The sequence below is a fragment of the Hemiscyllium ocellatum genome, unplaced genomic scaffold, assembly GCF_020745735.1.
Source record: "Hemiscyllium ocellatum isolate sHemOce1 unplaced genomic scaffold, sHemOce1.pat.X.cur. scaffold_638_pat_ctg1, whole genome shotgun sequence".
NCBI classification, from domain to species: Eukaryota; Metazoa; Chordata; class Chondrichthyes; order Orectolobiformes; family Hemiscylliidae; genus Hemiscyllium; species Hemiscyllium ocellatum.
Window position 1 is genome coordinate 162512 of NW_026869145.1, and position 72089 is coordinate 234600.

General features: G+C 44.2%; 1 long non-coding RNA gene across 2 annotated transcripts; it reads left to right on the plus strand.

Annotated features, from left to right (window-relative positions):
* Positions 1-4482: 4482 nt before the first annotated feature.
* On the plus strand, positions 4483-30542 carry LOC132814033 (uncharacterized). 2 transcript variants are annotated; one of them, XR_009644262.1, is made up of 4 exons: positions 4483-4511; positions 13839-13945; positions 27800-27904; positions 30483-30542. It is a non-coding gene; the product is annotated as an uncharacterized LOC132814033 (long non-coding RNA). The 2 variants fall into 2 exon arrangements; XR_009644261.1 differs by lacking the exon at positions 4483-4511 and adding an exon at positions 8776-8875.
* The last annotated feature ends 41547 nt before the right edge of the window (positions 30543-72089 follow it).

Genomic DNA, 72089 nt, shown 5'->3' on the forward strand with positions numbered 1-72089 from the left:
GATTATCTGAAATTAAATTGTTGTTTGCAAGATGATTATAAATCTTATCTCTTATAATCCTTTCCAAAACCCTTCCTACAACAGAAGTCAGTCTCACTGGTGTATAATTATCTGAGTAATCTCTACTGCCCTTCTTGAACAAAGGCACAACATTTGGAATTCTCCAGTCCTCTGGTACCAAACCTGTAGACAATGACGACTCAAATATCAAAGCCAAATGCTCTGATCTATCTTCCCAGAGAATCCTCGAATAAGTCCCATCCGGCCTAGGGGACTTGTCTACTTTCACTCCTTCTAGAATTGATAACACCTGTTTCTAACTAATCTTGATCCTTTCTAGTCTAAAATCTCGTACCACATTCTTCTCCTCTACAATAGTCTCATTTTCCTGAGTGAAAACCAATGAGAAATGTTCATTAGCACCTCTCCAATCTCCACAGGGTACACACTCAACTTCCCACTTCTGTCTTTGATTGGACCTATTTCTACCCTAATCATCATTTTAATCCTCACATACCTATAGAAAGCTTTAGGGTTCTACTTTATTCTATTTGCGAAAGACTGCTTGTGTTCTCTCTTTGCTCTTCATAACTCTCTCTTTAAATTCTTCCTAGCTGATCTGTAACTCTCCATCTCCTCATCTGAATCATCTTGCCTCATCAACACAGAAGCCTCCTTCTTTTTCTTCACAAGAGATGCAATTTCTGTAGTAAACTACGGTTCTCTTATCTTATCACTTCCTCCCTGCCTGACAGGGACATACCTGTCAAGGACATGCAATATCTGTTCCTTAAACCAGCTCCACATTTTCATTGTCTGCATCCCCTGCATTTTGCTACCACATTCTATGTATCCTAATTCCTGCCTAATTGCTTTAATTGTCCTTGCCCCATTGATAACTCTTGCCCTGTGGCATGTACCTGTCCCTTTCCATCGCTAAACTAAACGTATCTGAATTATGGTCACTCGCTCCAAAGTGCTCGTTTAAAACTAAATCAAACATCTGGTCTGGTTCATTACCAAGCTTCAGATCCAATGTGGCCTCCCCTGTTGTCGGCCCTTCAACCCTCCTGTACGCATTGGACAAAAACTGATCCATCCAACGTACTAGAGTTATAGCATTCCCAGTCAATGTTGGGGAAGCTGAAGTCCCCCATAATGCCCACCCTGGTACTTTTGCTCTTACCCAGAATAATTTTGCTAATCCTCTCTTCTACTTCCCTGTAACTCTATGGAGGCCTATAAAAAAAACTCCAAGCAGTGTGACCTCTCCTCCCCTGATTCTAACCTCAGCCCACACTACCTCAGGAGACGAGTCCTCATCAAATGTTATCTCAGCCGCCGTTATACTATCCTTGACTAACATGACTTGCATGAACCTATTGCAGTGCTTCATCTCCATGAGGCAGCCATACTCTCTATAACAGATAGACTCAGTCTGGAACCTCCTCTGTCCTTAAGACCTTATACACTGCCTGCACTCTTCCATTTCCCCTTTGCATGTTCCTTTTCCAACCCACCCCACCTGCAACACTCCACAATTGTAGCTGTCAAGGGCAGCAATCTGTCAAATAGCCTCCCTAACCTTTTCTATCCTCCTTTAAGATTTTTTTAATCATTCTCCTTAATCAATGTTTTGCTCATCCATGAAGCACCTTAGGAAATTTGCCATTGTGAAAGATTCCACACAATGCAAGTAGTTATTGTTTTTGAAGTACATTAGGAGAAACAGGAATGATGCATTCAAAATTCTAACAAGTCACTGATAGGCGCAGTGTATAGGCCACCAAATAATAACATCGTATTGGGATGGGCAATAAACAAAGAAATAACTAATGCCTGTAAAAATGGTACGGTTATTATTGTGGGTGATTTTTTTTTTACTTGAAGAGTATGAAATGGATCTACAAGGGAGCTTGCTATCCAAGATCTGGCCCTCTGCAATGAGACAGGAATAATTAGTGATCTCAGAGTTAGGGATCCTCTCGGAAGAAGTGATCACTGTATGGTTGAATTTAATACATATGGAGAGTGTGAAGATTAAATCTACTACCTGGGTCCTGTGCTTGGACATGGGGAACTACAATAGAATGAGGGAGAACCTGGATAACGTAGACTGGAAACAAAGATTTTATGGTGGGACAGTTGATGAGCAGTGGAGGATTTTCTGAGACATTTTACAAAGTCCTCAGCAAAGGTATATTCCAGAGAAGGACTGAAAGTAAAGGTGTTCTCTGCGATGGGTATCTAAGGAAAGTGATCAAATTGAAAGGCATACAAAGTGGCCAAAACCAACATGAAACTAGAACTGGGAAAACTTTAAAGGTCAACAGAAAGCCACAGAAGAGCTACAAAGATATGTAAGATAGAACATGAGAAAAATAAACTAGCACAGACTACAAAGACAGATAGCAAATGTTTCTATAAACATACATAATGAGAAAAGAGTGGCTAAAGTAAATGTTGGTCCTTCGGAAAAAGAGAAGGAGCATTTAGTTATGGGATGTCACAGTGGAAGATATAATATCTTTCCAGTAATTAACAAAGAGACAAAGGTTGATGAGGATTTGGAAGCTATCATTATTACAGAACAGCTAGTTTTGGACTGTTGGAGGTAATTGAGCTAATAATAGAAAATTCTATTGGCCGTGACAGAATGTATCCCAGGAGAAATAACAAATGCACTGACAGTAATTTTCCAAAATTCACTGGACTTCGTGGCATTCCCGCAGATTGGAAAGCAGCAAAAGTGACGCCACAGTTTTAAAAAGGAGGTGGACAAAAGATGGGTAATTATACCCTAGATAGCTTCTTCTCTGGCGTGAGAAAGATGCTTTGATCTATTATCAAGGAAGAAATAGCAGGGACTCGATAGAAATTGTCCCATTGGTCATGCTTAACAAATTTTTTTGGAATTCTATGAAGACATTTCGAGCAAGGTGGACAATGGGAACCCAGTGGATACTGTGTACCTGGATTTCCAAAAGACCTTCAACAAAGTGCTGTTCAAGAGGCTGTTGCATAATATAAGGGGGCATGGCATTAGGGGTATAGTATTAGCATGGATAGAAGATTGGTTGACGAACAGGACGCAAAGTCTGGGGATAAATGCATCTTATCCTGGCTGGCAATCAGTGACTAGTGGTGTGCCTCAGGGAACAGTGTTGGGACTGCGAATCTTTAGAATTGATACAGATGATTTGGAGTTGGGGACCACATGTAGGGTGTCAAAGTTTGCATATGACACTAAGATGAGTAGCAGGACAAAGTGTGCGGAGGACTGTGAAACTTTGCAGAGGAACATAGATACATTGAGTGAGTGGGCAATGGTCGGTCATATGGAATATAATGTTCATAAATGTAATGTCATACTGTTTGGTTGGAGTAAATTAAAAACAGATTATTACTTGAATTTTAAAAAGTTGCATTATTTGCTAAGCAGAGGCACCTGAGTATCCTTCTGCATGAAGGTTGGTCACCAGGTATAACAATCAATTCAGAAGGCAAATGCAATTTTGTCCTTCTTTGCTGAAGGGATTGTGCTGAAAAGCAGAGGTTATGTTCCAGCTGTATTGGGTGTTGGTGAGGCCACACCTGGAGTACTCCATGTAGTTTTTATCTCCTTCGTGGAGAAAGGATGTACTGGTACTAGAGGGGGTGTAGAGGAAGTTAACTAGGTTGATTTCAGAGTTGAGGGTTTTGGCTTAACAGAGACTGAGTAGATTGGGATTATATTCATTGGAATTCAGAAGAATAGAAACATATAAAATAATGAATGAAATGGATAAAATAGAAGTAGAGAGGATGTTTCCACTGGCAGGTGAATCTAGGACAAGGGGGCATCAACTCAAGATTAGAGGCAGCAAATTTAGGAATGAATTGAGAAGGAACTTCTTAACCTCAATGGAATTCATTGCCCAGAGAAGTAGTTGATGCTCGTTCAGTAAACGTTTTTAAAGCTAAGGTAGCTTTTTTTAAAAAAAGAAATAATTAATTAAGGAATATGGTGAGAACTTGGATAAATGGTTCTGCGTCCACGAAATGATCAGCCACGATCTTGTTGAATGGCAGAGCAAGCTCAAAGGGCAGGATGGCCTTCTCCTGTTCCTAGTTCTTATGTTATACATTCCTCCCTCACTCGTGACTTGGAGGTGCTAGTGTTGGATTAGGATGGACAAAATTAAAATACACAGAACACCAGGTTATAGTCCAACAGGTTTATTTGGAAGCACTAGCGCTGCTGCTGCTGCATCAGGTGGTTGTGTGTTTTTAACTTTGTCCCTCACTCTTGTAACTTATGAACAGCAACAAAAGCCAGGAAGCAGTGCGCATGCTCCAGGCAACAAAGATCCCCGGATGATTGATGTCAGCGGCGGACCAATGGAAGGACAGGGGCGGGGCTGGAGGACCTGGCGAGGCGGTTGGCCCTCCGACCAATCAGAGTGAATGAGAGGCGGGACTTGATTATACCACGTGATCATCCGCGCGGCTGTGCGGGCGGAGAGCTGTCGGTAAGGAAAGAAATAAACAGCAGCAAGCGGGAGGGAAATGGTGTTGGTCTGGGCTGAGAGGTTTTGCGAACATTTGGTGCACATCGGAAAAGACAAATTTGAAACTTACAGTCTCGTTTTTGCAGTAAACCGGAAAATGCCTAATTTCGCGATTGACTCGAGTAAGCGCCGCCATCTTTATTCGGGGCAACGATTCACTGGACACGTGCAGCCGCCATCTTTGTAGGGGGCAAAGTTCAGAGGGGAGTATGTGCAGCTCTCCCTGATAGAGAGTCATGGGGCAGGATTTACACAGAGCACATTCACACCCAGGGAAATGGATTTTTGTTTTTCTCTCTGGATTTGTTTCGTCATTCATGTAAATGATTTGGATGTGAATAAAGGCGGTACAGTTAGTAAGTTTGCAGGTGACACCAAAATTGTTGGTATTGTGGTCAGTGATAAAGGTTGTCTCAGAATACAATGGGATATTGATCAGATGGGCCAATGGGCTGGGGAGTGGCAGATAGGGTTTAATTTAGATAAATGTGAGGTGCAGCATTTTAGAAAAGCAAATCCGAGCAGGACTCACACACTGAATTGTAAGGTCTTGGAGAGTCTTGCTGAACAAAGAGACCTTGGAATGTAGGTTCACAGTTCCTTGAAAGTAGAGTCACAGGTAGATAGGACAGTGAAGATGGCAATTGGTATGCATCCCTTTATTGGTCAGTGTTGAGTAAAGGAGCTGGACAGGACATTGGTTAGGCCACTTTTGGAATATTGTGTGCATTTCTGGTCTCCCTCTTATCAGAAGGAGGCACTGAAACTTGAAAGGTTTGAGAATTGATTTTCAAGGATGTTGCCAGGGTTGGAGGATTTGAGTTGCAGAGAGAGGCATAGTAGGCTGTGGCCATTTTCCTTGGAGTGTGATGTTGAAGAGGTTTCTCTAATCTTGAGGGTCATGGATAGCGTAAATAAACAAGGTGTTTAGCCCGGGGGGGGGGGGGGTAGAGCCCAGAACTAGAGGATATAGGTTTAGGGTGTGAGGGGGAAATTCAACAGGAGCCTAAAGGGCAACAAAAATTGTAACATTTCAAAGGCATTTGAATAGGAAGGGTTCAGAGGGATGCCGGCCGAGTGCTGGCAAATGGGAATAGATTAGGTTAGAATATCTGGTTGGCATAGAAGGGTTGGACTGAAGAGTCTGTTTCGGTGCTAGACATCTCTGACTGTGGGATCATAAAAGTGAACACTGCTCTGATTCGCCTCTGAGCTCCTTGATGTCCACTTGTTCATTATCTAGCTTCCTCAGTCTGAGTGTATTTTTGCTTTGTTTAGTAACTTACTATTTTGTTCACAGACCTTTTCTGTAAATGAATTGTCCACTGCTGCCCGCCTCCTAACCATATTACAGAGGAGGTCGTACTGGATGTCTTAAATCGTAGCAAGGTGGATAAATTCCTGGTACCTGTTAAGGTGTATCCCAGACATTTGTGGAAAGCTAGGAAAGTGATGGCAGTGCCCCTCCCTGAGATATTTATATCATCATTGGTGACAGGTGAGGTGCTGGAAGACATGTGCCATTATTTAAAAAGGTGGTAAGGAAAGGCCAGGGAACAAGAAAACAGTGAGCCTGAAGTCAGTTGCAGGCAAGTTGTTGGAAGGGATTCTAAGGGACAGGATTTATATGTATTAGGAAAGACGAGGAATGATTCGGGGTAGTTAACATGGCTTTGTGTGTGGGAAATTATTTCTCTCTCTAACTTGATTGAGTTTTTTTTTGAAGACCTGACAAAGATGAAGGCAGACTGTGGACGTTGTCTATATGGACACTGAATGATGTTCCACAAAGCAGACTGGTTAGCAAGGGTAGATAACATAAAATTTTGGGAGAACTAGCCATTTGGATACAAAACTGGCTTGAAGGTAGGAGGCAGAGGGTGGTGAAAGAGGGTTGCTTTGTGGGCTGGAGGCCTGTGAGCAGCAGTGTGCTGCAGGAATGGATATTGGGTCCTTAAATAATTGACTTGGATGTGAATATATGAGATATAGTCAGTGGGTTTACAGAAGACACCAAAATTGGAGGTGTAGTGGACAGTGAAGAAGGTTAGTTCAGAATGCAACAGGATCTTGACCAGATGGGCCATTGGGGCGAGGAATGGCAGACTGGGTTCAATTTAGACAAATGTAAGCTGTTGGATTTTGGAAAGGCAAATCAGGGCAGGACTTATACACTTAATGGTAAAGTCCTTGGGAATGTTGCTGAATATAGAGACCATGGAGTGCAGGTTCATTGTTCTTGAAAGTAGAGTCACAGATAGGCAGACTAGTGAAGGTGGGGTTTGGTATGCTTATGTTTATTGGTCAATGCGTTGAGTGCAGAAGCTGGGACGTCAAGTTGAGGCTGGACAGCACATTGATTAATCCATTGCAGGAATTCTGTTTTAAGTTCGAAATTTCCTGTTCTGGAAAGAATGTTGTGAATCTTGAAAGAGTTCAGACAAGATTGACACAGTCTTTGCTAGGGTTGGAGGATTTGGGCTACAGGGAGAGGCTGAATAGACCGGAGTTAATTTCCCTGGAGAGTCAAAGACTGAGAGGTGACTTCATGGAGATTTATAAAGTCATGAGGAGCGTGGATAAGGTGAACAGCCAGGGTCTTTCCCCCCAGGTTAGGTGGGTTCAAAACAAAATCGCATGGGCTTGCGTTGAGAGGGCAAAGATTTAAAACGGATCTAAGGGGCAAAGTTTTCAAGCTGTGTGTGGTGTGTGTGTGGAATGAGCTGCCAGATGAAGGATTGGAAGCTGATACAATTACAACATTTGAAAGGCATCCGATTGGGTACATTAATAGGAAGGGTTTCAAATGCTACGGACCAATTGCTGGCAAATGGGGCTCCATTTGTTGAGGATTCCTGGTTGGCATGGAAAAATTGGACCAAAGGTCTGTTTCTGTGCTGTACATCTCTATGACACTAATAAATGAAGATAAGATGTGTTCCTCTTTTGTGGAGAGCTAGCAGAAGCACAGATAATTGTCCTTGGAGCTGAGAAGGTTAAGCAGTGATTTTGACCCAGTACAAATTTGTTTCTAGGATATTTTCATTTGCAGAGAGAGGGGAATTGTTAACAATGTCACAATTTTAGTAACTACTTTCAGGTAATTAGCAAATAATATGTCAATATGTGAACATTATTTTATTCAGTATGTTCTGAGCATCTGGAACAGTCTGAATGGCAGCTGGACAGACTCAGCAGTTATTCAAACAGATTTGGAATTTTACATTTTAAGGGAAGATTTCGGGGGCCATGGGAAAATGGGAAGGGAATTGGGAAAGATTTGCAGCATCTCCAGAGGGAGAGGGTACAGCCCCAATGGGCTGAATAGCCCCCAGCCTCTGTGCTCTGTGACACTGCCCCATTGACTGTGAATGTTGAAGCTCATCCCAGGGCAGAGAGAGAGAGAGAGAGAGAGAGAGGGAGGATCCCACCACTCACCTCACAATGGGCCCTGGATGATTGATGTCAGCGCAGGCCAATAGGACCAGAGGGCAGTACTGGAGGACCAGGTTGTCCAACCAATCGTAGTTAATGCGGGCAGACTCAAGGCTGGAACTAAAGAAAGGCACATATCACAGAGATTTGAGAAACTGGAGGACATGAGATAGGGAGCGTTCTGTGGCTGGTGAGGAATTATATAAATAAGAAAAAGTTGTGAGGGTGGATGAGGTGACAGCGATTGGGAGAGTTAAGGATGGAGGAATTTAGAGTTAGTGAGGATTAGAGTCATAATGTTATACAGCAAGGAAACAGGCCCTGTGGTCCAACCAGTCCATGCCGACCATAATTCCAAACTGAACTAATTGTAACTGCCTCCGCTTGGTCCACATCCATCCAAATATTTCCTATTTATGTACTTCTCTGAATGTCTTTCAAAGATTGTAATTGCCTTCACAGCTACCACTTCCTCTGGAAGTTCATTTCACGTGCATAATTTTTTTAAAAACCCTAATGTCTTTTCTCAAATCTTTCTCATTTCTTCTCAAAATGAATGCACCCGAGTTTTGAATCCCCCTCTCCCCCGGCTATCCCCCTTATCTAAACGCTTTCTGATTTTATAAACCTCTAATAAGGTCACCCCTCAACCTCGTGCACGCCAGTGAAAAAAAATTCCCAGCCTATCCAGCCTCTCCTTAGAACACAATCCCTCCATTCATGGCAACATGCTGGTAGATCTCTTCTGAACCTGCTCCAATTTAATAATATCCTTCCTATAACAGCACAACCAGAACTGGACATAGTATTCCAGAAGAGGCATCCCCAACGTCCTGTACATCCTCAACATAACGTCACAAGTCCTGTACTCCAAGGTCTGAACAATGAAGGTCAGTGTGCTAAGCGCCTTCTTAACCACCTGTCTGCATATAACACAAACTTCAAAGACGTGAAGCCCTCGGTCTCTTTGTTCCCATATCACTACTCAAGGCCCTACTTTTATTGAGTGTAAGTCCCACCCTCATTCTCATTTGTTTTGTCAGGATGTTATATTTTGCATTTATTCCAATCCAAAAAGTCCTTTTGAGTATAAAGGTAGTAGGAGTATGATTAAGAGGGAAATCAGGAGGCAAAAAAGGGACATGAGATAGCTTTGGTGAATAGGGTTAAGGATAATCCAAAGGGCTTTTATAAATACATGAAGAACAAAAGGCTAACTAGGGAGAAAATAGAGACCCTCAAAGATCAGCAAGGCAGCCATTGTGTGGAGCTGCAGGCGATGGGCGAGATAGAAAACCAGTGTTTTGCATCAGTGTTTACTGTGAAGAAGTACATGGGAGATATAGAATGTGGGGAAATAAATGGTGACATCTTGAAAAATGTCCATATTACAGAGGAGGAGGAGATGCTGGATGAGTGGCTAAGGAGCTGGTGCAGGGGAAAAGGATTCACATTTTTTGGATCATTGTGATCTCCTCTGGAGTAGAATTGACCTGCATAAGAAGGATGGATTGTACCTGAATTGGAAGGTGCCTAATATCGAGGCAGGGAGATTTGCTGCTGATACTTGGGAGGCATTAAACCAGTGAGGGAGTGGGTGTTACCCAAGGAGATAGTGAGAAAAGAGGTATGTCTGAGGCTGGTACAGTTCAGAAGTCAAATAGTCAAGGCAGGCAAGGGCAAGGCACAGAATGAAGTCGGACTGAGCAGTTGCACTGCATTTACTTCAATAGAAGAGGCCTGACAGGGAAGGCAGATGAGCTCGGTATGGTTTTGAACATGGCACTGGGATATTATAGCAATTACAGAGGCATCACTCTGATGGATAAGATTGGCAGCTTAATGTTCCAGGGTATAGATGCTATAGGAAGAATAGAAAGGGGGACAAGAGAGGAGGGGGAGTGGCATTTTTGATTCGGGATAGCATTATATTTTTGCTTAGGGAAGATATTCCTGGGAGTACGCCCAGTGAAGTTATTTAGGTGGAACTGGGAAATAAGAAAGGGATGATCACCTTATTGGAGTTTTCTGCATGGATTTCGTGTGAGTGCTCTGGTTTCCTCCCACAGTCCAAAGATGTGCAGGATAGGTTGGATTATCCAGGCTGAATTGCCCACAGTGTTCAGGGATGTGTAGGTTGGGTGGATTGTCCAGGCTGAATTGCCCATAATGTTCAGGGATGTGCAGGTTGGATGGCCTTCGGAAAGACAATGTTACCGAGGGAGGTTAGGAGGCTCTCCAGGTCAGTATCGATGTGATGGGCTGAATGACCTGCTTCCACACTGTTGCAAGTCTCTGATAATTCTACTAGTTTTAAAATAGTTACAGAAAATAATATACCAGATCTAAAAGCTAAGGTTCTGAATTGGACAAAGGCCAATTTTGATTGCACAAGGCAAGAACTTTCATCTGGTCCCTCCGGCCTGCTCTGCCATTCAATAAGAACAGGGCTGATCTTTTCATGGCCTCAGCTCCACATTCCTGCTCTCCTACCATAACCCTTAGTTCCTTTCCTGTTCACATATTCACATTTTGCCTTAAAGGCATTCAAGTTGATAACGTCAAATGTTGCACTCAGCAGGGAATTCCACAGATTCACAACCCTTTAGCTGAAGAAGCTCCTCCTGAACTCAGTCCTAAATCTGCTCCCCTTATTTTGAGGTAATGCTCTGTAGTTTGACCTGCCCCCAGTGGAAATAGCCTCCCTGCTTCTATCTTCTCTATTCCCTTCATAATTTTATTTGTTTCCTCTCCAACCTCCCATTCTTCTAAATTATAATGACGATAGAACCAGTTTTCTCAATCTCTCCACATACGCCAACCCTCTCAACTCCCAACTCAAACTAGTGACCCTCCTCTGTACTCCCTCCAGTGTCAGTACATCCTTGCTAATGTAAGGGGATCAAACCTGTACACAGTACTCCAGGTGTGGCCTCCCCAGCCCCCTGTACAGCTGCAGCATAACCATCCCTCTAGCAATGAAGGACAATATTCCCTTCACTGCCTTAATTACCTGCTGTACCTGCAAACCAGCTTCCTGTGATTCATGCACAAGGACACCCAGCTCCCTCTGCACAGCAGCCTGCTGCATGTTTTCACCATTTCATCATCCAGTTTGCTGTTAGTCCGACCAAAATGGATGACCTCCATCTGCCAGATCCTTACCCACTCACGTAACCTATCTGTATCCCTATGCAGACTGACAGTGGCCTCTGCAGACATTACTTTGCTCATCTTTGTATCAAATGTGAACTCTGACACCGTACACTTGGTCCTCAAGTCCAAAACATTTGTGTAAATTGCAAACAGTTGTAGTGTCAACACTAATCCAAACACCCATTTATCCCCATTCTTTATTTTTTGTTGGTGAACCGATCCTGTATCAATGATAATACATTACCCATAATGCTGTGCATCTTTACCTTATACAGCAGCCTTTTGTGTGGCAACTTATCGAATACCTTCTGGCAATCCAGGTACACCACCTCCACCGAGTCCGCCTTGTCCAACGCTCTCGTCGTATCCTCAAATAATTTCAGTAAATGTGTTAGACATGACCTGCCTTTCATGAATCCATGCTGTGTCTGCTAAAGGAGACAATTTCTACCCAGATACCTCACCACTACTTCCTTGAGAGATTCAAACATTTTCTACACTGCAGAAGTGAAGCTAACGGGTCCTTTTTGAAAAATAGTGGTGCCAATTTGCAGCTTCCAGTCTGTCCAAACCATCCCAGAATCCAACAAATTTTAGTGAATTATCATGAGGTCTATTTGTTATTCCCCCCGCCCCCATCTCCTTTAGTCCCTGGAATGCATTCCATCAGGGCCAGGAGACCCAGCTACCTTGAGGCTGTTATCTTTCCCAACATTGCCTCTTTTACTGGGAATGATTGCTTCTCTGTCCTCATCTGCTATTGCCTCCATAGGCCTGCGACAATGAGAGTATATAGACAGTATGTTCCTGTTAAGGCCAAGGCTGTGAGGTGTAGAGAATGCTGCCTGTTGAGAGAAATTGAGGACCTGGTCAAGAAAATGAGGGAGGCATATGGCAGGTACAGAGAGCTGGGTTTGTGTGAATCCCGAGAGGAGTATAGGGGCAGTAGGAGTACACTCGAGGTAAACCAGGAGGTTAAAAAGGGGACATGAGATAGCTTTAGGAAATAGGTTTAAGGAGAATCCAAAGTGATTGTACAAACACACTAAGGACAAACGAGTAACCAGGCAGAGAATAGGTACCCGCAAACATCAAGGCTGTCTGTGGAACCGCAGGAGGTGAGAGAGGTTCTGTGTGAGCGGAGAGGTTTTACAAACAAAATGTGCACATCGGAAAACACAAATATGAACATCCCAGTCTCGTATTTTCAGAAAACGGGGAATTGCCTCAGTGTGGCTGCAGGCATGGGTGCGTGCCGCCATCTTTATTTGGGGCAAGAATTCACTGGACACGTGCGGAGCCGCCAGCTTTGTAGGGGGCAAGGTGCAGCCAGGCGCATGTGCAGCCTTTCTCTGGTACAGATTCATTGGGCAGGATTTACACAGAGCACATTCAAACTCAGAGAAATGGGTGTTTATTTCTGGATTTGTTTCATTATTCATTTAAATGATTTGGTATCGTAAATGAGTTTGCAGGTCATACAAAATTGGAGGTATTGTGGATAATGAAGAAGGTTACCTCGGATTACAATGAGATATTGATCAGATGGGGTTTAATTTAGATAAATGTGAGGTGCTGCATTTTGGAAAAGCAAATCAGGACAGGACTTATACACTGAATGGCAAGGCCCTGGAGATGTTTGCGGAACAAAGAGACCTTGGACTGCAGGTTCATAGTCCTTGCAAGTCAAGTTACAGGTAGATAGGATGATGAAGAAGGTGTTCAGTATATTTTCCTTTATTGGTTAGAGCATTGAGTACAGGATGTGGGAGGTCATGTTGCTGTAGAGGACATTTGTTAGGCCACGTTTGGAATAGTGTGTGGAATTCTGGCCTGCCTCCTATCAGAAGGGTGCTGTGAAACTTGAAAGGTTTCAAAAAAGACTTACAAGGATGTTGTTAGGGTTGCAGGATTTGAGCTACGGGGTGAGGCATAAAAGGCTGGGCTGTTTTCCCTGGAGTGCCATAGTCTGAGCGGTGATGTTATGGAGGTTTATATAATCATGAGGGACATGGATAGAGTAAATGAACCAGGTGTTTTCCCCGGAGTGGTGGTGTCCAGATGAAGAGGGCATTACTTTAGGGTGAATGGATAAAATTTCGAAGGGGTCTAACAGACAATTCTTTCATGCAGTGGGTGGAGTGAGCTGCCAGAAGAAGTGGTGGAGACTCGTACAACTAAAACATGTCAAAGGCATCTAAAAAGATACATGATATGATTAGGAAGCATTTACAGGGATATGGGCCAAGTGCTGGCAAATGGGAATAGATTAGGTTTAGATACCTGGTTGGCATGGGTGAGTTCGACCGAAGGGTCTTTCTCGGTGCTATACATCTCTATGACTGTGAGATCATAACAACTTACACTGTTCTGCTTCATCTCTGGGCTCCCTCATGACCACTTTGTTAATATCTAGCTTCCTCAGTCTCGAACAATGGGTGTATCTTTGGTCTGTTTAGTATTTTACTATAACTTTTACAGATATTTTAGTAAGTTAACTTTTCACTGCCGCCCAGCCCCTGACCATGTGCTGCTTATTAATATTTTTCTGGAAAATCTTTGACAGTCAAGAATTCCTTTTTCCAATAAGCAAGTGTATTTTCCTTCCATTTCTGACTCTCAAATTCTGCACCATTTTCATTCCCTGTAATCCGTTTTGCACTCCCTGAAACATCAACTGTGTTTCTCCTTCCACAGATCCCAGTGATTAATGCCAAAGCCCTGTTGCCTGGGGAGAGGGTGATGTTTGACTTTCTTGTACAGCTGCAGTTTGTGTGGTGAAGGTGCTCCCACAATGTGGTTGGGTAATAGATGTTATAGATTATTCATTACAGCAACAGTGATGATTTGAAGATAATGTCCAAATCAAGAACAGTTTGTAGTTACATTATCCTGCTTATAATTTCACAAAAATATTATTGGGAACTTTAGACATAAGGCCAGAGAAGGATGATATTAGGTCAGGTGACCAAAAGCATTGCCAAATAAGCAGATTTTGAGGAATGTCTTAAAGGAGGAAAGCAGACCTGTGAGGCTTTGGCTGCGAATTTCAGACCTTGTTGTTTTGGCAACTGTAAAAGCAGCCACACAGGTGAGGTAATGAATTAACAGATCATTGGGAGTCTCGAACAGAATGGGTTGTCGGGGTCTCAAAGGGTGTGAGATACAGCGAGCTAGGGATGATCACACCCAGGAATTACATCAAGGGTGAGAATTTTAAATTGAGGGATGTGGGCCGGATGCTGGCAGGTGAGACTAGATTGGGCTGGGATATCTGGTCGGCATGGACAGGTTAGATTGAAGGGTCTGTTTCCATGCTGTACATCTCTGTGGCTCTATGCTGTTGATTATGAATAGGAGCTTTTTGAAGGTTCAACAAGTTTTGGTACAAAGGAGTACTAGGGTAGCAGACATTTAGTTTTTCTTGAGATGACAGGGAGATTGAATGTGGGAAGCTGGCCAGGAGTGTGTTTAGCTACTGAAGCCTGGAGATAACACAAGGTGGATGAGAGTATATGAGCTGAGACAAGGGTAGAATCAGCTAGAAATAGTGGTGTTGGAGTGGGACTGGGCTGTCCCCCTCACCTCACCTCTGGGATTCAGCTGGTTGTCAGGTTGTGAATCAGGGCAGTAACACAATCGGGAGCTGAGTGGCCCTGGTGGAGCCGAGAATGAGTGTCACTCAGCTGGCTGTTGCTGAGCAGCTGCTGCGTGGTAGCCCTGTTGGTGACATCTTCCATCACTTTACTGCTGATCGAGTGTGGACTGATAGAGGGAAATTTCCTGGATTGGATTGCCCTGTGTTTTTGTGTTGAACATGCCTGTTCTACATTGTTGTTCGATGCCAGTGCTGGAGCGGTACTTGGCTTGGTGGGTGGCAAGTTCTGGAGCAAATGCTGTTGTCGTATCTGGTGCTTGTATATGTGAGGCCCGTCCATCAGTAAGGGTGGGGATATCTGTGATGCTTCCTCCAGTGAGTTGTTTAATTGTCCATCACCGTTCACAACTGGGTGTGGCAGAACTGCAGAGCTCTGATCTGATCCATTGGATGTAGAATCACTTCACTCTATTGCTTGCTGCTGATGCTGTTTGATATGCAGATGGTCCTGTTTGGTAGCTTCACCAGGTTGGCACTTCATTTTTAGGTATGCCTGGTGCTGCTCATGGCATGCCCTCCTTTCCTGTCCGTTGTGATGGGTGAGAGCGGGATGTACAAACCCATGAGATTACAGATTGTGCTGGAGTACAGTTCTGCTGCTGTTGATGTCCCACAGTGCCTCAGAGGTACCCGGTTTAAGATCTAACATCTCTTCAAATTCTATCCCATTTAGAATAGTGATAGTGCCACTCAACACAATGGAGATTTTTCTTAACTTTAAGGCAAGACTTTGTCTCCAAAAGGAGTGTGTGATGGTCGCTCCTACCGATACTGTCATGGACAGATGTATCTGCAGCTGGTCAATTCATAACAATGAGATCAAGTATGTTTTTCCCTCTTGTTGGTTCCCTTACAACCTGCTGCAGACTCAGTTGAGCAGCTATATCCTTTAGGACCGGACCAGCTCAGTCAGTAATTGTTGCAGAGCTCTCCCTCCCCATCATCTCTCTCCATTACTCCACTGTTACTCAGTTATCAAACTGCTTAGCACCCTCCCACTACTCAATTAGGTGCAGTTTCCTCCAATGAAGCATTATAATGGTTAAACCCATTGCCTTACAAATTCCTTTCCCTTACTGCTGAGCCCCTCGCTCTCCCTGAGAACTCTGAGGCAGAATTACACTCTTTGTAATATTGCTCTCATATCTGTAACCCCAAGCTGACCTTCTGATCAGGTATCTACACAATCACTAACACCAGGAATTCCAATCTCTGAAACGTTGTTTGTCTCCTCCTCCCCCCAGCTCCATTGCTACTGAAACCCCTTACCCGCGTCGGTGTCGCCTTAAACTTGATGAATCTGAAGCGGAACCCTTGATTCCGTGACTGACCCAGAAGCTGGTTTCAGACTCCCCCATGATGGGAAACATCCTGTCACGATTTATCCTGTCAAACTCCTTAAGAGTCTGGTGGTGGGGTCTGATTGTAAGTGGTAGAAATGGCAGAGGATGATGTGTTGTATCTGGGTGGAAGGTAAGAACTTAGGGAGGGTTCTATCCTTGCAGTTGGATGTATGGGTTTCAAAGGCTCGTGTGTTAAAGTGACAGGCAGCTGGAAGCCCGGGGTCTGTTTTTGCAGCAAAATGTGGATCATCTTCTGCCATTTCCATTACCACCACTGAGATGCTGCCAGACACCGGTTCCTGTCCCCTCCATTAACAGCTATGCACCATCCCAGCCTGATCATAATCCACTCCTTTGTCTTTCCAAATGTACTGGTCTCTCTTTGGGTTCTGTACCTGCCCATTATTTACTCTTTAACCCCTATCTCCTGCAGTACAAAGATCTGCAGATTTGTTGAATTGGCCAAGCTAAATTTCCCATAATGCTAAGGGATGTGTAGGTTAGGTGCATTAGTCAGGAGAAATATATAGTAATAGGGTCAGGTAGTGGAATGGGTCTGGGTGGGATACACTTCGGAGGGACGCTGTGGACTTTTTGGGCCGAATGGCCTGTTTCCACACTGTCAGGATTCTAATTTTCCCAGCTCCCATCGGTTCTGAGGAAGGGCCACTGGACAGATTCCTGTTCCCAGATGCTGCCAGACCTGCTGAGCTTTCCCAGCACCTCCTGCTTGTTGTTCCTGATTGACACCATCCATCCACCTTCCGGGTTTGATTCAGGCAGGGGGAGGATCCCACCACTGACCTCACAATGGGGTCCAGCTGATTGGTGGAAGCTTCGGACCAATAGGCAAAGGGGGTGGGACTGTTGGACCAAGTGGAACCAGCTGGTCATCCAAACAATGGGAGTGAATGTGGGGCGTGGCCAGTGGGATGACACGTCACCAGTAACTCCGCCTGTGCAGTGTCACGTGACTCGGCCGTTGGTGAATGTGGGAGAGGCAAACATGGAAGGGGAGAGTGGCCTCGGAGACAGGGAGATAATGAGTCACTTTAGACTGGGAAGTTTTAATTACACTCTGTGCGGGTTGTTAGTCTGAATTAGAAACTCTTTTCCGAGTTTGCAGCAGATGGGAAAATGGCTGTGGCCCTCAGGCGGTGATAGGTCCTAGGATATGGCCGCCATCTTTATTGGGGGCAAGGTACAGTGAGGGGCATGGACATGTCCCCTTCCTAGGATGGGGCGGGTGTGTACGATTTAAAGAGAGGCATTTACACATCAAGCACATACCAAGAAAAAAGTATGTCTTTATATTCTTCCTGTATTGACTGAGTATTTTGTGAATTCATTTCATAGGATATTAAATCAGAATAATTGACGTTGGGATCTCAAAAGTAAGTTTTTACAGTCAATGGAGTCATCAGGATCTGAATATCATTGGCATTTAACTGTGGAAGGAGAAAGGTTTGTTCTGTTTGTGGGAAAATATCTCCAATGCTTTTGTAAAGCGGAAAGATGTACAAAATCGTGGTTGGATCACCCTTTGGGTGTGTGCTCTGTTCTGGGCCCTGCAGCTGAGGAAGGAGATATTGCCCTGAGAGGGAGTACAGATTTATCCAAATAATACCTCATCTCATTGTAAGAACTCTCAGATTAGACCCAATCACCCACTTCATGATGTTAACCTGTAAACTTCATATTTTCAATTACCTGCAAAGTTCCCATTAAAAGTCCTTTTGGACTCAAATTCCAGTACCTTTTCAGGTGGAATGTTTCAGATTCTGACAACTGTCTGTTCATTCAGAAACTGCTGAGGTCCATGTTGACTCTGGGGTTACAAAGGGCTGAATTGAAAGATGAGGTGCAGTCCCTGAGCTCCCATTGAGATGTATTAGAACAGTACAGGAGGCTGAGGGCAGTGTAGGTGTGAGCAGACAATGACAAATGACAGGGCTGCACTGTGAGGGCTGCTTGGCTCAATGAGTGTTTTGGAGTTAGATGAAAACAGAGCGAGGGGAGACAGGGAGAAGGTGAAGTTGAAACTCAGTTTTAGTTCAGGCCGTTCAGAAATTCACGTGTTCCCAATGGGAACAGCTAGTTTTTAAGTGATACCTGCGGAGTATTTGTTAACAGTTTTTAAAGTATTTTTCCTGAGGGCAGTTGAGAGTTAACCACATTGCTGTGGGTCTGGAGTCACATGTAGGCCAGACCAGGTGAGGATGACAGTTTCCTTCCCTACAGGACATGAGTGAACCAGATGGGTTTTCTAACAATCGACAATAGTTTCATGGTCATCATTTGCCTTTTCATTCTAGATTGTATTGAATTCCGATGCCACCATCAGCCATGTTGGGATTCTATCCCTAATCCTCGGAACATTGCACATGTCACTCATCTGGCAGGAATACCATTAAGCCATTGCCTCCCTTTTTAGCAATGTTTAAAAGAATGTTCTGTCATTCTACGTGTACAATTTGAGATAAAATACTGCAACGTCCATGTGTCGGCCTCTCCAAAAGGTCAATCAACAGATTTGTTTGGGGGCGAAATATTTCACTTTTTTTTAGTGGGGGGAGGGAGTTTATTAAACAAAAATGAATCCAAATAAAAATCTTATGCCACAGAAATGTAATTTCTGAAGGGGGAGGGGCTTCCAGAGACAGGGACGGTTGTGGGGCCAGAGGGGGATTGTTGTCCAAACATCACTGTGGTGTACATGGACTGCAGCATTTCAGGGAGGCGGTTAACCACCACTTTCTCCAAGACAAGTAAAGGGGGACAATAAATACTAGTCTGGGCAGCAAAGGCAACCCCAAGTGAATAAAACCAAGCAATGACCTCTCTAAGCTGACTTGCTGTGAAGTTAATGGAGTGGGCAGAGAAGAGAAACAGTGACATTTCACAGCTGCCCTCAGAGGACCTCCCCCTTGGAAGTACTCAGAGCTGGGGATCAGCTCAGTGAGTTTCAGTCTCTTCAAATATCAATCTTAGTCAGTTTTATTTTATTAAATCTACAATCATGAGTCAGGTGAGGATTTCTTTTTAATGTCTTACGGTCTCTTGATTAAATGTTTAAGATATGAAACGTAAGCATTAAGTTATTCTCGGGCAGTATTTATCAAGCAGTAAGACTGTGCCTTTGTCTTGGTCTGTAGGTTGTTAAGGCGGAGAGATGGCCTGTTGTAGAGTGGCGTGCTGTTCCTGTCGGATGTGGGAGATTAGGGAGAGTTTCAATGATCCTGATGATCATGTCTGCAGGAAGTGTGATTGCAAATCCTATTGGATCGCATGGATTGGTGGAGGAGTGATTAAAGGCAGTGACGAATTGATAGGAGCTCGGGAATTCGATAGGTGGCAGTCTCAGGATTGCAGGATTTTGTAGATACAGTCAGGTGGATGGGTTACGTCCAGGAAAGCTAGGAGGGGTAGGTAGGTACTGCAGGAGTCTCCTGTGGCTATCCCCATCTCAGACAAGTATACTGTTTTGGAAAATGTAGGTGGTAATAGACTTTCAGGCGAATGTAGCACTGACAGCCAAGTTACTGGTACTGAGACTGGCTTCTAACATAATGTGAGGTATATCCAGTTCCATACGATCGATGGTGATAGAGGACTCTCTAGTCAGGGGCACAGTCTGCCGTTTCTGCAGCTGACAGTGAGACATCAGAATGGGGTGGTGCTGCCCTGGTGCCAGTGTCTCTCAGAGGGAGCAGAATATTCTCAAAAGGGATATTAACCATTGGGAGGACATTGTACATTGGTACCAATTGCAGAGGAAGGGGAAAGCATGGGGTCCTGACGAGCAGGGAGATTTGCTAGTGCCACTTGGGAGGCATTAAACCAGTGAGGGAGTCGGGGTAAACCTAAAGAGATAGTGAGAAAAGAGGTGAGTCTGAGGCTGGTACTGTTCACCGATCAGACTGTCAAGGCAGGCAAGAGCAAGTCACAGAATGAGGTGGGACGGACCAGTTGCACTGCATTTATTTCAGTGCAAGAGACCTGACAGGTCAGGCAGGTGGGCTCAGGGTATGGTTTTGAACATGTGCCTGGGATATTACAGCAATTACAGAGGCATCACTCAGGGATGGATAGGACTAGCAGCTTAATGTTCCAGGGTATAGATGCTATAGCAAGGATAGAAAGAGAGAAACAGAGCGGGGGAGCGGCATCTTTGATTAGGGATAGCATTCTGGCTGGGTTCGGGAGGATATTCCTGGGAATACCTCCAGGCAAGTTATTTGGTTGGTACTGAGAAATAAGAAAGGAATGACCATCTTACTGGGATTGTATTATAGACTCTCTCCCAATAGTCAGCTGGGAATTGAGACACAATTTTACCAGGAGACCTCAGTTATCTGTAAGAATAATATGGATGCAATGATAAGTGGTTTTAACTTTACTAACATAGCCTCGGAGTGCTGTTGTGTTAAGGGCTTGGATGGAAAGGTATTTGTTCAGTGTGTACGAGAACATTTCAAAATCAGTTTGTAGGATGTTCCTACTAGAGAAGGAACAAAACCTGACGTGTTTTCTTCATTCACAGGATGAGGCTGTCACTGGCTCGGACAGCATTTATTGCTGCATTTACCCAGAGAGCAGACACATTGCTATAGGTCTGGAGTCCCATGCAGACCAGACCAGCTAAGGATGGCATTTTCCTTCTCTAAAGGTCATGAGTGAACCAAATTGGTTTTTCCAACAATTAACAATGGATTCCTTGTCGTCACTAGATTATTTTTTCCAGATATTTATTGAATACACGTTCCAAAATCTGCTGTGATGGGATTCAAACCCGGGTCCCCAGAACGTTATCTGGGTCTCTGGATTAACTGTCTAGTGATAATTTCACTACATCATCACTGCCTCTTAGGAAATGAGGCAGGGTGAGTGACTGAGGTATCAGTGGGGCAGCACATCAGCACCGAAGACCCCACAGTATTGTGGCTCAGTGGTTAGCGCTGCTTCCTCAGCACCAGGGACCTGGGTTTGATTCCAGCCTCGGGCAACTATCTGTGTTCAAGGTGGCACATTCTCCCCAGTGTCTGTGAGGATTTCCTTAGGGTGTTCCATTTTCCTCCCACAGTCCAAAGATGTGTAGGTTAGTTGGATGAACCATGTTGAATTTTCCATAGTGTCTAGATGCAGTAGATGAGGTTTTGGGATGTGCAGGCAAATCTCTGCCTGATGTGAAAAGATCCTTTTGGGGTCTTGGTCAGAGGGAGGCGTGGCCGCATGTTTTACATCTCCCATGGCAGCAAGGGAGGGTCAAGGGTGTGGAGCGTGCGTTGGTGGGAGGGTGTGGACCGAACATGGGAGGTGCAGAGGGAATGGTCTCTGCGGAACACAGATAGGGTTGGGGATGGAAATATGTCTCTGGTGGTGGTGTCTGACTTTAGGTAGCAGAAATAACAGAGGTTAATGCACTGTATCTGAAGATTATTGGGATGGAAGGTGAAGACCACAGGGTTATGTTATTTATTGTGGCTGGAGGGGTGGGGTAAAGGCAGGGGTGCGGGAAGTGGAGGGTATGTGATGGAGGGCATTGTTGATCTAGTCAGGGGAAAATTATGGTCCGTGAAGTAGGCCTTTCTGGGATGTCCTGGAATAGAATCCAAAGAGATTAAACAAATATATCACAGACAAAAGATTAACTGGACCAGACAACGTGACTCCTTAAAGGTCAACAAGGCTGCCTATGGACCCACAGAGGGTGTGAAATATATGCAAATATTTCTCGTCATTTTTACTGGAGAAGTATATGGAAGCTTGAGAGTTTGGAGAAATAAACAGTGATAACTTGAAAAGTGTCCATGTTACAGAGGAGGTGGGACTGGATGTCTTAAATCGCATCAAGGTGGATAAAGCCCTGGAACCTGATCAGGTGTATCCTGGAACTTTCTGGAAATCTAGGGAACTGATTGTTGGGCCTCTCCTGTGATATTTGTATCGTTCATAACGACAGGTGAGGTGCCATTATTTTAAAAAGGTGGTAAGGAGAGGCCATGGAACAAGAGAACAGTGAGCCTGAATCAGTGGCAGGCAAGTTGTTGGAAGGGATTCTGAGGGACAGGATATCCATCTATTTGGAAAGGTAAGGAATGATCAGGGAGACTCACTGTGGCTTTGTACATGCACAATTGTGTTTCACTAACTTGAGTGACTGTTTTGAAGTGACAAAGAAAATTGATTAAGCCGGGCAGTGAATGTTGTTTATATGGACATTCAACAAGGTTCCACAAAGCAGACTGGTTAGCAGGGTTAGATCACATGGAATGCAGGGAGAGCAAGCCATTACCAAATTGCCTTGAAAGTAGGAGACAGAGGATGATGATGGAGGGTTGCTTTGCGGACTGGAGGTCTGTGAGCAGCAGTGTGCTGCAAGGATGGATATTGGGCCCTTAAGTAAATGACTTGGGTGTGAATATATGAGGTATGGTCAGTAGGTTTACAGAAGACACCAAAATTGGAGATGTCATGGACAGTGAAGAAGGTTAGCTCAGAATACAACAGGATCTTGATCAGATGGGCCACTGGAGCAAGGAATGGCAGATGGAGTTCAATTTGGATAAATGTGAGCTGTTGTATTTTAGAAAGGCAAATCAGGGCAGGGCTTATACACTTAATGGTAATGTCCTGGGGAGCGTTGCTGAACAAAGGGACCTTGGAGTGCAGGTTCATAGTTCCTTGAAAGTAGAGTCACAGGTAGGCAGGGGAGTGAATGCAGCATTTGGTACGCTCCCCGTTATTGGTCAATGCATTGAATGCAGCTGTTGTGATGTCATATTGTGGCTGGACAGGGCACTGATGAAGGCCCTTCTGGAATTCTGTTGTCAGTTCCAATCTCCCTGTTCTTGGAATAATGTTGAGAAACTTGAAAGGGTTCAGAAAACATTTGCAAGGACTTTCCCGGAGATGGACGGTTTGAGCTATTGGGAAAGGTTGAATAGGCTGGGACTATTTTCCCTGGAGATTTGGAGGCTGAGAGGTGATCTTCTAAAATCATGAAGGGCAAGGATAAGGTGAGCAGTCAGGGACTTTTTCCCAAGTTCGGTGGGTCCGGAACTAGAGGGTACAGGCTTAAGGGGGGATGTGACTACAGTGTTTTTATGCTTTTGGTCTCAGACCGGTGTCTGCGTAATCACCTTTGCATTCGTTTTTACGTATTTTACCGAGTGCAAAGTTAGGTCGAACCTCCTCGTGGTTCCCCCTGGCAACGGACTATACGAGGAAGCTCTTGACGGGGGCGATTTTAACTGTTTTAGTGGCGTTTTAGTCTAGTTTTATCAGTGTTTTACCATCGATTTTATCTTTGGTTTTAACCTGATTTTACTGGTGCTTTGCGCCACGGCGGCTTGATCGTTTTAACCGTTGTCTGAGCATTACTCGATATAGTTCGGCTAATACGACCTGGTAGAAAAGATACGAGACGGCTGGTGACCTGTCGGTCTACGGGAAACAAAATTTTGGCGAAGGCGTTATGGCTGATACCAAAGTATCCGGTTGGGTGGGAGACCGGGTAAATAACCGCCCCGCACGGTGGCTTTTGGCGGCTCCGTGTGTAAAGTGTGCGAGCCAATATCGGAATGTACAATCCGTCTCAATTCAGACACAGACGGATGAGACCCTACGAATTATTCCAGCAAGGTTGTCCTCGGGCAGGCACGAGGAAACCTTTAAGATAGTCCAGAATAGTGACAAAATTCGAAAAACAGTGCTGGGAGAGAAGGCCCCTCTACAGCCAAGTCCATTTAAGAGCCGGATCATTTTTAATTCGAATTTTAAAGGGCCCTTTAATTTTAATCGAAGTGGAGTTTTAGAGAGACAAGAGGGGGAAGATGAGGGTAGGATTATACCACCCGTCCAATAGAGAAACTAATAAATTAGAAATTATAATTAATTACCCTATAGAAGATTTTAAATGTAGTTATTGTAATAACATCTACAATACTACTGGGTTATTTAGAAAGCATTTAAAAGTATGTCGAGGGATTAAATCGGTTAGGATAAGGTGTAGCAAATGTAAATGGGAGGGTAGTTATCAGGCAGTAGCGTGCCACTATCCGAAATGTAAAAGAGATGGGGATGGTAGTAGAGGTATTTGTAGTAACGTTAATGATAGGAATGTAGAGGAAGATTCAGAGAAACCCTTTCAATGTGAGCTGTGCTCATTAAAATTTAAATCGGCCAGAGGTCTGGGACAGCATGAAAGGCATGCACACCCTAGTTTAAGAAATGAGAAAAGGAAAGGGAGTAAGGCGGATAAAATAGGGAATAACGATGGAAATAAAAGGGGTATATGGTCCAGAGAGGAAACTGAAATGCTGCAACAATTGGATTCTGAATTTAGTGGTTGCAGGAACATTAATAAGTTGATAACGGATAGGATGGGGTCTAAAACTGCAAAACAAATATCAGACAAGAGACGATTAATAAACAAGAAAAATAAATCTAGTAAGAAGGATTTAAATTTAGAGGAGCTCCCCAACAGTATTGATGAAGAGGAAGGAGAGGATAATGATAGAATTGAAAGTGACCTGATACCCGATAGGAGCGTAGAAGAGGAGAATCAGGACATCATTGATGTTAGGGAATGTCCAAATAGCTCAATTACAGATTTGATAAAAATAATGGAGGAAGACCTGAAGAAGGGTAAAAATGGTTGCAAAGAGTTTAATAAGATTATGGGGGAGATTGTAGGTAAATTAGGACAGAGGAAGGAGGATGATAGGAAGAGTAAAATAAGTGGTAATAATAGAATAAAAACCAAAACTAAGGAGAATGGACGAAAGAAAGATAGGAAGGTAAACAATGCTTTAAAGAGATATAGTGGGAAAAAAGGGAAGTTTAAAGAGGCACAAGTCTTGTATAAAAGTAAAAGGCAGTATTTGGCAAGAAATTTAATGGGAGCCCCGGTTAATAGTAAATGTCCCCTAAGCGAGAAGGAACTGGAGGAATATTTTAAAGAAAAACTAATGACTATTAATGAGAAAAATAGTTTAAGGGGTTTTGCCAAATACAAAAATCAAAGAGAGGAATCCATGGATGTTGCTCCATCTGGTCCTGTGACGGTGGAAGAAGTCGATCAGGCCTTAAGGGCGATGGACGTGAACACCGCCGCAGGACCAGATGGGATAACGTTAAAGGAGATTATTAAAGTCTTTAATAAAGATAATTTAATACTGCCTAGGGTGTATAGCATTTGGCTACAAAGTGGCAGGATCCCAGATAGGTTAAAAACTAGTAGAACAGTATTAATCCCAAAAGTGAGCAGTGAAGATAAACTTAAAGATATAGATAATTGGAGGCCAATAACTATCGGGCCAATCCTGCTCAGACTTTTTACTAAAATCGTGGCAGGTAGGCTTAATAAGGTAATAAGTTTAAACAAACGTCAAAAAGGTTTTATGTCCGGTATCTCAGGATGCAAGGAAAATATTAAAATCCTTGAGAATATTATGAAAGGTGTCAAGAAGAGGAAGAAAAATTTAGCTGTAGTCTTTATAGACTTGGCAAAAGCTTTTGACACGATAGGACACAAATTAATTATTACTGCATTAAGAAGGCTTCACCTTCCGGTATTATTTATTAAATTGATAATAGACTTATATGATAATAATTCTACCCAAGTAGAGGGTTCTAACTGTAAAACTGGGAATATTCCCATTTTACGGGGGGTAAAACAGGGTGATGCTTTATCACCAATTTTATTTAACATAGTTATGGATCCTTTACTTTGCACAATTGAAGAGAAACAAAAAGGAATATTCCTTGGGGAGGATGGAAATGGTTGTCACTGCGCAGCGTTTGCGTTCGCAGATGACATTGCCTTGATTAGTGAAACTTATGAGGGAATGGTGTGCAATTTGAAAATAGTGGAGAAATTTTGTAATAATACCGGAATGGGGATTAATATTAATAAAACCAAGGGCTTTTATCTTACCCATAAAAATAAAACTTTTATATATAACGATGTAGTAAATTGGAGTATTAATGGGGGGATTATACAGTTTATAGAACAGGGTGCTACTGACAAGTATCTTGGGGCCAAAATTGACCCATGGGTGGGAGTCAGTAACACCGAATGGGAAAAGCAGTTAGAGGAATGGGTGGAGAATTTAAAAAGGTCCCCTCTAAAACCTGGCCAGAAACTTGGGATCTTAAAAACATACTTTTTCCCTCGACTGTATTTTTATCTCACTTTAGCGGAAGTTTCTCTTAACTATCTTAGTAAACTAGATAATATTATTAAAAATGCGGTGAAGGAAATCTTACATCTTCCTCAATCTATTACGGACGGGGTGCTTTATGCAAAAGCCCGTGATGGTGGCCTGGCATTAAATCGTCTGTCAGTATTCATACCGATTTCGATTCTGAGGAAGTATGGTACACTACAGAATTCGACGGATGAAATACTACATGCCTCATTTTATTTTGAAGGCAGTAGTGTGAAGGAGAAGATGCGGAAAATGAGTAGTTTAAAGGTATTGGAGAACATCTGGAATCCGTGTATCAATCAAGGGTCGAATGTTGGAGATACCATTATGGAAGAAGACGAAGGGATGGAAGAATTTGCGAGTTCTAACTACGCAAGTTGGAGAACTATAGAAGTACAGAAATGGATGGCCCTCCCCTGTCAAGGGGCAGGGGCACACTACTACAAGAACGATAGTATCTCCAATAACTGGTTGAAGAGGACAGACTCTATGAGAACGTCCAAAGTGATTAATTCACTGTTATTACGAACGAATTTATATCCAACAAGGGCGACATTATCGTATGGCAGGCCATTTAACATCAAAAGTTGCCGAAGATGTAATGATCCCTCGGAAACAATAGCACATATTTCTGGTTGGTGTCCCTTTGTTAAAAATATGAGGATTAAGAGACACAACAGAATAGTTGAGGAGTTAGTTAAATATATCAAGAAATACGGGTGGACAATATATGTGGAACCTAGCATTAAGGATGAGGCCGGGAAACTCTGGATACCGGACCTCATCGTGGCGAAGGAGCAGCAGATAATTGTCATAGATGTAACAGTTAGGTCTGATCTCCAAATAAACTCCCTCGAAGGGGCCTGGGACGAAAAGACGAAGAAATATCAACATCTTGAGAAGGAGATAATGGACCTTATCGGTAAAGGAAAAGTATCCTTCTATGGGTTTGTGATGGGAGCCCGAGGGAAATGGTTTTCAAAGAACTCAGATTTGATGAAGACCCTCGGGATCGCGAAGTTTAAATCCTTTGCACAGAATGTCGCAAACTTGTCTTTGTCATTGACTCTCGAGCTCCTCCGGACTTTTATGGACTCTTAATAACTCCCTTCGATTTATTTAAGTTTTAGGTTGGAAATCTTAAGGTTTTTAATGTTTTTAATGCTTCTATAGTTCTTAGTTGGTTTTAACTAATTTTTAGTTTAATATTTTAATTTTTTCTGTTTTAGTAATAAAGTTGTATTTTAGATCACTTAGGTAATTGGTGGGGGGTAATCTGGTGTTAGTTTAATCAACAGGGCACGCTATACACAACAAATGATGAGTGGTTACCTAGTCAATACGGTAAATAATCCTAGCTCATCTTTGTCCTCGCTTGAGATTCTGCTTCGCATTATTATTTTAACTTTTTTTACCTTTTTTGTTTTATCGTTCCCATTTTAGATCATTCAGCTGTGGTTTCGCTGGATAGGGGTTTGTCTTTTGTCGACGAGCGACGTGAAAACTCGGAAAGGACACTCCATCATGTATGATGAGTGCAATAAAAAGGTGAGAGGGAAAAAATTTAAAAGGGATCAAAGGGGCATCTTGTTCATGTTGAGGGCGTTGCATGTATGGAATGAACTGCCAGAGGAAGGGGTGGAGGCTAGTACAATTGCAGCTTTTAAAAGGCATCTGTTTGGGTACATGAAGAGGGAGGATTTAGAGGGATGATGGTGAACCGTTGGCAAATGGGACTCCATTAACGCTCTCCGTTATTGGTCAATGCATTGAATACAGAAGCTGGGACGCCATATTGTGGCTGGACAGGACATTGAATAAGCCACTTCTGGAATTCTGTTTTCAGTTTGAATTTCCCTGTTCTAGGAAGGATGTTGTGAAACTTGAGAAGGTTTGGACAAGATTTACAAAAACGTTGCCAGGATTGGAGGATTTGGGCTACAGGGAGAGGCTGAATAGGCTGGGGCTATTTTATCTGGAGAGTCAAAGACTGAGAGGTAACTTCATGGAGATTTATAAAATCACGAGGGGCGTGGATGAGGTGAGCAGCTGGCGACCTTTTCCTTTAGGTTAGGTGGGCTCAAAACTAGAACACATGGGTTTAAGTTGAGAGGGCAAAGATTTAAAAGGGATCTAAGTGGCAACATTTTCAAGCTGAGTGTGGTGTGTGTATGGGAGGGGCTACCAGATGAAGTAGTGGAGGCTGAAAAAAATCACAACGTTTAAAAGGCTTCCAATTGGGTACAGGAATAGGAAGGGTTTTGATGGATGCAGGCCAATAGCCATTAGTTTAGGATTCCTTGTTGGCACAGACGATTTGGACCGACGGTCTGTTTCTTTGATCTTAATAAATTAAGATGCATTCCTCTTTTTTGTGCAGAGCTAGCTGAAGCACAGATAATTATCCTTGGAGCTGAGAAGGTGAAGCAGTGATTTTGATCTGGTGCAGATTTGGTTCCAAGGTCTTGAATTTGCAAAGAGAGAGAGGAATTGTTAACCCTGTCACGATTTTTAATAACTACTTTCAAGTAATTGGCAAATAATACAAGGTGAAAATGTGAACACTATTTTACTCAGTAAGTTCTGAGCATCTGGAACAGTCTGAACGACACAGATTCAGCAGGTATTCTGAAACAGACTTGGAATTTTACTTTTTAAGGAAAGATTTGGGAGGCTATGGGCTCATGGGAGGGTACTTGGGACAGATTTGCAGCATCTCCAGAGGGAGAGAGTACAGCCCCAATGGGCTGAATAGCCCCCAGCCCCTGTGCTCTGTGATACTTCCCCATTCACTGTGAATGATGAAGCTCATCCCAGGGCAGGGAGAGGGATTAGCGGTCCACTCTCATGACAATGGTGCCCGGCTTGACGGCAGCTCCAGACCAATGGGAGGAGAGTCTGTGTGCCCCTGCAGCCAATGGGAGTGAATGAGGGGTGTGGCCAGCAAGACGACACCTGTCCATGAGCTGTACAGATGCAGTGTCACTGGGTGGGGGTGGGAGAGACAGCAGAGACTGGGACAGAGGCTGTAGGACCTGAATTACAAACTCCCGGTAAATTAAAACCAAAAGAACTGCGGAAGATGTAAAACAGAAACAACAACCAGGAGGATCTGGAAAAGGTCTGGCAGCATCTGTGAAGAGAAATCAGAGTTAAAGTTTAAGATCTGGTGTCCCTTCCACAGAACAGATGTTACTGAGGGAAAAAAAGTCAGTTTATTTGCAGAAGATAGTGTGGGGGGAGGATATAAGGAGTAAAGGATAGGTGGGGATAGAGTGAGAAGAACGGTTGGATAAAGGAGTGGATAACGATATGGCTGGGGGAGGGTGACTCGCTGTTAATGGAGACTGTTAGTGGCTAACCATAGGTAGTGTGTAATGACAGGCTGTGAGAACAAGGCCTGGTGTGTGGGGTAGTGGGCTTCGACATGGGGTTCTTAACCTATGGTTAGCCACTAACTGTCTCCATTATAAGCTGTTGCCCACCTATATCACTGCACGATTGTGTCCTCGGCAGCTCCAGACATTTGGAATATCCTCCCTCACCCCCACTCTGTCCGCCTTGAAGATGTATCTAAAAATTGTTCTTTAATCAACGTTTCCATCATTCGTGAAGCATTTTAGGAGATTTGTCAATGTGAAAGGCTCCATACAATGCAGGTGGTTGTTGTTATTGTCTGACATCAGGAGAAACAGGGATGAGCCCTCTCTCTCTCATACCTGATGAACAGCAGCAAAAGCAGGAAGCACTGAGCATGCTCCAGCCCACAATGGGCTTCAGATTATTGATGGGGTGGGGGAACGGGGGCTAGAGGTGCTAGTTGTTCCTTCAACCAATCGTAGTGAATGAGGGGCGGGACAATACCCAACCACGTGATAAACTTCACTGACAGCACAGTGTTGTTGTGACCAAGGCATTGGAAATGTGTGAAGGTGCAGGGCAGGGGGAAGGAAAGACGTATTGACCAGGAAGAGGAAATTTTTACGGTATGGAATGAGAGGTTTTACAGAACTTAGTGTACATTGTACAACACAAATTTGAAAATCCAAATTCTGCCCCATTTTCCCTCCATTATAATGCATTTTGCACTCCCTGAAATATCAACTGTGTGTTTCTCTCTCCACAGATTCCAGTGATTAATGCCAAAGCCCCATTGCCTGTGGAGAAGGTGATGTTTGACTTCCTTGTACAGCTGCAGTTCGTGTGGTGAAGGTGCTCCCACAATGTGGTTGGGTAAGAGCTGTTATAGATTATTCACTCAGCGACAGTGAAGAGTTGACAATGTATGTGCAAATCAACAACAGTTTGTTTTTTTAATCACGTTTACAATTCCACAAAAATACTATTGAGAGCTTCTGACATAAGGCCACAGATGGGGATATTAGGTCAGGTGATCAAAAGAATTGCCAAATAAACAGGTTTTCAGGAATACCTTAAAGGAGGAAAGCAGGTCTGAGAGGGTTAGGGTGGGAATTCCAGACCGTGTTGCCTTGGCAACAGTAGAAACAGCCAGACAGGTGAAGCAATGAATAAACACATCGTTGGGAGTCTGAAAGAAATTGAGTTGTCGGGGTCTCACAGGTTGTGTGGTGCAGGGAGACAGGGATGTTCACAGCCAGGAATTACATCAAGGGTGAGAATTTTAAATTTTTGCTTGTTGATGGATCAACAAGTTTTGGTGCAAGTGAGCACTTGGACAGTAGGGTTTTAGATACTCTTGAGATTGCATGTACGTTGAATGTGGGAGGCTGGCCATGAGTGTGTTTTATAACGAAGTCTGGAGATAACACAGGGATGGACGAGTATTTCAGTAAATGAGCTGAGACTAGGGTGAGTTGGGTGACGTCACTGATGTAGAAATAGTGTTTTTGGAGTTGGGCTGCTCCTCCTCATCACTCCCCCTCACCAAATCACAGATATTGTTCCTTGTTCTATCTGTCTGTCTTTTCTCTTTATGTCCTTCTCTCCCATTCTGCTACAAAAAAAATTTGACCCACCGTTGTTGCAAACACCGATTCCATCCTCACTCTCCCTTTCCTTTCTGAATTCCTTGTATTTGGTGTCCCTTAAGGATCTCTCCTTGGTCCCTCCTGTTTCTCACCTACATACAGCCAGGAGGTGACATCGTCCAAAAGCACCGTGTTCGGTTTCACATGTACACTGACAATGCCCAGCTCTCCCTCCCCATCATCCCTCTCCATTACTCAGTTATCAAACTGCTCATCACACTCCCACTACGCGATTGGCTGCAGTTTCCTCCAATGAAACATTGTAGTGGTTAAACTCGTTGCCTTCAGTTGCTATTACAAATTCCTTTCCCTTCCTGCTGAGCCCCTCCCTCTCCCTGGGAACTGTCTGAGGCAGAACCACACTCTTCACAATATTGCTGTCATATCTGTAACCCCAAGGTGACCTTCTGATCAGGCATCTACACAATCACAAACACCAGGAATTCCAATCTCTAAAATGTTGCTTGTCTCCACCTCACCCCAGCTCCATTGCTACTGAAACCCCTGACCCGTGTCGGTGTTGCCTTAAACTTGACGAATCTAAAACAGAATCCATGATTCCGTGACTGACCCAAAATCTGGTTCCAGACTCCCTCATGATGGGAAACATCCTCTCAGTATTTACCCTGTCAAATTCCTTAAGAATCCTACATGTTACAATGAGATCACCTCTCATTCTTCCCAAATCCAGTGAGTGGAGTCCCAACTACTTCAGCCTTTTCTTAAAAGATAATCCCTGCAAATGATGGATCATCCCAGTCAGGTTTCTGTGAAATGCCTCTGATGAAATGTATTTCCTTAAATAAAGGGACCAAAACTTCTGTCATTAATCCCAGATGTGGTCTCACTTCAATTCATAAACTTCATCAAGTTCCTCTCAGGTATATACTCCAAACAACTCCCTTTAAACTTGCACTGATGTTGAAATGCTCAGCAGGTCATGCAGCATCTGTGAAGAAAACTCAGTTAAAGTTTCGGGTCTGGTCACCCTTCCTCAGATACGTTAACTCTAATTTCTTTTCACACCTGCTGCTAGACCTGCTGAGCTTTTCCAGAAACTTCTGATTCTCTTCCTGGTTTACAGCATCTTCAGTTGTTTCGGTTTTCATATCATTTAAACTTGCCATCTCTCCTCTAGAATTTGTCATTTCCACCTGGGAAAAAGATTCACATTTGTTTGGTCTCCCCTACTCTGGGAAAAAAGAAACCATGACTAGTCACCCTATCATTGCTCCTCATAATTTTATAAAGTTCAATAAAGCCACCTAAAGTGTCCAGTGCTGCAGGGAAATAGCCTCAGCCTATTCAGCCTCTCCCTATGGTTCAAATGTTCCAATACTGGCAACACCCTAGTAAAACTTTTCTGAACTCGTGCAAGTTTCCCAACATCTTTCCTGTAACAGGGAGGCTGGAATTGAAAGCAGTCTGGGGATTCCAAAAGTGGCCGAGCCAATAAACTGTACAACTGAAACCCGATCTCCCAACTCCTATCCTCAATGCACTGCCCAATAACAGCTAGCATACCGCACACCACCTTCACCGACCTGTCTACCTTCAACCACACTTTCAAGGAACTATCAACCCACACTGCACGGTCTGTTTGTTTGTCAACACTTCCCAGGAATTGCCATTAAGAGGTTGAGTCCTTTTCTGGTAACATCTTTCTGAAATCAGGGAGACTACAATTGAATGCAGTATTCTAACACTGGCCTGACCAATGCCCTACTCAGCCACAACGTGACCTCCTAACCCCTATACTCAGTGACAGAATCCCCACAGTGTGGAAGCAGGCCTTTCGGCCCATGAGACCATACCAACCATCGGAACAGCATTCCACCCTAACTCTGTAACCTACCATTACCCAAAGCTAATCCAGCTAACCTGCATGGCTTTGGATTTGTGGGAGGAAATTGAGAGCACCCAGAGGAAGCCCACGCAGACACACAGGGAGAATGTGCAAACACCACACAGACAGTGGAGTCGAACCAGAGTCCATTTATTGACCAGCGCATTCCATTAAAGGTCAGTGTCCCAAATGCCACATTCAGCACCTGATCTCCCTGAAACCCCACTTTCCAGGAACTATGCAGTTGTTCTGAGCCCTTCAGAGGGAAGTAAGGTGAGGAGGAGAAAACACAAACAGGGTTGAGTTGTAGATCTATAAAATAACTCTCCATCTTCCCCCTCTGTGTTCCCCCCCGTCTCCCCCCACTCTCTTTTACCCCCCCCCCTCCTTTGTCGGTCAGTCCTTTGTCAGCCCCCCCACATCGTCGGTCGTGCATCCCCCCCCTTTGATCTGTCCCACAATCTGTCACACCCTCTGTCAGTCGCCCCCTTGTTGGTCGCACACCCGTCTCTTTTCCCCCCTCTGTCGGTTGCCCCCCCCGCCCTCAGTCTGTTCCCACTCTTTGTCGGTCGCCCCCTCTGTCCCCCCACCCCCCCCCAAGTCTGTTCCCCTCCTCTCTAATCCTGTTTTCTGGCCCCATCCATTTCTGTGCCTCCCCTCTCTGTCCCCACCCATTTCTGTCCCAACCCTCTCGATCCACCCACCCTCTCTGTGTACCCTCCCCTCCCAGTCCCCTAGTTCTGTACTCCCTTCCTCCCCCCCCCCCCCCCCCCGCCACCCCCGGCAGGGAAAATATCTTGTCTATTTACCCTATCCATGCCCGGCCTGATTTTAAAAGTCTCCTTCAGGTCACCGTCCAGCCTCTGACGGTCCAGGGAAAACAGCCTATCCAACCCTGGCAACATCCTATAATTCTTTTCTGACCCCTTTCAATTTTGAGAACATCCATCTGACAGGAAGGAGACCAGAATTGCATGGAATATTACAAAAGTTGCCGAATCAATGTCCTGTACAGCCGCAATATGACCTCCCAACCCCTATACTAAACACTCTGACCGATAAAGACAAGCAGACCAACTGCCACCTTCACTATCCTAATTTCCTTGCTATTCTACTGTTAAGGAACTATGAAGCTGCACTCCAAGGACACTTTGTTAAGCAGCACTCCCCTGGAACTTATATTAACTGTATACGTCCTGCTAAACTTTGCTTTTCCAAAATGCAGCAGTTCGCATTTTTCTAAACTGAACTCCTCAGCCCATCACCCATCTGATCCAGATCCCCTTGTACTCTGATCTTTTTCCCTGTCTACCACACCTCCCATTTTGGTGTCATCCGCAAACTTATTTATAAGATCTCTTATGTTCACATCCAAATCATGGATATAAATGACGAAACGTGGATCCAGCACCGATCCTTGTGACACTCCACTGGTCACAGGCCTCCAGCCTGAAAAGTACCCTCTGCCTTCTACCTTCGGGCCAGTTCTGTACTCCGTACGATCTAACCTTGCTGACCAGTCTCCCATGAGGAACGCCTTACTGAAGTCCATGTAGATCATGTCCATGCTCTGACCTCAGCAATCCTCTTTGTTATTTGTTCAAAAAAACTGAGTCAGATTCATGAGACATGATTTCCCATGCACATATCTGTTATTAATATCCAGGATTTAACTCTGTACATCGGGGTCTGCGTTACCCAGTTATAGGTGTTAATATTCTGGATGAAGTTCATGTACACCAGCATTTTGTCAGTGACTGTGTATTGAGTCTTGTTAATGTTACCAACACCGGTTTTTGAAACCTTTTGAAAGGCAGTCCCCGTATCCCTTGCCCACCAGGAAATGGTGGCAGTGTCCTTACCTCTGGACCAGGAGGGTCAGGCTCAGCGTTGAGGAACAGCATCTTTGAAGAGGATGATTAGAAAACCTGCCCAAGCCACCAGGCCATACTGTTTCCCAGCTGTCCCTGCCTCAGCCTCTAAACAGAACCTTCCTGTAGTTTCTCTCCTGTCAGACTCTCCCATTGCTCAGTTTGTCCAGGATTCCCTCCTGCTGCTGCACTGCTCCTGTCGCTCACTGACCTGTCCATCCCCCAGTGTCCTCCACATTCATTCATTGTTTACAATCCATTACCCCAGTTCTCCAGCCCATAGAGACGGCTCAATGATTAGCACTGCTGCCTCACAGCACCAGGTACCCGGTTTTGATTCCAGCCAAACCCAGAGTTTGTGCATTCTCCCCATGTCTGAGCGGGTTTCCTCCGGGTGTTCCAGTTTCCTCCCACAATCCAAAGATGGGCAGGACAGGTGAATTGGCCATTCTAAATTGTCCATAGTATTAGTTACATTAGTCAGGGGTAAATATAGGGTAGGGGAATGGGTCTGTGCAAGTTACTGTTTGGAGGGTCGGTATGGACTTGTTTGGCCGAAGGGCCTGTTTCCATACTGTAGGGATTCTGATATATTGGGCAGCAGCTGCTGTCAGTCTCCCGGACTCCTGTATGATTGGGAGCACGTGCTGTAGGAGGGGAGACCAGTGTATGGGCACAGTGCTGGCCAATTGTGGGAGTATGCACAGTGCCTGGGAAGGAGGCTGTGGTTGTGAGGGATTAATCTGTTATTGGCATCTTCCTTCCTCTGGGAGCAGGACCCAGGGGAATGGCCTATTTCCTGGTACCCTGACATGTGATCAGACTATCAGTGGGGCAGCATTTTGCAGAGAGTTATCAGAACTCTTTTGTGAAGATTCAGGGTTTTTATGGAAAATGTCAAGGATGGGCCTGCAATTCGAGTTCTAATTTGGTTCATTTTAGTAAGACAGGTTTTGGCCAGAGTGTGCAGGAAGCAGTGCATGCAGGATGGTTGTCATCAGAGGATTCACCAACAACGCCCCGCGCCCATCCCCCCCCCCCCCCCCTGCTGGACTCAGAGTCAGACTCATTAATTTGGTTCTTAGTCCGCAGACAAGAGCTAGGAAACTGAATTCAAAGTGAGGAGAGAGAGTGTGAGAACTGGGTGTGGAGGGAAGGAGTGAGGAGGTTGGTTTGGATTTCAGTTCACAGAAGAAAGAGATTGCTAGACTGAGAGTTAAAACTTTGGGAAACATGAAACTACAATTTAATACTATAATTGTCATATAAAGATCCATCCTGTATTAATATGGTGAGTTGTTTTCTCAGTTGTAGGGTACTGAAAGGGGGGATTTGTGGATGAGAAATTCAAATTGAACTTCATTTTCAGTTTTGATAGTTACTTGATCCGTGCCGATCTGAATATTCATTGGCCTTTTCATGTGGAAGGAAAGGTGTGTATTCTGTCCATGGGCAAATATTCCAAATCTCAGTGTGACTGGAAAAACTACTGAGACACAGCCAAGTCCATGTTAGGGTGGTGACTGTGGAGAGAGAGTTTGTTTGTTTTTGAAAGTCTGAAAAATCATGGCATGTTTCCCAGGAACAATTAAGCCACAGCTTTGCTTTGTAGAAGGACAAGTCTTTAATTAACCATACAACCAGAAAGACACAAGGATACCTGCACCATGGGAAACACCATGAAAATGGGATTGTTGTAAAGGAGTTCATTCTCGATCATGGACTGTAATCCATTGGCGTTGTCACGTCGGTTCCAGCGCCGTGGGGAAACACTGGAAATATGATGAATGCAGTGTAGGTTTCAGTTATTAAACTGTAAAAAGTGCAGAACAATTTACAAGGATGTTGTCAGGGCTCAGGGGTCTGAGTTATAGGGAGAGGTTGGACAAGCGAGGATTTTTTTTGTTTAGAGCAGAGGAAACTGAGTGGGTACTGTTCTAGAAGTGTATAAGACCATGAGGGGCATGGATAAGGTGAATGCATTCAGTCTTTTTCCCAGGGAATCAAGGACTGGAGAGCATCAGTTGAAGGTTAGAGGGGAAAGAATAGAAGGGAAGTTGAGGGGCAACTGTTTTACACAGAGGGTGGTATGTATATGGACAGAGCTGCCAGTGGAAGTGGTTGAGGTGGGTACACTCTCACAACAGGTAAAAGACATTTGGACAAATACATGGATAGGAAAGGGTCAGAAGCAGATGGGCCAAGTGCAGGGAAATGGGGTTAGTGTGGATGGACATTCTGGTCGGCATGGGCCAGTTTGGGCCAAAGGGCCTGTCTCTGCTGCAGGATGTTATAACTCTAAGTGCATCTGCTATTTCTCCCACTAACTCTGTTGATATCCTGGGATGTATTCCATCAGGGCAAAGAGACTTATCTATCTTTAGCTCCATTAGCTTGCCCAGCTCTACCTCTTTCGTGATAATGGTTGTTTCTAGTTCCTCACCTTCCTCAGTCTCCTTATCAATTACTGGCATGTTCTTCGTATCCTCCACTGTGAAGACTGACTGCTGTGTACTCATATTCCTAAACCATGCTGGATAGCAACTACTACATTAGCAGAACTCTGAGGGTCTTCTTTGAGTCTTTATTGATGAGACATGGCAGTTACCTGGATAGTGTACATGCAAAACACCTCCAGGCAATATCAGGTAAAGCCCCACCTGTCCAATGTAAAGCTCCCATTCTTATACCTTTTGTGGTTTGGTACTTTGAATAGAGACTCTCTCTCAGTATTATCTCCATGACAATGGTCAGTTAGAAAGTCTACTTCAGTTTCGCACTTTGTGGTTAAAACATACACCCCTGTGGCTCCCTCAAGTATCTGACAGGCACTTCAGTTTCAGTGGGGCTGTCTATCAGGATTCTGATATGGAGGAGCCGGTGTTGGGGTGGGGTGGGCAAACCTATGAATCACACAACACCAGGTTATAGTCCAACAGGTTTATTTGGAAGTACAAGCTTTTGGAGTGTGCTGTGATTTTTTAACTTGATCAGGATTATCTCTATGGTAACAGTTAAGTGCTTCAACAATTACAGAGACCATATATTTCCCCTTGAGCAGTGTAAAACTGCTATTCCAGCCCTGGGGACAGCTACTCATCACTTTTCTCCCCCAATCCCATCTAGCTTTCTGTTGATCTTTAAAGTTTCTCTAATCTCCTAGTTTCTCCGTGGTCTTTGCCAATTTGTCTGCCTTCTATTTCAATTTGATAGACTCCCTTATTTCCTGAGCCACTCATGGCAGATTACTCCTTTTCCTACAGTCCTTCCTTTTCCCTGACATATACTTTTGCTGAACACTTCAAAAAATTCCCCCGTTGTCCGTCAACTTTCCCACGGTAAAGTCTTTGCTTCCAGTTTACATTAGCCAACTCCTGCCTCATCCTATTGTAGTCTCCTTTGTTTAAGCACTGGATCTTGGATTGGATTTAATCTTCCAGCTTTCCAGCTGTGTTCTAAGTTCAACCAGATTTATCAGAAGTCTTCTATCAGATTACGAGGTGAGGCGAAGTTTCCTGGGTGTTTTGCGTTTCATTAATACAAAGCCAAGGTCTTTGACAAAGTATAGGATAGATATTCACAACCGAGTATTCTGGATGGCGTGAATGTCCTCAGAGTCTAAAACCATAAATCACTGTCTCCCCTCAGTTTAAAATTGCAAAATCATTATCTCCCACTTGCTTCCTCACTATCTAAGTTTGGAATGCTAATCCACCTGACTATCCTGCTTTTTCCAAAATCTCCTTTGGTGAAGGTGGTGAGTTTTGGATTCAGCTTTCCAGTTATTACCGTAAGAAGATAAGCACTGGGCACAGGAGAGGCAATGCAGCCCTTCGAACCAGCCCCACCATTTAATACGGTGATGATTGAGCTCACCTCGGTCTCAGCTGGGTTTTCCCACCTGCTCTCTCTCACCCTTCATCTCATTGTAAATTCAACATCTGTATCTCTTCATTAAATCTGCTCATTGTCCTGGCATCCACTGCATTTTGAAGAGGGAATGCCACAGATTTGTAACACATTGAGATAGGTACATTCTTCTTCATGAGAATAGAGTCCCTATTGTGCAGAAACAGGGTATGCATCCATCGAGTCCACACCAGCCTATGATGAGCATCCCATTCAGACCCACCCTGTCCCTGTAACCCTGCATTTCCCTTGGCTAATGGCCTAACCGGCACATACATGGACACTGTGGGAAATTTAGCATAGGCAATTCACATAACCTAGACATCTTTGGACTGTGGGAGGAAGCTCGAGCACCCTAGGAAACCCACGCAGACATGGTGAGACCGTGTAAACTCCTCACAGTCGCCTCTGGCTGAAATAAAACCCGGGTTCCTGACGCTGTGAGGCAGTGGTGCTCACCACTCAGCTACATCTGCTTAAAATCTGCTACCCTTCATTAACCTCCCCACACCGCAATCTATGTTCCTTACGTCAGAAATCAGGTTGTGGAAGCAGATGTCTCAGTAAAATCCCGTGACAGCCCACATGTCCTGTGTGTCTGAATGGGGATCCTATACACAACACCCTCCAGCCCACACCTTTCATTCACTATCCAGAAACATGTCTCCAGTGGCTTCATGGGGGCTACAACTCCCACAATCCCTGAGGCAGGGACCACACATGTGCGGGGAAGCCCAGAACTGCACATGTACAGAATATGGGCGGATTTTGGAGCATGTGCTTTGGGGTAATTAGCTGAAAGCATTTGACACTGTGATTGGCTGGAGGAGGAACCAATCAGCTTGTAGGATTAACGGGTTGGGGGGGTCAAAGGGTCACCACACCCACATGGGCCCAAGTTCCATCCCCAACTTGTCATAATGCTGGGAATCGACCAATGGGAAACAAAGAAGGATCTGACCCATTCTCCCAGACTGAAGGTTCCTCTTCTGTCCAGGATCTGACACCTCCCTTTCTGTTTCCTTTTGTTTCATTCTGCTGTTACATTATTGACTTGCAGCAACTGAAGGGAAAGGAAATGAACCCAGAAAGGGTGCTGAGTCTGACCAGGGACGGGAAGTGGTGGAATGGATCTGTTTATCAGTAACTCCATGAGAATGGGCAGGGTGTACACTAGGGGGTAGCAGAGTCAGAATGGTGAGAGAGAGTAAGTGGGCTGGAGGGTAACAGCTTCGGGGAAGAAAGGGGAAAAAGATATTCCAAAGAAGCTAGAATTGTCTGCTCTGAATTTCTAATCTGTACATATTCCTTTATCCAGGGTGCTACATGGTGAAGATTTGCAGACTGAAATCTCAAAATCATGTGCAGATTGTGATTATGTTAACCAGCATTTGAAGAACCAAAGATAGAGAATCACTCGGCCAAAATCCTGCAACACTCACACACAGCATTGTTGGTCTATCTGCACCAAATGGACTGTGAATGGTTCAAGACAGCAGCTCACTACCATCTTCTCAAGGGTAACTAGAGATGGGGAATAAATGCTGGCTGAGCCAGTGATGCCCATATCCTGGAAATGGTTTCTATCTCTAGTTGCTGAAACCCGGTTGATGTTACTGCAGGATGATGAGGGATGCTGAGTGCATCCTCCAGGACGCAGCACCATCACATTACCCCTGCCTACACCCACACAGTAACACCGCAACGTCACTGGAACAAAAGGCAGTGAAGCCAAAGGAGGACTTAGATATAGTTCTTCGAGGTAAAGTCATCAAAGGGGATTGGAACACAGCAGGAACAGGAGACTGAGCTGGATGGTCAGCTGTTTCCCATTGAATGGTGGGGCAGGATTGAAAGGCCGAATGGCCTCCTACTATCTCTCCTGTATGTATATAGACGTGGAGCCCGGCTAGGAAGAAGTAGGCAGGGCAGGGATTCTCCAGGCGAATGCACTTCCACACCCGGTTTCCGTGAGGGATGGTTTGATGGATTTTATTTAACATTTGTCTTTAACACAAGGTTTGTGAATTTGGTTTTAAAATATTGTAGCTATTTATTCCACAATAAATAAAACTAAAAGAAAATAAATGAAACTATCTTAATATAACAGTTTTTAAAATTTCAAACGCCCTGTAAAACAAATCCTGTCTACTCCCGGACACCATCAGTTTCCAGTTACTCAAGCTCCAGTGAATATTTCCCTCCCTGTCTGAACCTTTGGTTTGATTTAACTGTTTTTCAGTTCTGGTTCTGTGAGCTGTGGAGTGTTCTTTATTCCCCATTTCTCTGACCCGGACGTGGTATCTCACACAGCTGATCAACCTTCCCACCATCAACATCATCACCCCCCATTACCCCATTTTGGTTCACATATAATCACCAGCAGTAAACCACCCATGTATCCAATTGAATATTTATAAACAACGCCCCTTACAGGCAAAGCAAACCATTATAAATGACAAAGTGGGAAGGGATCAAATCAAAGTAGAGTTGGGAGTGAGGAGGCAGCGATGGAGATAAAGCACTGTATCCACTGCGGAACCCATCTCTGTCTAAAGGCAGCGGGAGAATTGATAAAAACTACGTGCTCCTTCTCCAAGGACACCCTGTTGTATCGCCTTTATCCTCAATCATAGAATGGAATCCCGACAGTGTGGAAGGAGAGCATTGGCCCATCAAATCCCACCAACTATCCAAAGAGCATCCCATCTGGAGCACTTCACCCCTGTAACACTGCATTTCATATGGCTGATCCACAGAGTCTGAACAATCCTGGACACTGTGGACAATTTAGCATGACTGATCCACCTAACCCACAAATCTTTGGACTGTGGGAGGAAACCAGATCACCTGGAGTGGACTCACACTATCCTGGGGAGAATGTGCAGACTCCACACAGGCTGTTGACCAAGGCTGGACTCTAACCTTGTACCTGGTGCTGTGAAGCAGCAGTGCTATAGAGCAATTTAAATCAAAACAGAGACCCCTGCTCATTGAAGTTTGTGGAGACTCATTGCCCAGAGAGACATCCTGAGATTCAGAAAGAGACAATATGAATTCAGTCAACTCCCGCCGAGTTAATGTGATTAACAACAACATCAATACTCCAACAGTATCATCAGACCTCGTACCTACTCTATCATTTACGATTTTTAACCCATGGGAAGTTTGTTACCAGCTTCGATGACAGCCATAATGCTCTGACCACTTTGACAGAGCCAGTGCTCGTCAGTTCTCATAGTTATCAATAGATTGTATCTAAACAGGATGCCCCACAACAGGAAGTGCACTGACACTCAATGCATGTAAGGCAAGGTCATTTTCCTAAAACCACTCGCGTCTGGCAATACCATTGAATGTATTTTATACAGGAGTCTTTCAGTCTCAATTGCCAGTTCCAGTCCATGAAGCAGCCAGTAACATGCCAGTGAATTGAATTCTAACAGCAGCATTGCCCTGGCAGGAGAGATTGAGGAGATTGAAACTGTCTTCTCTGGAGTATCTAAACATGAAACACTTCAAATGAACAAAAATCTTCAAGAGCTCGAGAGAATGTATACAGGAAGGAAATGCTCCTAGGCTGGTGTGCCTGGAATGAAATAAACACTAACTACGGTATCTTTACCCAGCATCCCCTTTAGCTGCATCAATGTTGAAGATTTATTTGCTGCTCTCTCCATCACTCCCATTTTTCACTGCTGTAATGTTGATGACTGTGCAAATATATAAAATTTAATTTAATCCATCCCAAAGCCTCTCAGTACCTGTGTCTCACTTGTGTTCACCGAGACACTCATTCAATCTGACCTCTTCGTAAACCCTGCTCTGATATTTCCTTAGAGGGCTCAGAATTAATTATTCACAGAATTGTTACGGTGTAAAAGGAGGCTGATTGGCTGATCAGCTCTCCAAAGGATCAGCTCACGGAAAGCTATTCTTCTCCCTTTACCCCATAAACCTTTCCATTCATCCTCTTCCAGTAACACCGGCAAGTTCACAACTAACCACAGCGATCAGATTTATTTTGTTTGTTCATGGGATCACGGCATCACTTGCTGGGGCAGCATTTGTCATCCATTCTGACTGCACAAGAGATGGTTCAGAGTCAACCCCATTATTCAGGGTCTGGATTCACATGTTGGCAGGACCAGGTCAGGAGTAACACAGTCTCCCAGACCCAATGACCGGAAGAGTTGGTTTCTGGCCTACTATCTTATTTCTGAAACAATAATGAATAATGTTTGCCTTTGAATTAAAAGAGAAAGACGAAAATGTGTTTTATTCTGATTGAGCCCGTCCTCCTGTTTCTCTCAGTTGTTATTGACAATCTCATTCCCCCCGCACCAGAACCTGTCCCAGAGAGTGTTACAGAAATAGCAGAATGGTCAGCTGCAGCTGGTCACCTGACCGGTCACTGGACCCAAAGGTTCACTCTCCACAGATGCTGCCAGATCTGCTGAATTTTTCCAGCAATTTCTGTTTTTATTTCTGATTTCCCAGCATTTGCAGATGTTTAGTTTTTCATATTCATCTGGTCTGTTGCAGAGGAGTTTATTGATGAAATTAGAGGGTTTTGCAAGTTGTACGTTAGGTCACACATCAGCTATGATCATCATGAATGGCAGAGAAGGGTTGAGGGGCTGAATGGCCTCCTCCTGTTCCAATGAAAGTTATCCATCGGCAGCTTGTGGTAACATTTCCCCTCACTGCTCACTTCACCTCCATGTCAAACACACTGTTACTGAGTGAACAATCCTCCTGTGTTTGAACTAAACCTGCTAATGTTCAGTGGCTCCTCCTGCCTCCTGGGTTTAACTCTCATCATGGAATGCTGTCTTGTATTACTGCGGGAATGCCCACAAGGACTCAGCCTGGAGTCTGTATCCCCTGGGATCCACGAACCCCATTTATTTCCTCCTTCCTCTCTCATTCTGGCTATTGAACTCTCGGTTTCAATCCATTCTCTTGTCATGCTCTTCAACATGCCCATGTGGATGGACTAGAGGCAGCTGGGATTTAATGAAGGGAAATGGGAATTAGGCGGAAGCATGAGGAGAGGTGACAGCAAAGACAGTTCTCATTGTAACGGCAGAGTTTCTCCATGACCCAGTGAGTGCTGCAACACCTGAGACTGTGGGGGAGCCAGATTCAATCAGGGATTTGGGGAAACACTCAGACACTGACCTGTCCATCTGGTGTTAACTCAGACAGAGAGAATGAAAGATACACATTAGATTGCAACTTTGATGATCTGGGGCAATGACACATGCTTCCGACCTGATGATTTCAACCTCAAATCTCTGAAAGTACAAACACAAAGCTTCCCATTTGTACCAGGTTGTCTCTCACCCTCCTGTTTTCTTGAGAAAAACGTTTGGAGCCGTTCAGCCTTTTCTTGTAATTATAACCTCTATGTTCCTGTAAGATTTGTAATGAAACCTTTATTGTTTTCCTGTCCCTTGTGAGTGGTGGCAGCAGCAGAAACAGGTCCTGACCTGTGAGGAGTTTCAGTTGGAATACTTATATTTAAAAATTCATTCTCACCCTCACATACAGTGAGGTAAAAACAGAAGGATAGGAGTGAGTGAGGACCCACAGAAACACACAGGCAGCATGTGTACCTGAGCTGAACGAACCAGGCATTAGGAAAATGTGACAGCAATCGCAACCATTTATAATCGCATAATTCTGCAGGTGTAGACAGAGGCTATTCGGCCCATCAAGTCGGTAATTACCTGCTCTCCTACCCTATCCCCGTAACCTCACATTTATCATGGCCAACCCAACGCGCCAAACCTACACTCTCCAGGCCATGTTAGCACGGCCAATAAAGCAAACCTGCACATCTGTGGGAGGGTCACAAATTACATCCAAATGCTCGGAATTGTGGATGAAAGCTCACAAATACTTGACTGACGCAAATTCTCTGTTTCCAAAATAAAATCTGGGGAAAACTGCAGCCAGAAAGATTTCCCATTATCCCTGGAGGAACAGAATTCAAAATTTGTGCCATTGACCCGGGGGGGGAGTGAAAGTTACAGTGGTCAGGGAACTATCAGAAATGTAATAGGTTGTGAGTAGGTAGGTGTGAGACAAGGACAGAAAGGCAGTCTGCCACATAGGCGAAGGCAGGAGAGATTAAACAGCAGAAATGGTAGTCCCTCAAGGCCAAGGGCAACAGATTTAGGGCTGCGAAAGAAACAAGGAAACAAGATATGCAGCTGCCAAAGAAATACTTTGAGAAAATAGGTTATAACTACATAGAGGACAGAGTCTACAGTCTGAAATTGTTGCTCTCATTGGTGAGTACAGAACGCTGTAAAGCCTGAGTCATTCTATCACAGCCAACACATGGAGGATGGGCCAAGTGGCTTTGATCTGTGCTGTAACTTTCTGATAATGTTATTCTGACATTTGGAGCTCAAGTCTAATGATGTTTAACTTCTCAAATTGGACTGGAGTTTAATATTCTGGAGAAATATCAAATAAATCACATTTATCCCATTCTGCAGAACTTAGTCCATTGCCCTGCACGTTCCAACATTTCAGTTCCATCCACGTACTTTTATTCAAATGTAATGCTGGTAACTGCCTCTGTCACTCCATCAGTGAGATCCTGCTCTCCACCATCTCTGAGGGAAATAAATTCTCCTTTCCCCTTTTTTTTCTGAGAATTATCTTCAATCTAAAACCTCTAGTTCCTGATGGCTGTTAATGAATAGCTGCTTCCTCTCCATTCTACCTGAATCCCTCAGCATTTTATCACATCAATTAAATCTCAGTTCATCTTCCTTAGAATCCCCCCACCCCCAACCTATCCAATCTTTCCTCAGAGCAGAAAATCTCCAATCAGAGAAACATTCTGATCAATCTTCTCTGTCCCCTCTCTGGTGTGATCACATCAATCCTGGAATGTGGGGACTAAGAGTGAGTGCAGTACTTTAGCCGTGGTCAAACTAGTGTTCCAGTGTCACCTCCGTGTTCTTGTGGTTGTTGCTGATACAAGAAGTGTCCTGGTTTTCCCACATGGAACTGAATGTGCACTCCATGAGACTGGGATTCCCTACCATGTGTTTGTTTGTTAACTAATCCTAAATTAACTTCACATTTCAGATACCCACCAATAAATTTCGTCCATTATACTCAAGTCACCTTACTTTTAATATCTCTTTAAAATTATTACTAACACAACAGGTTTTAATTTGCTGAATAAGTATTCCGGTGTCTTCACTGGTACAATCACTTGAAGATTATCTTTACCTTCAGCTACATGTGGCAAATTGAACACTGATTGTAAACATATTGATATCAAATGGACTTCAGTTTTATGATGATTCATCCAGTCTGACATTCTTGTTGATTAATATCTTGGAGAGAACTGTCCTCAGAACTCCAACTGTGCTCTGACTTCAATCACAACTGGTTGTGGTGGACTGCAGATCTTAGATCTGTTCCGTTGTTTACTGGATTGTTTCGCTCTGTCTATCACTTGCTGCTTATGCTGTTTGGTAACTTCATCAGGTGAACACCCCATTTGTAGGTATTCATGCTGCTGTTACTGCCATGCCCTCCTGAATTCTCTCAGTTGAATGAGGGCTGATCCTCTGGCTTGATGGAAGGAGGGAGGTTGGGGAATATGCTGGGCCGTGATTCTGTAAGCTTTGTTGGAGTACGACTCTACTGTTGTTGGAAGGCAAGAGCTAAACTCTTGCACTGTAAACCTGATGTACAAGAAGCTACATGCAGTATCCTGAACCCTGATAGGCCAAGACATGAAATACGAGCAACGCTGTACAATGATGCAGGATCACAACTGCAGCAAGGGGAGATTAAGATCCAACTTGACATAGGAGTAGGGAAAGAAGCAGCTGATCAGATTGTCTCCTTCATAGCCACAAAGAGACTCTGTGAGATTATTGTCCTGTTGGGTGTGAGGATGGAGGAGGTTGGGGAGATGAGGAGCTCTTCAAAGGAAACTAATCTGCCTGAGAGTTATGGGATCGACTTGATTGCTAGGTATTTAACAGAAAGGTAATTGAAACTGTTCTTATCCCCAAAAGATAACAAGACTGATGGTGTTTACAATCATGATCAGAAACAAACCTCAGAATACATGGTTCATAGATGGATGTCAATAGCCCATCAACATCCAACTCCTGCAATTATTCAGCAAATGTATGTGTGACTAACCAGTCCTGATGTACCAGAAAATCCCTGTTTACTCTGTGCAGATGGACAGCAATGTGAGGAAGTATTGGCCAAGTGGTATTGTCACTGGACAGTTAATCCAAAGCCCCAGATAAAGTTCTGGAGACCTGAGTTCAAAGCCTCCTGCAGCAGATGGGGGAATTTGAATTATTTTTTAAAAAAAACTTGACCATTAATCGATTGCAGAAAAGCCCATCTGGATCACTAATGCCCGTTCAGGAAGGAAGCTGCCATCCTTACCTGGTCTGGCCTACATTGTGACTTCAGACCCACAGCAATGTGGACGACAGTGTGAATCTGTACATGTTCAGAAATGCTGTGAACATTTCCAAAACGAAGTTCTCTATATGCAAAACTTTATGAACTGCCAAAACCGTTGTTCATTACTTGGTGTGAAAAAGAGAAAGAAAAATCATCCAACTGTGGTTATGAGTAAATTGACTGGTATCTCAGCAGGATGGATGCCTGAGTGACTCCCTTCTCTCTCTTCTTCCCCACCCCCCCCCCACCCACCACACACACACACACACACACACACACACAGCAGGTGAACAGCTTCTCCCCAGACTGACTGGTTTGGCCAGTTTCCAGGTGGGAATGGGTAAAGAATTCCCTTCTGGCATTCCCCACATTTCCAGAGTCTGTCCCTAGTGTGGCTGCAATAGTGTTTTGCCATTTCAGGTAAATGCTAACAGACTGTTACACACACCGTTACACACACCCCCACACACACACACCAGAACCCAGTATAAGGCAGTAAAAACTGCTGTGGAAAGACAGCCTGTATTGGTCTGAGTAGGAACACTGAGCATATTTACCTCAATGACAACTTAATCGGTGACCAGAGCAAGTTAAGCAAGTCCAAATAAAATGCATTATAGCACAGAGAGAGGCCCATCAAATCCAAGCTGGCTCTCTGTAGCAGAATCCAATATTCTCACTCCTCATATGTCCCACAAATTTTGCAAGTTTATTTCCCTCAGATCTGATAAAATTGTTTTTACCAATCATTCATCTTCTCCTCTGCCTGCACCACCATAATAGGCAGCTTGTTCTGCATATTTCTAGCCAATACAGACAGCAGAAACACTTGTTCATGTCCCTCTGTCTCAAAACCTTACATCTGATCATAATTCTAGTGCCATCGCCTATCGAATACACATATTTCTGTCTGCTATATCTAGGTGTGTTATAATCTTATACAGCTCTATCAAAAATATATTTAGCTTGTTTACTTCAAAGAAAATAGCAATTTCTTCAAATCAATCCAATGACTGCATTGTCTTCATCAGTGAACCACTCCAGTAAGTCTGTACTTAACACCCTGAAGATCACTCATATCCTTCATTGTTGGTGCCTATTTTGTTCCTCAAATCCAGACAATGCAAGTTTTCTGCACAACAGCAGTAGCTTTATTATTGGACAGCCGGCGAGAGTTTTAAAGCATCTCTAAAGTAGCAAAGTGCCTACTTGTAGAGACTCTTCATGAATCTCTGCCTTACCCACAGAGACAGTATATTTAATAGGAATTAGACAAAGACATATCAGTCACATGGGCGATTGTCATTACATAGTTTAAAGCAGGTAATTATGACCTTACAAAGCTTGATGAATGGCGATGTCCTGTGATAACATGTGAATGGATTACAGAAACTGATTATCATATTGTTCATGATTATGTGTTGATGGGAAGAGATTAAGGCTGGAGGGTGCTTCCTTCAGTAAATGGGGGATTCATTAACCTATGCTAATATGGAGGGGAGGTAAGACAATGGGAGCTTGTTAGATGATTATAACTGTTATCTCTTATAATCCTTTCCAAAACCTTTCCTACAATGGAAGGAAGGCTCACTGGTCTATAATTACCTGGGTCATCTCTGCTGCCTTTCTTGAACAAGGGCACAACATTTGCAATCCTCCAGTCCTCGGGTACTAAACCCATAGACAATGATGACTCAAATATCAAAGCCAAAGGCTCTGCTATCTCCTCCCTAGCTTCCCAGAGAATCCTCGGATAAACCCCATGGGGACTTGTCTACTTTCACTCCTTCTAGAATTGATAACACCTGTGCGTTACTAACCTCAATCCTTTCTAGTCTAATATCTCGTACCAAGTTTTGTCCTCTACAGTATTCCCCTTTTCCTGTGTAAACACCATTGAGAAATGTTCATCTAGCACTTCTCCGATCTCTGCACGGTCCACACTCAACTTCCCACTTCTGTCTTTGATTAGCCCTATTCCTACCCTAATCATCCTTTTATTCTTCACATACCTATAGAAAATTTCAGGATTATCCTTTATTCTGTTTGCTAAAGGCTGCTTGTGTCCTCCCTTTCTTTTTTTTTAAACTCTCTCTTTAAATCCTTCCTAGCTGATCTGTAAGTCTCAATTGCTTCATCTGTACCATTTTGCCTCATCAACACATAAGCCTCTTTCTTCTTCTTCTTAACAAGAGATTCAATTTCTGTAGTAAACCATGGTTTACAAACTCTATCTGTGCCAGTTGGGTCACCCCACAGCCACTGATTTTCCAAAGACAACAATCCAAGATTTTCCAACCTCTCCCAATCCAGGCAACATCCTGGTAAACCTGTTTCCACCTTCCCAAAAGCCTTCACATTCTACCTATAATGTGGTGATCAAGACGGCACACAATACCCCAAAGGTGGCCTGATTCTAGGTTTATATTCACTTCCGTGACAGAAGAAGGCAAGCCCTGCCATCCACCTCCTTCACCACTTTCAGGGATCTTTCAGCTTGCAATTCAAGATCCATCTGTTTATCAGTGCTGCTCAGGGCCCTTCCGTTTATTGTGTACATTCCTCTTGCTATGTGTCTTCCAAAACGCATCACCTCACACTTGTCTGAATTAAAACATATCTGCAATTTCTCCACAAAACTTTCTGACTCATCTCTTTCTTGCTGTATCCTTTAACATCATTCTTCATGATTCACAACTTCAACAGTTTGTGCCATCTACAAACTTGCTAATTAAATCGTTTACATTTTCAAACTTTTCATTTATATACATTACAAACAACAGATGTCCCAGCTCTGAGCCTTGTGGAACAGCACTAGCCACAGACCTCCAGCCAGCAACATGCCCCTGCACAACTGTTGCTGGGAGAAATATCAAAGAGGAGCCTTGAGCTCTGTGATGGGCAGCATGACCAACGTTTATTCAGAGCTCCTTACTAATGCATGATGGGAGAGGTCTCTCTCTGGCTCCCCCAGATAACTCCAGCATTTTGATGTGTTTACTTCATACGTTCCAGTAATATTTTCCCCCTGACCTGAACTCCAGAGTTTGGAATGTCAGCTTGGATATTTCCGTGTTCCCTTTCACAGTCTCTGATTCTCTCAGCTCATGCAGCTGCCTTGCCAGTTCTTTCACAAATAGTTAACCCTATCCTTGTTATTGCACATCTCCGGCCCTCCCACTACCATACCCTGTGGCATCTGCATAGTCCATCCAGTCACTAATTCAAAGGGGGACAGCCCTGTCCCCTTTGCTGGGGTTGTCCTCAGTTTCATTAGGCTGGTGTGGAGTACTCTAACCTATCACTGTCCTGTCTCTGAGAGAGCCTTAGTCAGATTAGCTTTCACTATCTGCGTCATTCCGTCTGTCCCTGAGCTCGGGGGGTGGTATGGGGGGGATGGGATTTCTGTTCAGTACCAAACAGAGCACATAGCTCTTTAGCTATGTTCCCTGTAACATTTGTCCCTTGATCATAATCTGCAGGGGAATGCTTCCACCCACCGAGTAAACCTATTTATTAAAACCCAGTAGGACTTCCTTCCCTGGGATTGGGATGGGTGTGTGTGTCAAATCCATCTGTAATTGTTCCCATGGGCCCCTGGGTCCCTGCTGCTGCCTCCATTTTATCCTGATTGCTTTCCCTGGCTCACACTGTGAACACACTACACACCTTCGACAAAACCTTGCTGTATTTCTCCCTGTTCTAGGCAAGGATTGTAGTGGATCATCTGATATTGCATTGTATCCTGCCCCATATGGTTCAGCCCATGATATGTTTTTAATAATGTTTGTCTTATACAGTGTGGTGGCACTGCTGGATCATCCAGACTCTGTCTTGTCCTATTATTGCCCCACCCTTTTCCCATTCTGGTTTCTCCTGTTGTGGGACTGTTTCTGGGAATATCTTTAAACCTTCCTCTCTCACTTCTGTAGCTACACCCATTGCCATCTCCTCAAATGTTTCAGTCAGTATTTCACATATAAGATTATTAAAGGATTGGACATTCTGGAGGCTGGAAGCATGTTTCCGCTGATGGGTGAGTCCCGAACTAGAGGGCACAGTTTAAAAATAAGGGGTAGGCCACTTAGAACAGAGTTAAGGAGAAACTCCTTCACCCAGAGAGTAGTGGGTGTATGGAATGCTCTGCCCCAGAAGGCTGTGGAGGCCAAGTCTCTGGATACTTTCAAGAAAGAGTTGGATAGAGCTGTTAAGGATAGTGGGATAAAGGGTTATGGGGATAAGGCAGGAGCAGGATACTGATTGAGAATGATCAGCCATCATCATAATGAATGGTGGTGTTGTCTCGAAGGGCAGAACGGCCTACTCCTGCACCTATTGTCTATTCACCTGCCTTCCCCACATACTCACTGCCCCGTTGGTGTGAGGTTTCTACTTCCCTGTGAGCTATAACCTTCATTATTGCTGCTTCACTGGGAAAGTTAGCTGCTTCCACAAACACTCTGATCTGTCCTTCATGCTCTATGTGCCCCCCGACAGGGTGATGTACCCTCACCGAGCCCAGGCCATCACATGGTCATGAACAACACCAAAGGCATGCTGTCTGTCTGTGTATATGCTGACTCCCTGACCCCTCGCTAATGTCAGTTCTTCTGTCAGGGCTCATGACGGTTCTGTCATTTCTGGGTAATTCTCCACAAAAGTCCTCCAATAATTAAACAATCCTAAAGTTTGCCTTATCCCCTTCACGGTGTGCGGGTGTATGGTTTTGAAATCATGGTCTTTCATTCCACTGGGATTGTCCCCCTCCCTTCCTGATTTGATCTCCCTGATGTGATGTCCCAGGTACATCTCTCCCTACCTTCCCACTCTCTGTGGGTTAATTTTAAGCCCGGCCTGCCTGACATGATCCAATACTCTGTGATATCTGGATATGTTCTTTCTCTCCAACTGAGGTAATGAGATGTTGGTAAGATTAAATTGACGAACTCCATCAGCCATGTATCGGTGGGATATACTGGAATATTATGGGACCCCTGAGGTAACTGGATCCAGGTCTACTGCTTTCCTCAGACAGTAAATACCAGCTTATTCTGCTGTTCCAGGTCTACAGGAAGCCATTCACAATATCAAGGGCTGAGACTGTATCCTGTTGCAATTTTAATCCATTAACGAAAGTGGCTTCTGTGAATTCGGCTTCTGTGACTTAGTCTGGGATACTGTTGGTCTGACTGTTCCCTGCTTCTCTCACTCTGTTACTGTCACAATTACTGCCTCCTCAGCCCCAGCTTTAATGGGATCCTGTTTGTGTGGGGAGTGAGAGGGCCCTCGATCATTACAGGATCCATAGATAATAACCCAAATTCCTGTTTGAGTTACCCGCCCTGCTATAACTCCTCAGATTCTCTGACTGCTCCAGTCTCCCTGCAAGGTAACTATTCTGGAAATGTCGCCTCTCCTTTGCTTCCTGTCCCGGGCCTGGCCAGGTTGTTCCCATATTACAGTTTGTGTCTCTACATCAATAGTTGTTCGGAACGGTTCTAAACTGGCAACTCCCAGAATGGTCCTTTCCTCAGTTTCACACTCCCATATCTGAATATATTTTGCCATATCCATGATCTGCATCAGGACAGGTTTATTTCATCCAGCTTCCTCAATTCCCTCTCCAACTGCTCTCATTTTAGTAATTGAGGGATGAGGGGCAAATCTGTATCGGTAACTGATATAGCTGCTCCTGTATTAATATTATGTTCTGCTGGTTCCCAAACACAGCATCAATGAATATTCATGTGCCTACATGAACACAGGTGCACACACAATGTGAACATCTACCTCCCTCTCTCTGCCTCCGTTCCTTGGCTATGTGCCCTTTCCTGCTTCACATGTACCATTGTGGGTCTGGTTCCCCTCCCTGTACTGAAGCTATTCCCCTGTGTTTCTGAGTTTGCCTCAGCTCTCATGGCCCAATTCAGAAGGTGGTTAGAATTATCTCCCACTGGGAGTCCCATGTTTATAATTACAGTTAAATATGGTCCCATGTTATCTTTAAACACATCAACCTATTTCATCATCACAGGTTGGGGGTTGGTAATCCCCTGTGGTCCTTACACACCTTAGGTTTCCTCTCTGTATGATCCTCGATATTACCCTTGGGTCCCTGAGTCACCAAGGTTATTTTAGCCCATTCAGCCTGACCCCTCCCCAGTGTGTCCCTGTAATATCAGTAAATGCCTGGAGCCACTGATCGGCTGTGCACTGCGGGGAACCGGCTCACACCCTCACCCTCTCATTGCAGAGACATGTTCTGCTGTACACATCGTGGCATCTTGGCCTGACACCATCATCAGTGAGACTGTATCTCAACTAATTTATCTGTATTCACCCAATAAGGCCCATTATTACCGTTTCTCTATCAGGCTGGGTGGTCATTCACCAACATCTGTCGTTCAGCTGGATAAATGGTTCAGTTTGGTTTCTGTCAGTTCCCTTTCTTGCCCCCCTCCCGTCTGTCCAAGTTTGAGCTTTGATGCCGAGCGGTGCCACAGACATGGCCTTCTGGGCCTTACAGGGCGGTCGGTCAACCCACCTATTGTCCTCTCTCTGTCCATACGTGGGCGCTTTGTCATCTAACCCGTCCCAGTCAGTGTCACCATCCTCACTGCCTTCTGAGGAGAGTGGGAGACTCGGTATCTCCCCCACTGTAACTACCACCTGGCTCTTTGGCTTTCAGGTCTCGCGTCTGAGAGGCACCACCTTCACTTGTTCCTGTTTCCCATAATAACGTAACACATCCTGTCATTCCTGGAATAAAACAGAACAAAATGTAAATTTGGTTTGACTTGAAATATGAGTAATTTGACATTCACTTGACATATCTATAGAAGTGAAAATTCTACTGTGATTATTTAAGTAAATTTAACGTGATCATATGGTGAAAATGATGATAATCAACGACAATGAATGAACTGAATAATATGTGATTATTTGTACCAGTTCTTACAATGAAAATTCGATTTTATTTTAATGCTTGTCACCCATTACACCATGGGCATTGTTATTAGGGAATAAAGTAATGGAAGGATATCAGAGAAAATAAATAGACTTTAATTTTAGCTTCACTACAATAATGAACCAAAACAATATTTGGACATATGGGTAAACTACATAACAAAGTTTCCAGTGTCATTATTGACATGAAAACTATTTTAGTTTGCAAGTTGTATTATACTAAGAATAATTGGAAATAAATTGTGATTATGAATTGACCATTTAACATATATTTTGAAGAGAATAATCAGATATATTTTTTGCAGGAAATTAGGAAAGTAAATAAATATGTATATATTGATATTAATAGTTTTAAAATGTTTAGAAGTTGACTAGGATTATTTGATTGAGAGAGGCTGCATGATTATAAAGACTAATTCACCTTTTTCATTGCATTGTTGGTTTCACTAGAATCTGTTGTGGTCTAAGCTCTTGTTGTGTGCAATGGACTGTCACTAATAGCTTCATTAACCTGCGAGTCTCAGATCAGGTTTCCTTTGTCTGTAAGTCAGTCTGTAAGTGTGCGACACACCTGCTTTTCTGAGGGGAAACAGAGACTCTTTTCAAAGGAAATAAGTGGCAGATCACTGAGAATGGTTTCTACTGCAAACCATAAGCAGGGAAGTGTTTTTCCAAAGAATTCCAATCTTTATCTATAAATCTGATGGTATCTGTTTGTCAGTTTGTGGAGGATTCAGCCCCTTTGTTCTGAGCTGTTTTATACAAGCAGTTGGTTCATTAAGTCTTTGCCAAGAATGTTGTTTACTTTCCCCTTTTACTGTGATTCTGCAGGTTAGAATATTCTGAGAGTCAATAATGTCCAATAACTGAACATTGAATGATTTTGACTCTAACAGAGCAGTTGCCTTGTTTTCAGCTAATTATTCATGTTTTTTTATTTCCTGGTTGAGTTGAATGTTACAGAAACAGGCTCTGAGCAATGTTTCCATTCACTTGTGTTGGAGTCACTGACAGCCACATGGTCAGTTTCAGGCTGATGGATCAGTTTCTCTGACCTTGTACATGATGACACTGTTGGAGTATTGATGTTGTTGTTAACCACATTAACTGGGCTGGAGTTGACTGATCTTACATTGCCACTTTCTGAACCTCAGGCTGTCTCTCTGGGCAGTAAGTCTCCAAAAACAGTAATGTGACAATGCGCAAGGATCATCTGTTTTGATTTAAATTGTGATTGTAGCACTGCTGCTTCACAGCATCAGGTACAAGGTTGGAGTCCAGCCTTGGTCAACGGCCTGTGTGGAGTCCCCACATTCTCCCCATGATAGTGTGGGTCCCCTCCAGGTGCTCTGGTTTCCTCCCACAGTCCAAAGATGTGCAGGTGGATAAGTCATACTAAATTGTCCACAGTATCCACGATTGTGCAGACTAGGTGGATCAGCCATGGGTCATGCAGTGTTACAGTGATAGCGTGCTCTGGGTGTGATGTTCTTTGGATGGTCGGCGCGATTTGATGGGCCAGTGCTCTACTTCCACACTGTAGGGACTCTATTCTATGATTGAGGATAAAGGCTACACAGCCGGGTGTCCTTGGAGAAGGACCATGTGGTGTGTATCAATTCTCTCGATGCCTTTAGATAGAGGTGGGCACCGCAGGGGATACAGTGCTTTATCCCCACCGCTGCCCCCTCCCCACAACTCTACTTTGATTTAGTCCCTTCTCACTCTGTCACTTGTAATGGTTTGCTTGGCCCGTAATGGGCTTTCTTTGGAAATATTCAATTGGTTACACAAATGGTTTACTGTTGGTGATGATATGTCTAGATTAGAGTGGTGCTGGAAAAGCACAGCAGGTCAGGCAGGATCCGGGGAGCCGGAAAATCAACGTTTTGGCAAAAGCCCTTTTCCAGCACCACTCTAATCTCGGCTCTGGTTTCCAGCATCTGCAGTCCTCACTTTTGCACTGCTGGTGATTATATGTTAACCAAAAGCAAAATGGCATAATGATGATTTTGATGGTGGGAAGGTTGCTGTGATAACATTTCTGTGTCAGGGAAATGGGGAAAAAGAACGCTTCGCAGCTCATAGAAGGAGACCTGAAAAGCAATTACATCAAACCAAAGGTTTCTACTGTTGCCAAGGCAACACGGTCTGGAATTCCCACCCTAACCCTCTCAGACTTGCTTTCTTCCTTTAAGGTATTCCCAAAAACCTGTTTATTTGGTAATTCTTTTGATCACCTGACCTAATATCCCCATCTGTGGCCTTATGTCAGAAGCTCTCAATAGTATTTCTGTGGAATTATAAACATGATTATAAAAACAAACTGCTGTTGATTTGCACATACATTGTCAACTCTTCACTGTCGCTGAGTGAATAATCTATAACAGCTCTTACCCAACCACATTGTGGGAGCACCTTCACCACACGAACTGCAGCTGTACAAGGAAGTCAAACATCACCTTCTCCACACGCAATGGGGCTTTGGCATTGATCATTGGGATCTGTGGAGGGAGAAACACACAGTTGCTATTTCAGGGAGTGCAAAATGCATTATAGGGAGGGAAAATGGAGCAGAATTTGGATTTTCAAATTTGTGTTTTACAATGCGCACTAAGTTCTGTAAAACCTCTCATTCCATACCGTGAAAATTTCCTCCTCTTCCTGGTCAATACGTCTTTCCTTTTCCCTGCCCTGCACCTTCACACATCTCCAATGCCTTGGTCACAACAACACTGTGCTGTCAGTGAAGTTTATCACGTGGTTGGGTATTGTCCCGCCCCTCATTCACTACGATTGGTTGAAGGAACAACTAGCACCTCTATCCCCCGTTCCCCCACCCCATCAATAATCTGAAGCCCATTGTGGGCTGGAGCATGCTCAGTGCTTCCTGCTTTTGCTGCTGTTCATCATGTATGAGAGAGAGAGGGCTCATCCCTGTTTCTCCTGATGTCAGACAATAACAACAACCACCTGCATTGTATGGAGCCTTTCACATTGACAAATCTCCTAAAATGCTTCACGAATGATGGAAACGTTGATTAAAGAACAATTTTTAGATACATCTTCAAGGCGGACAGAGTGGGGGTGAGGGAGGATATTCCAAATGTCTGGAGCTGCCGAGGACACAATCGTGCAGTGATATAGGTGGGCAACAGCTTATAATGGAGACAGTTAGTGGCTAACCATAGGTTAAGAACCCCATGTCGAAGCCCACTACCCCACACACCAGGCCTTGTTCTCACAGCCTGTCATTACACACTACCTATGGTTAGCCACTAACAGTCTCCATTAACAGCGAGTCACCCTCCCCCAGCCAGATCGTTATCCACTCCTTTATCCAACCGTTCTTCTCACTCTATCCCCACCTATCCTTTACTCCTTATATCCTCCCCCCACACTATCTTCTGCAAATAAACTGACTTTTTTCCCCTCAGTAACATCTGTTCTGTGGAAGGGACACCAGATCTTAAACTTTAACTCTGATTTCTCTTCACAGATGCTGCCAGGCCTTTTCCAGATCCTCCTGGTTGTTGTTTCTGTTTTACATCTTCCGCAGTTCTTTTGGTTTTAATTTACCGGGAGTTTGTAATTCAGGTCCGACAGCCTCTGTCCCAGTCTCTGCTGTCTCTCCCACCCCCACCCAGTGACACTGCATCTGCACAGCTCATGGACAGGTGTCGTCTTGCTGGCCACACCCCTCATTCACTCCCATTGGCTGCAGGGGCACACAGACTCTCCTCCCATTGGTCTGGAGCTGCCGTCAAGCCGGGCACCATTGTCATGAGAGTGGACCGCTAATCCCTCTCCCTGCCCTGGGATGAGCTTCATCATTCACAGTGAATGGGGAAGTATCACAGAGCACAGGGGCTGGGGGCTATTCAGCCCATTGGGGCTGTACTCTCCCTCTGGAGATGCTGCAAATCTGTCCCAAGTACCCTCCCATGAGCCCATAGCCTCCCAAATCTTTCCTTAAAAAGTAAAATTCCAAGTCTGTTTCAGAATACCTGCTGAATCTGTGTCGTTCAGACTGTTCCAGATGCTCAGAACTTACTGAGTAAAATAGTGTTCACATTTTCACCTTGTATTATTTGCCAATTACTTGAAAGTAGTTATTAAAAATCGTGACAGGGTTAACAATTCCTCTCTCTCTTTGCAAATTCAAGACCTTGGAACCAAATCTGCACCAGATCAAAATCACTGCTTCACCTTCTCAGCTCCAAGGATAATTATCTGTGCTTCAGCTAGCTCTGCACAAAAAAGAGGAATGCATCTTAATTTATTAAGGTCAAAGAAACAGACCGTCGGTCCAAATCGTCTGTGCCAACAAGGAATCCTAAACTAATGGCTATTGGCCTGCATCCATCAAAACCCTTCCTATTCCTGTACCCAATTGGAAGCCTTTTAAACGTTGTGATTTTTTTCAGCCTCCACTACTTCATCTGGTAGCCCCTCCCATACACACACCACACTCAGCTTGAAAACGTTGCCACTTAGATCCCTTTTAAATCTTTGCCCTCTCAACTTAAACCCATGTGTTCTAGTTTTGAGCCCACCTAACCTAAAGGAAAAGGTCGCCAGCTGCTCACCTCATCCACGCCCCTCGTGATTTTATAAATCTCCATGAAGTTACCTCTCAGTCTTTGACTCTCCAGATAAAATAGCCCCAGCCTATTCAGCCTCTCCCTGTAGCCCAAATCCTCCAATCCTGGCAACGTTTTTGTAAATCTTGTCCAAACCTTCTCAAGTTTCACAACATCCTTCCTAGAACAGAGTAATTCAAACTGAAAACAGAATTCCAGAAGTGGCTTATTCAATGTCCTGTCCAGCCACAATATGACGTCCCAGCTTCTGTATTCAATGCATTGACCAATAACGGAGAGCGTTAATGGAGTCCCATTTGCCAACGGTTCACCATCATCCCTCTAAATCCTCCCTCTTCATGTACCCAAACAGATGCCTTTTAAATGCTGCAATTGTACTAGCCTCCACCCCTTCCTCTGGCAGTTCATTCCATACATGCAATGCCCTCAACATGAACAAGATGCCCCTTTGATCCCTTTTAAATTTTTTCCCTCTCACCTTTTTATTGCACTCATCATACATGATGGAGTGTCCTTTCCGAGTTTTCACGTCGCTCGTCGACAAAAGACAAACCCCTATCCAGCGAAACCACAGCTGAATGATCTAAAATGGGAACGATAAAACAAAAAAGGTTAAAAAAGTTAAAATAATAATGCGAAGCAGAATCTCAAGCGAGGACAAAGATGAGCTAGGATTATTTACCGTATTGACTAGGTAACCACTCATCATTTGTTGTGTATAGCGTGCCCTGTTGATTAAACTAACACCAGATTACCCCCCACCAATTACCTAAGTGATCTAAAATACTACAACTTTATTACTAAAACAGAAAAAATTAAAATATTAAACTAAAAATTAGTTAAAACCAACTAAGAACTATAGAAGCATTAAAAACATTAAAAACCTTAAGATTTCCAACCTAAAACTTAAATAAATCGAAGGGAGTTATTAAGAGTCCATAAAAGTCCGGAGGAGCTCTCCACCATCTCTGAGGGAAATAAATTCTCCTTTCCTCTTTTTTTCTGAGAATTATCTTCAATCTAAAACCTCTAGTTCCTGATGGCTCTGTTAATGAATAGCTGCTTCCTATCCATTCTACCTGGATTCCTCAGCATTTCATCACATCAATTAAATCTCAGTTCATCTTCCTTGGGAACCTCCCCCCCCCCCCTCCCCCAACCTATCCAATCTTTCCTCAGAGCAGAAATTCTCCAATCAGAGAAACATTCTGATCAATCTTCTCTGTCCCCTCTCTGGTGTGATCACATCAATCCTGGAATGTGGGGACTAAGAGTGAGTGCAGTACTTTAGCCGTGGTCAAACTAGTGTTCCAGTGTCACCTCCGTGTTCTTGTGGTTGTTGCTGATACAAGAAGTGTCCTGGTTTTCCCACATGGAACTGAATGTGCACTCCATGGGGTGTTCACCTGATGAAGTTACCAAACAGCATAAGCAGCAAGTGATAGACAGAGCGAAACAATCCAGTAAACAACGGAACAGATCTAAGATCTGCAGTCCACCACAACCAGTTGTGATTGAAGTCAGAGCACAGTTGGAGTTCTGAGGACAGTTCTCTCCAAGATATTAATCAACAAGAATGTCAGACTGGATGAATCATCATAAAACTGAAGTCCATTTGATATCAATATGTTTACAATCAGTGTTCAATTCGCCACATGTAGCTGAAGGTAAAGATAATCTTCAAGTGATTGTAACAGTGAAGACACCGGAATACTTATTCAGCAAATTAAAACCTGTTGTGTTAGTAATAATTTTAAAGAGATATTAAAAGTAAGGTGACTTGAGTATAATGGACGAAATTTATTGGTGGGTATCTGAAATGTGAAGTTAATTTAGGATTAGTTAACAAACACATGGTAGGGAATCCCAGCCCCATGGAGTGCACATTCAGTTCCATGTGGGAAAACCAGGACACTTCTTGTATCAGCAACAACCACAAGAACACGGAGGTGACACTGGAACACTAGTTTGACCACGGCTAAAGTACTGCACTCACTCTTAGTCCCCACATTCCAGGATTGATGTGATCACACCAGAGAGGGGACAGAGAAGATTGATCAGAATGTTTCTCTGATTGGAGAATTTCTGCTCTGAGGAAAGATTGGATAGGTTGGGGGAGGGGGGGGGGGGGTGGTTCCCAAGGAAGATGAACTGAGATTTAATTGATGTGATGAAATGCTGAGGAATCCAGGTAGAATGGATAGGAAGCAGCTATTCATTAACAGAGCCATCAGGAACTAGAGGTTTTAGATTGAAGATAATTCTCAGAAAAAAAGAGGAAAGGAGAATTTATTTCCCTCAGAGATGGTGGAGAGCAGGATCTCACTGATGGGGTGACAGAGGCAGTTACCAGCATTACATTTGAATAAAAGTACGTGGATGGAACTGAAATGTTGGAACGTGCAGGGCAATGGACTAAGTTCTGCAGAATGGGATAAATGTGATTTATTTGACATTTCTCCAGAATATTAAACTCCAGTCCAATTTGAGAAGTTAAACATCATTAGACTTGAGCTCCAAATGTCAGAATAAAATTATCAGAAAGTTACAGCACAGATCAAAGCCACTTGGCCCATCCTCCATGTGTTGGCTGTGATAGAATGACTCAGGCTTTACAGCGTTCTGTACTCACCAATGAGAGCAACAATTTCAGACTGTAGACGCTGTCCTCTATGTTGTTATAACCTATTTTCTCAAAGTATTTCTTTGGCAGCTGCATATCTTGTTTCCTTGTTTCTTTCCCAGCCCTAAATCTATTCCCCTTGGCCTTGAGGGACTACCATTCCTGCTGTTTAATCTCTCCTGCCTTCGCCTATGTGACAGACTGCCTTTCTGTCCTTGTCTCACACCTACCTACTCACAACCTATTACATTTCTGATAGTTCCCTGACCACTGTAACTTTCACTCCCCCCCGGGTCAATGGCACAAATTTTGAATTCTGTTCCTCCAGAGATAATGGGAAATCTTTCTGGCTGCAGTTTTCCCCAGATTTTATTTTGGAAACAGAGAATTTGCGTCAGTCAAGTATTTGTGAGCTTTCATCCACAATTCCGAGCATTTGGATGTAATTTGTGACCCTCCCACAGATGTGCAGGTTTGCTCTATTGGCCGTGCTAACATGGCCTGGACAGTGTAGGTTTGGCGCGTTGGGTTGGCCATGGTAAATGTGGGGTTACGGGGATAGGGTAGGAGAGCAGGTAATTACCGACTTGATGGGCCGAATAGCCTCTGTCTACACCTGCAGAATTATGCGATTATAAATGGTTGCGATTGCTGTCACATTTTCCTAATGCCCGGTTTGTTCAGCTCAGGTACACATGCTGCCTGTGTGTTTCTGTGGGTTCTCACTCACTCCTATCCTTCTGTTTTTACCTCAATTTCACACTGTATGTGAGGGTGAGAACGAATTTTTAAATATAAGTATTCCAACTGAAATTCCTCACAGGTCAGGACCTGTTTCTGCTGCTGCCACCACTCACAAGGGACAGGAAAACAATAAAGGTTTCATTACAAATCTTACAGGAACATAGAGGTTATAATTACAAGAAAAGGCTGAACGGCTCCAAATGTTTTTCTCAAGAAAACAGGAGGGTGAGAGACAACCTGGTACAAATGGGAAGCTTTGTGTTTGTATTTTCAGAGATTTGAGGTTGAAATCATCAGGTCGGAAGCATGTTTCATTGCCCCAGATCATCAAAGTTGCAATCTAATATGTATCTTTCATTCTCTCTGTCTGAGTTAACACCAGATGGACAGGTCAGTGTCTGAGTGTTTCCCCAAATCCCTGATTGAATCTGGCTCCCCCCCAGTCTCAGGTGTTGCAGCACTCACTGGGTCATGGAGAAACTCTGCCGTTACAATGAGAACTGTCTTTGCTGTCACCTCTCCTCATGCTTCCGCCTAATTCCCATTTCCCTTCATTAAATCCCAGCTGCCTCTAGTCCACCCACATGGGCATGTTGAAGAGCATGACAAGAGAATGGATTGAAACTGAGAGTTCAATAGCCAGAATGAGAGAGGAAGGAGGAAATAAATGGGGTTCGTGGATCCCAGGGGATACAGACTCCAGGCTGAGTCCTTGTGGGCATTCCCGCAGTAATACAAGACAGCATTCCATGATGAGAGTTAAACCCAGGAGGCAGGAGGAGCCACTGAACATTAGCAGGTTTAGTTCAAACACAGGAGGTTTGTTCAGTCAGTAACAGTGTGTTAGACATGGAGGGTGAAGTGAGCAGTGAGGGGAAATGTTACCACAAGCTGCAGATGGATAACTTTCATTGGAACAGAAGGAGGCCATTCAGCCCCTCAACCCTTCTCTGCCATTCATGATGATCATAGCTGATGTGTGACCTAACGTACAACTTGCAAAACCCTCTAATTTCATCAATAAACTCCTCTGCAACAGACCAGATGAATATGAAAAACTAAACATCTGCAAATGCTGGGAAATCAGAAATAAAAACAGAAATTGCTGGAAAAAGTCAGCAGATCTGGCAGCATCTGTGGAGAGTGCACCTTTGGGTCCAGTGACCGGTCAGGTGACCAGCTGCAGCTGACCATTCTGCTATTTCTGTAACACTCTCTGGGACAGGTTCTGGTGCGGGGGGAATGAGACTGTCAATAACAACTGAGAGACACAGGAGGATGTGCTCAATCAGAATAAAACACATTTTTGTCTTTCTCTTTTAATTCAAAGGCAAACATTATTCATTATCGTTTCAGAAATAAGATAGTAGGCCAGAAATCAACTCTTCATATCATTGGGTCTGGGAGACTGTGTTACTCCTGACCTGGTCCTGCCAACATGTCAATCCAGACCCTGAATAATGGGGTTGACTCTGAACCATTTCTTGTGCAGTCAGAATGGATGACAAATGCTGCCCCAGCAAGTGATGCCGTGATCCCATGAACAAACAAAATAAATCTGATCGCTGTGGCTAGTTGTGAACTTGCCGGTGTTACTGGAAGAGGATGAATGGGAAGGTTTATGGGGTAAAGGGAGAAGAATAGCTTTCCGTGAGGTGTTCCTTTGGAGAGCTGATCAGCCAATCAGCCTCCTTTTGTACCGTAACAATTCTGTGAATAATTAATTCTGAGCCCTCTAAGGAAATATCAGAGCAGGGTTTACGAAGAGGTCAGATTGAATGAGTGTCTCGGTGAACACAAGTGAGACACAGGTACAGAGAGGCTTTGGGATGGATTAAATTAAATTTTATACATTTGCCCAGTCATCAACATTACAGCAGTGAAAAATGGGAGTGATGGAGAGAGTGGAATCAGAGCAGCAAATAAATCCTCAACATTTATGCAGCTAAAGGGGATGCTGGGTAAAGATACCGTAGTTAGTGTTTATTTCATTCCAGGCACACCAGCCTAGGAGCACATCCTTCCTGTATACATTCTCTCGAGCTCTTGAAGATTTTTGTTCATTTGAAGTGTTTCATGTTTAGATACTCCAGAGAAGACAGCTTCAAGCTCCTCAATCTCTCCTGCCAGGGCAATGCTGCTGTTAGAATTCAATTCACTGGCATGTTACTGGCTGCGTCATGGACTGGAACTGGCAATTGAGACAGAAAGGTTACTGTATAAAATATCTTCAATGGTATTGCCAGTCGTGAGTGGTTTTAGGAAAATGACCTTGCCTTACGGGCATTGAGTGTTAGAGCACTTCCTGTTGTGGGGCATCCTGTTTAGATTCAATCTATTGATAACTATGAGAACTGACGAGCACTGGCTCTGTCAAAGTGGTCAGAGCATTATGGCTGTCATCGAAGCTGGTAACAAACTTCCCATGGGTTAAAAATTGTAAATGATAGAGTAGGTACGAGGTCTGATGACGCTGTTGGAGTATTGATGTTGTTGTTAATCACATTAACTCAGCAGGAGTTGATTGAATTCATATTGTCTCTTTCTGAATCTCAGGATGTCTCTCTGGGCAATAAGTCTTCACAAACAGCAATGAGCAGGGGTCATCTGTTTTGATTTAAATTGCTCTATAGCACTGATGCTCCACAGCACCAGGTACAAGGTTAGAGTCCAGCCTTGGTCAACAGCCTGTGTGGAGTTTGCACATTCTCCGCAGGATAGTGTGGGTCCACTCCAGGTGCTCTGGTTTCCTCCCACAGTCCAAAGATTTGTGGGTTAGGTGGATCAGTCATGCTAAATTGTCCAGTGTCCAGGATTGTTCAGACTCTGTGGATCTGCCATGGGAAATGCAGTGTTACAGGGGTGGAGTGCTCCAGATGGGATGCTCTTTGGATAGCTGGTGGGATTTGATGGGCCAATGCTCTCCTTCCACACTGTCGGGATTCTATTCTATGATTGAGGATAAAGGTGATACAACAGGGTGTCCTTGGAGAAGGAGCACGTAGCTTTTATCAATTCTCCCGCTGCCTTTAGATAGAGATGGGCACCGCAGTGGATACAGTGCTTTATCTCCATCGCTGCCTCCTCACCCCCAACTCTACTTTGATTTGATCCCTTCCCGCTGAACCCGGATGTGGAAGTGCATTCGCCTGGAGAATCCCTGCCCTGCCTACTTCTTCCTACCCGGGCTCTATGGCTATATACATACCTGGGAGATAGCAGCAGGAGGAGACCATTCAGCCTTTTAATCCTGCTCCACATTCAATGGGAAACAGCTGACCATCCAGCTCAGTCTCCTGTTCCTGCTGTGTTCCAAACCCCTTTCATGACTTTACCTCGAAGAACTATATCTAAGTCCTCCTTTGGTTTCACTGCCTTTTGTTCCAGTGACGTTGCGGTGTTACTGTGTGGGTGTAGGCAGGGGTAATGTGATGGTACTGCCTCCAGGAGGATGCACTCAGCATCCCTCACCATCCTGCAGTAACATCAACTGGGTTTCAGCAACTAGAGATAGAAACCATTTCCAGGATATGGGCATCACTGGCTCAGCCAGCATTTATTCCCCATCTCTAGTTACCCTTGAGAAGATGGGAGTGAGCTGCTGTCTTGAACCATTCACAGTCCATTTGGCGCAGAGAGACAGACAATGTTGGGAAGGAGAGTGTTGCTGGATTTTGCTCAAGTTATTCTCCATCTTTGGTTCTTCAAATGCTGGTTAACTTAATCACGATCTGCACATGAGTTTGAGATGTCAGTCTGCAAATCTTCACCATTAAGCACCCTGAATAAACAAATATGTACAGGTTAGAAATTCAGAGCAGACAATTCTAGCTTCTCTGGAAATCTTTTTTCCCTTTCTTCTGCAAAAGCTGTAACCCTCCAGCCCACTTACTCTCTCCCACCATTCTGCCTCTGCTGTCCCTAATGTACCCACCCCCATTCTCATGGAGTTACTGATAAACAGATCCATGCCACCACTTCCCGTCCCTGGTTAGACTCTGCACCCTTTCTGGGTTTACTCCATTTCCCTTCAGTTACTGCAAGTCTATAATGTTACAGCAGGATAAATCAAAAGGAAATAAATAGAAAGGGTGGTAGCAGATGCTGGACAGAAGAGGAACCTTCAGTCTGGGAGAATGGGTCAGATCCTTCTTTGTTTCCCATTGGTCGATTCCCAGCATTATGACAAGTTGGGGATGGAACTTGGTCCCATGTGGGTGTGGTGACACTTTGACCCCCCCCCAACCCATCAATACTACAAGCTGATTGGTCCATCCTCCAGCCAATAACAATGTCAAATGCTTTCCGCTAATTACCCCAAAGCACATGCTCCAAAATCCGCCCATATTCTGTACACGTACAGTTCTGGGCTTCCCCTCACACGGGTGGTCCCTGCCTCAGGGATTGTGGGAGTTATAGTCCTCATGAAGGCACTGGAGACATGTTTCTGGATAGTGAATGAAAAGTGTGGGCTGGAGGGTGTTGTGTATAGGATCCCCATTCAGACACACAGGACATATGGGCTGTCATTGGTTTTACTGAGACATATGCTTCCACAACCTGATTTCTGACGTAAGGAACATAGATTGCGGGGTGGGGAGGTTAATAAGAGGTAGCAGATTTTAAGCAGATGTAGCTGAGTGGTTAGCACTGCTGCCACACAGCATCAGGGACCCGGGTTTTATTTCAGCCAGATGTGACTGTGTGGAGTTTACACGTTCTCACTATGTCTGCGTGGGTTTCCTAGGGTGCCCGAGCTTCCTCCCACAGTCCAAAGATGTGTAGGTTAGGTGAATTGCCTATGCTAAATTGCCCACAGTGTCCATGTATGTGCCGTCCAGAATACTCTGTTGTGAATATCTATCCTATACTTTAATACAAAGCCAAGGTCTTTGACAATGAAACGCAAAACACCCAGGAAACTTCGCCTCACCTCGTAATCTGATAACTGACTTCTGATAAATCTGGTTGAACTTAGAACACAGCTGGAAAGCTGGAAGATTAGATCCAGTGCTTAAACAAAGGAGACTACAATAGGATGAGGCAGGAGTTGGCTAATGTAAACTGGAAGCAAAGACTTTACCGTGGAAAAGTTGACGGACAACGGGGGAATTTTTTGTAGTGCTCAGCAAAAGTATATCAGGGAAAAGGAAGGACTGTAGGAAAAAGGAGTAATCTGCCATGAGTGGCTCAGGAAATAAGGGAGTCTATCAAAATGAAATAGAAGGCATACAAATTGGCAATAATCAAGGAGAAACTAGGAGATTAGAGAAACTTTAAAGATCAACAGAAAGCTAGATAGGATTGGGGGAGAAAAGTGATGAGTAGCCATCTCCAGGGCTGGAATAGCAGCTTACACTGCTAGAGGGGAACCTATTGTGTGGGAAAATGTGGCCTCTCATTGTTGAAGCACTTAACTGTTACCATAGAGATAAACCTGATCACGTTACAAATCACAGCACACTCCAAAAGCTTGTACTTCCAAATAAACCTGCTGGACTATAACCTAGTGTTGTGAGATTTATAAATTTGTCCACCCCACCCCAACACCGGCTCCTCCATATCAGAATCCTGATAGACATCCCCACTGAAACTGAAGTGCCTGTCAGGTACTTGAGGGAGCCACAGGGGTGTATGTTTTAACCACAAAGTGCGAAACTGAAGTCGCCTTTCTAACTGACCGTTGCCATGGAGATAAATACTGAGACAGAGTCTGTATTCAAAGTCCCAAACCACAAAATGTTTAAGAATGGGAGCTTTACATTGGATAGGTGGGGCTTTACCTGATGCTGCCTGGAGGTGTTTTGCATGTACACTATCCAGGTAACTGCCATGTCTCATCAATAAAGACTCTGAGAAGACCTCTCAGAGTTCTGTGCCTAGTTATTCCTATCCAGCAGGGTTTAGGAATATGAGTACACAACAGTCAGTCTTCACAGTGGAGGATACGAAGAACATGCCAGTAATTGATAAGGAAACTGAGGAAGGTGAGGACCAAGAAACAACCATAATCACGAAAGCGTTAGAGCTGGGCAAGCTAATGGAGCTAAAGGTAGATAAGTCGCTTTGCCCTGATGGAATACATCCCAGGGTGCTCCCAGGGATAGCAGGAGAAAGAGGAAATATACCTGGAGACAGAGTCCTACAGCAGAGACAGGCCCTTTGGCCCAAACTGGCCCATGCCGACCAGAATGTCCATCCACACTAACCCCATTTCCCTGCACTTGGCCCATCTGCTTCTGACCCTTTCCTATCCATGTATTTATCCAAATGTCTTTTACCTGTTGTGAGAGTGTACCCACCTCAACCACTTCCACTGGCAGCTCATTCCATATACATACCACCCTCTGTGTACAACAGTTACCCCTCAGCTTCCCTTTTATTCTTTCCCCTCTAACCTTCAACTGATGCCCTCCAGTCCTTGATTCCCTGGGAAAAAAGACTGAATGCATTCACCTTATCCATGCCCCTCATGGTCTTACACACTTCTAGAACAGGACCCACTCAGTTTCCTCTGCTCTAAACAAAAAAATCCTCGCTTGTCCAACCTCTCCCTATAACTCAGGCCCCTGAGCCCTGACAGCATCCTTTTAAATTGTTCTGCACTTTTTACAGTTTAATAACTGAAACCTACACTGCATTCATCATATTTCCAGTATTTCCCCACGGCGCTGGAACCAACGGGACAACGCCAATGGATTACAGTCCATGATCGAGAATGAACTCCTTTACAACAATCCCGTTTTCATAGTATTTCCCATGGTGCAGGTATCCTTGTGTCTTTCTGGTTGTCTGGTTAATTAAAGACTTGTCCTTCTACAAAGCAAAGCTGTGGCTTAATTTTTCCTGGGAAACATGCCATGATTTTTCAGACTTCTAAAAACAAATGAACTCTTTCTCCACAGTCACCACCCTAACATGGACTTGGCTGTGTCTCAGTAGTTTTTCCAGTCACACTGAGATTTGGAATATTCGCCCATGGACAGAATACACACCTTTCCTTCCACATGAAAAGGCCAATGAATATTCAGATCGGCACGGATCAAGTAACTATCAGATCTGAACATGAAGTTCAATTTGAATTTCTCATCCACAAATCCACCCTTTCAGTATCCTACAACTGAGAAAACAACTCACCATATTAATACAGGATGGATCTTTATAAGATAATTATAGTATTAAATTGTAGTTTCATGTTTTCCAAAGTTTTAACTCTCAGTCTAACAATTTCTCTTTCTTCTGTGAACTGAAATCCGAACCAATCCCCTCACTCCTTCCCTCCAAACCCAGTTCTCACACACTCTCTCCTCACTTTGAATTCAGTTTCCTAGATCTTGTCTGCAGACTAAGAACCAAATGAATGAGTCTGACTCTGAGTCCAGCAGGGTGGGGCGGGGGGTGGGGGGGGCGTTGTTGGTGAATCCTCTGATGACAACCATCCTGCATGCACTGCTTCCTGCACACTCTGGCCAAAACCTGTCTTACTAAAATGAACCAAATTAGAACTCAAATTGCAGGCCCATCTTTGTCCCTTTCCATAAAAACCCTGAATCTTCACAAAAGAGTTCTGATAACTTTCTGCAAAATGCTGCCCCACTGATAGTCTGATCACATGGCAGGGTACCAGGAAAGGGGCCATTCCCCTGGGTCCTGCTCCCAGAGGGAGGAAGCTGCCAATGACAGATTAATCCCTCACAACCACAGCCTCCTTCCCAGGCACTGTGCATACTCCCACAGTTGCCCAGCACTGCGCCCATACACTGGTCTCCTCTCCTACAGCATGTGCTCCCGATCATACAGGAGTCCGGGAGATTGACAGCAGCTGCTGCCCTATATATCAGAATCCCTTCAGTATGGAAACTGGCCCTTCGGCCAAACAAGTCCATACCGACCCTCCAAACAGTACCTTATACAAACCCATTCCCCTACCCTATATTTACCCCTGACTAATGTAACTAATACTATGGGCAATTTAGAATGGCCAATTCACCTGTCCTACACATCTTTGGATTGGGGGAGGAACCCCGCTCAGACACGGGGAGGATGCACAAACTCCGTGTTTGGCTGGAATCGAAACTGGGTACCTGGTGCTGTGAGGCAGCAGTGCTAACCACTGAGCCGTCTCTATAAACGGGAAGGAGTGGGGCTGGAGAACTGGGGAAATGAGATTGTAAACAATGAATGAATGTGCAGGACACTGGGGGATGGACAGGTCAGTGAGGGACAGGATCAGTGCAGCAGCAGGAGGGGATCCTGGACAAACTGAGCAATGGGAGAGTCTGACAGGAGAGAAACTACAGGAAGGTTCTGTTTGGAGGCTGAGGCAGGGACAGCTGGGAGACAGTATGGCCTGGTGGCTTGGGCAGGTTTTCTAATCATCCTCTTCAAAGATGCTGTTCCTCAACTCTGTGCCCGATCCTCCAGGTCCAAAGGTAAGGACACTGCCACCATTTCCTGGTGGGCAAGGGATACAGGGACTGGCTTTCAAAAGGAACTCAACTGTGTTGGTGATACTAGCAAGACTCAATACATAGTCGATGACAAAATGCTGGTGTACTTGTACTTCATCCCGAATATTAACACCTATAACTGGGCAACGCAGACCCCAATGTACAGAGTTAAATCCTGGATATTAATAACAGATTTGTGCATGGGAGATCATGTCTCATGAATTTGACTCAGTTTTTTTGAAGAAGCAACAAAGAGGATTGATGAGGTCAGAGCATGGACATGATCTACTTGGACTTCAGTAAGGCATTCGACAATGTTCCTCATGTGAGACTGGTCAGCAAGGTTAGATCGCATGGTGTACAGAACTGGTCCGAAGGTAGAAGGCAGAGAGTGCTTTTCAGGCTGGAGGCCTGTGACCAGTGGAATGTCACAAGGATCGGTGCTGGATCCACTACTTTTCGCCATTTACATTCATGATTTGGATGTGAACATAAGAGGTATTGTAAATAAGTATGCGGATGACACCAAAATGGGGGGTGTGGTAGACAGGGAAAAAGATTACCTCAGAGTACAAGAGGATCTGGATCAGATGGGTGATGGGCTGAGGAGTTTAGTTTAGAAAAATGCGACCTGCTGCATTTTGGAAAAGCAAACTTTAGCAGGACTTACAGTTTATAGTAAGTTCCAGGGGAGTGCTGCTAAACAAAGAGTCCTTGGAGTGCAGGTTCACAGTTCCTTGAAAGTAGAGAAGCAAGTAGATCGATTAGTGAAGGCGGCAGTTGGTCTGCTTGCCTTTATTGGTCAGAGCATTGAGTGTAGGGGTTGGGAGGTCATATTGCGGCTGTACAGGACATTGATTCGGCGACTTCGTAATATTCCATGCAATTCTGGTCTCCTTCCTATCAGATGGCTGTTCTCAAACTTGAAAAGGGTCAGAAAAGAAGTCCAGGATGTTGCCAGGGATGGATAGGCTGTTTTCCCTGGACTGTCAGAGGCTGAACGGTGACCTGAAAGAGAATTTTAAAATCAGGCCGGGCGTGGATAGGGTAAATAGACAAGATATTTTCCCTGCGGAGGGGGAAATACAGAACTAGGGGACTGGGAGGGGAGGGTAGGCAGAGAGGGGGTGGGCGGAGGGTCAGAGAGGGTGGGTGGATCGAGAGGGTTGGGACAGAAATGGGTGGCTGCAGAGAGGCGGGATAGAGAGGGGAGGCACAGAAATGGATGGGGACAGAAAGCGG